Raw genomic sequence first — 71,376 nt, 5'->3', positions numbered from 1 at the left:
GATGAGGTACCATGAACATGTTTTCTGAATCAAAAACTGGGACTCAAATGCTTAGAAGCATTCATGGGAGAGAGTTGGGATTGTCTGTCTCAGATCATCAAGAAAATGGAATTTCTAAGGGTGACATATAGAAAAATCAATCATGTATTCAATTCACTAAGTCTTTTGTACTATGAAAGGTGCTAAAAGGAAAACATAACAAGCAAAAATGAAATTCAAATATGGTCCCTACCACTAGAAACTGCAAACTGGCTGGAAAAGATGAGGCCCAGAGACAATTAACCGTGAGGGGTACCACGAGAACTAGTTCTGGAGATCAAATTAGGGTACGATCAATAGATACTGGAATATGCATGGAAGAGATTATGGAATGGGAGGAATCTTTGAAAATGAGCACATTTCATACAGGCAGAGAGAAAAAGAAAAGGACAAAAAACAGAGGGTGCAGTGGGGTTCCCACTTTGGCATGCTTCAGACACAGCCCCCGTGTTATGTAACAGCTAATGGTGCTGCAGTTTTGCCCAAGCCCTGGGATGAGGATGGTGAAGAGGGGAGACATTTCCCTACTGTCAGTACAAGTTGAAACAGCCCAATGGCCCTCTGCCTGAGGAGAGGATATTGGGCTCATCGTCTGTCTATGTTTCCCAAGGCTCTGAGTAGTTCATCCGTCAAGATCCTAAACTCCTCCAACAGGTCTTGGAGCATGTGATTCATGTCATTGCTGATTCATGCAGGGATGATGTCTATCGTTTCCATTTCTCCCATGGTATTTAGTTCCATAACTACACACTTGGAAAGCTTTCTTCTTTAGAGCCTGCAAGAGAGTGACATGTTCTACCAATGAAGGTTCAAGGGCAGAATAAAGTCTTTGTTGATAGCTGTTATCTCTCTTTTCAGGTAGGAGCCACTTCAAGGCTTATTGTTCGGTGGTATAAGGTTTTCTTGTGTGCTAAAGACTTTACATCTTTTAGAATATAGAGGGTCAATGACAGAAAATGTCTGATATGTCAGTAGTTTGTATTGACACTAAAAGAATCTGGTCCATTTTACTGGTTCCTTGGTCCCATTTTTAGGTCACAGCTGTTGACCCTGCTGATTTATTGGCAGATATTGAAACCTCCTTATCTGGTGGTTTTCTAAAGTAGTTACTGTTGTCATACCCTAAAGAGTGACAGTTGTGGTCAAAAATATTCTTTATAAGGAAAACATTAAGATATGTTTTGTAGTATTAAAAAAAAAGAAAGTCAACTGCAAGGATGAAACAGGAAAGTCGAGTAGTAATTGTTGAAGAGTGTTGGAAAGTCGATGAGATTCTGGAAGATCAGATCAAAAAAGAATTTGGGGCCGGGCGCGGTGGCTCACACCTGTAATCCTAGCACTCTGGGAGGCCGAGGTGGGCGGATCGTTTGAGCTCAGGAGTTCGAGACCAGCCTGAGCAAGAGCGAGACCCCACCTCTACTAAAAAAAATAGAAAGAAATTATATGGACAGCTAAAAATATATATAGAAAAAATTAGCCGGGCATGGTGGCGCATGCCTGTAGTCCCAGCTACTCGGGAGGCTGAGACAGGAGGATCGCTTGAGCTCAGGAGTTTGAGGTTGCTGTGAGCTAGGCTGACGCCACGGCACTCACTCTAGCCTGGGCAACAGAGTGAGACTCTGTCTCAAAAAAAAAAAAAAAAAAAAAAAGAATTTGGGTTTTTACCAAAGATGTCATTGTGCAAATCTTAGATCAGTGAATTTGACATCATCTACTGGCAAAATTTTAGAAGAATAAACATAAGGGGAAAAAAACAACTTGTGAACAGAGGAAAAAGAAGATAAGATCGCAAGTCAGTAAGGGTTCATTAAGAACATCCAAGAGAGGACGAAGTTCATTTCCTTTTTACGTAAGATTACTAGCCTGAAGAATGTTTTCAACATCAATATCTTGACTTTTTAAAAAGTTTTTGATAAAATCTTTTACCTTTGTGGTGTTGATGAATAAATGTAAGCTGGATGATAATATAGTTCTAGATGAGTCAAACTTAGTTAAACAACTTACCTAAGAAGACTTGCTTTCTGTGGGTAGATTCTCCTTGGATGCACATGAGGCCCTCTCAGCCTTTAGCTGGGGGTTTCCAACCAGGCTTAGTTTCTTCCTGGTTTAACATTATTGTACAAAAGAAGGTTCAACATTCTTATTCAGGGGGAGGCTTCTAGGTGCAACTCTTGTCCAGGTTATTTCTGCCGCCCCATTCAGAGAGTCTCTCATCTCCTAAGATAAACCTGACATAAAAATGCCTCCATTACCCTACATCTTAGGACTGAAGGTGTTGATCACCTTGACCTTGCAATGTGACAGAGACACACGACGTTGACAATGTGAAACGATGATTAATATGAGTCTGCTCATTTTAACAATATATTACTTAAACATTTATCAGAAATGCCAGTAGCTGCTTCTTCATACAGCTGTCATTCTTAAGAAGCCGGGCACACACCAGATACTCAGTGAACAGTTGTCAAATGAACAGACAAAAGGCATGTTGCTTGTGCGGCCATAGTTCTTTGCCCAAGTTGGTATTTCCAAGTATCTGAATTAAGTAGACTCTTGCCCTAAAACAGATCCAAGGAGAACTTCTGTGTAAGGATTTTTGAGGGGTTGACTCCAATTACATTTAGCTTTAGTTGGCACTATACACTGAAACCCTAAGAGACTCTTTGAAAATCTCTAAGAATACACATTATGAATTCAACAGCTTCTCAGTCATTTTGCTGATGTGATGTTAAAAGGCAACATTTCTATTAATTTATGAAGTGCTATTAATATATTACTAATTCTAGGCAATAAGGAAATGTACAAGGGCAGTCAGGATCTGAATGAAGAATAAATATGAAGATAGTCACTCTGCAGTTGGCAATACTGTCAGTAAATTGGCGGGTACAAAGTGGATTGAGGGTGACGGCCCAGCATGGGACATCGAAGATCAAGTGACCTAGCATGATGTAGATGCCAAGATTGCAAAAATGACACAAGATCTTGACAGAAAATAATTGGTACTTATTTGCATATAATTTCTTATATGTTTTATAAGTTAATTGAGGTCAAAATGAACATCAATTCCCCTCGGCCCATGTATTTTCATCTTATGCATCCGCCATTCCCTCCAGCCTCTGCCGAAAGAGGTCAAGCTAACCCATTCAGGAAGGAAAAAAATACCTCCTTGGCCCAACCTAAGCCACTGGCTCTAAGTTTTGATCCCTCAACACTGCCAAGTGTCTCAGTCCTACACCTCTGACCTCACCTTCATCTTCTCATTGCCATCTTAACATAAAGTGCCAGGCAGAGTGTTAACACTCACGCACATGGTCTCTGTCACTTCTCATGACAATCCTCACTGTGCAGATGATGAATCTGAAACACAGAGAGGTTTAGTAACTAGGGCAAGTCACCTGGCGGGTAACAGGAACTCCAATACAAACAGCTTACTCCAAAGTCAGTGCTTTTAATTAAACCCCATGCTCTGTTGAACCATTCCTCCATAAATCAGAAAACCTATAGCCCACCAGAACTGAGTGGCTATCAGAGATCCGGAGGTCCAGCCCCTTCTGAGTGTCCCACCTGACCAGGAAGACTCCAGGAGACGGTGGAGACACAAAAGGCCGACTCATTCACACTCACCCTTTTCACTGCCACCAACCCTAAGAGGTTACTTGGGGCTTGGAAGCTTGAGTTGTGGGATACCCCAATTTCCATGAATCTATAACTTCCAACATGAGAAGCAGTGCTTTAGGCATTCCCAGCCTTGGCCGACATATTTCTTCTACAACTTATGAGCCCTTAAGTGCAGACACCTAGAAAAAGTAAGCCTAATTCTGACACTGAGATGGAAGACGACCTTGAAGAAGTCCTTACTCTCCTCTCTCCTTAAATATGAAGCAGAAACAATATTCATCAGTTTCCAGGCTGGAGAACATTTGACTGGAAAATACTTTTGCTATCAGAAAGAAAAAGACACGGTGAAGAATAATGTTCATAATAGATTTCTATTATGAAGACAGAAATAAAAACGTATAATATGTACAGTCCTGTGCCACATAACGACGGTGTTTCAGTCAACAACAAACCACGTATGTGACAGTGGACCCTTAAGATTCTCAGGAAGCTGAAAAATTCCTATCACCTAGTGACGTTACTGTCATCGTAATGTCTTCGCACAACGTATTACTCATGTAACGCTGGTGTAAACAGACCTTCTGTGCTGCACGTCACACAAAAGTAGAGCACACACAATTATGTACAGTCCATAATACTTGATAATGACAATAATAATGACTATGTTACTGGTTTATGTATTTACTATACTATATTTTTTATCATTATTTTAGAGTATGCTCCTTCTACTTATGTATATTGAACTGTAAAACATTTATGTAAATGTTAACTATAAAACAACCTCAGGCAGGTCTTTCAGGAATTATTGCCAAAGAAGGCTTTGTTATCACAGGAGATGACAACTCCACATGCGTTTATTGCCCCTGACGACCTTCCAGTGGGACAAGATGTGGAGATAGAAGACAGTGATATTGATGATCCTGACCCTGTGTAGGCCTAGGCTAATGCGTGTGTTTGTGCCTTAAGGTTTTAACAGCGATGTTTAAAATGTAAAATAATTAAAATAAAATATTTTAAAAATAGAAAAAAACTTTTAGAATAAAGATATTCTAAAAGAAAAAATTTTTCTGTACAGCTGTACAATGTGTTTGCATTTTAAGCTAAGTATTATTACAAAAGAATCAAAAAGTTAAAAAAATTTAAAGTTTATAAAGTAAAAAGTTACAGTAAGCTAAGGCTAATTCATTATTGAAGAAAAAATATTTTTAAATAAATTCAGTGTAGCCTCAGTGTACAGTGTTCATAAAGCCTACAGTATTGTACAGTAGTGTCCTAGGCCTTCACACTCACTCACCTTTCACTCACTGACTCACCAGGGCAACTTCCAGTCCTGCAAGCTCCATTCATGGCAAATACCCTACACAGGTGTACCACTTTTTATCTTTTATACCAGTGGTCCCCAAACTTTTTGGCACCAGGGACTATTTTCATGGAAGACAATTTTTCCACGGACTGTGGTGGGGGTGGAGGGGATGGTTTGGGGATGATTCAAGCTCATTACATTTATTGTGCACTTTATTTCTATTATAATGACATTGTAATATATAATTAAATAATTATACAACTCACCATAGGTTGGGGACCCCTGTTTTATACCATATTTTAACTGTACCTTTTCAATGTTTAGATTCACAAGTACTTACCATTGTGTTACGATTGCCTATAGTATTCAGTACAGTAACATGCTACACAGGTTTACACCCTAGGAGCAACAGGCTATATCATGTAGCCTAGGTGTATAGTGGGTTATACCATCTAGGTTTGTAAGTACCTTCTATGATGTTTGTGCAATGATGAAATAGCCTAATGATGCATTTTTCAGAACATATTCCCATCATTAAGCAATGAATGACTGCATATGCATAATTAGCTAATAATGTGAATGACCATGGTGGAGAGACAAGGTAGGAAAAGATAGAAAATGAGCAGATGAGGAGGGATGGACTAAGAGAGACTTCTCATTGTATAATGTTTTGTGTATTTTTATTTTTGACCCATGTGAATGTATTATCTATTCAAAAATCAAACACACAGATTTTTAAAGTAAAATAAAATAATACCATCAGAAGTATTAACATTGATTGCCTCTGGACAGAGAAACCAAAAGACGGGAAAATGGTGTATTCTTTTCCTAGGGCTGCAGTAACCAAGTACCACAAACTGGGTGGCTTAAAACACAGAACTTTGTTCTCTTACAATTCTGGAAGCTAGAGGTCCAAAACTAAAGTGTCAGCAGGGCCACTCTCCCTCTAAAACTCCTTGCCTCTTCCTAACCTCTGGTGATAGCTGTGAATCCTTGGCATTCCCTGGCTTGCAGCTGCATCACTCCCATCTCTGCCTCTGTCGCTACGAGGCACTCTCCCTGTCTGTGTCTGTGTCCAGATTTCCCTCCAGTTATATTGCGTTGTGGGCCCACCTTACTCCAATATGACCTCAACTTATCACATCTGCAACAACTCTATTTCCCAATCAGATTGCCCTCTGGGGCACTAGGGGTTAGGACTTCAATATCTTTTTGGGGGGACACCAGCCAAACCACAGCAAATATCGTGGGGAGAAATTTTCACTGGGTTGCCTTTCATACCGTTTTATTTTTTCATGCCATGTACAAAAAAGAAATGCATAACTTTTATAATTGAAAACGACTCCCATCACAAATTAGCACAGGGTTAGAAAAAGGATGCTCTTGTTCAGCTATATTTCAAAACTTTACCGTATGAGAATTCTGCCTGCGCTTGGATGTGCTTGCTTTGGGGTTAATTATGTTTTTTGTTTATTTGTTTGATTTTTCCCAGCATGCTAAAAGAAAAGTAAAAAAATATATACATGAAGGAAATAAATGCATGTTTACATAAGCCCTCAGAAGCCCTGATGTTTTTACTACCTTGAGATAGTTAGAGTATGTCCCCACCAGCCCAGAGTCGATTTAATACAACTGGCCCAAAGCAGCCTTCATCTTGGATTTACATTCCTCCCTTGTAAATACAGAAAGGGGCAAATATGTATCACCCAGGATTCCCCTCCCCAGCATTTACTAATTACCCAATAAAACCTAATGTCTCCATCATTAATTCAGATGATACCCATTCACCTAGAAAGCCATGGGAAACTTCAGTGGCAAAAAGGCCAGCCCCCACCTAGCCACTGATACTTCCACTGCAATAACCTGGGGGAGTTGGTTTGTCAAAATGAAAAAGCAGTTAAATAGTTTGCTGGCCACAATTCAGAGTTGTAGGGGGTTTCAGGGAAGTGGGAAGGCTTAAACTATGAGTACTCTCTGCTCACAGAAAATCCAACATGAAAACTTAGAACAAAGTCTTCAGAGACAAAAGAATTCAGTACTTGGGTTTCTTTAGAAAGATTTATTGAACTGAAAAATCAGAGCCAATTTCACATACAAAGCAACTGGATTTAGTCATTGATTTCCAAGAACCTATTTCCTCTCTAAATACACCCATTTCCAAGTCTCCTTTGATTATTGTCTCTTATTTAATACTTTTCACTAAAAGAGATCTAAACCTTCACCAAATGTATGTGATTAACGTAATATTTTTTTTAGTCACTATTATATACAAGGTCCTCTGCCTATCACTATGGAGAATAATGTCTAAATAAAACATAGGCCCTGCCCTCAATAAACTTGCCATCTGTTAAAGGAAACGACATAAAAAACTAACCCAACACAAAACAGAGTGAGAGTGTTTCTCATGCTTTATTAAACAGGGCCTCATTGTACCTGAAGCATGCAAAGCATTACATTTATTAACTTCATTATAAAGATAAAGAATGTTCAATAAATAATGATAATTCTAGGTTCACAGCAGGGGGTGTCAAGCAGAATTAAAAGAGGCTTAAATAAAGTTTCAAGAAATATGCCATTCAAAAGTCAGGAGAAGAAACAATTGCTTCTGACTGGGGAGACTAGAGGTGCTTTATAAGAAGAAATTGTAAGGTGTGATTTAAAGGATAAGAAAATTTTTTCATTTTCTGAGTGAGAGGAGTGGCACTCAAGACTGAGCCAAGGCCAGAAGGAATCCTGTAAGTTCCTGATGTATTCAAGGTAAGGCAAGAAGACTGGAGCGGCCCAAAGCATGGGGTGTTTGGAGGCATTTAATGGGGCCAAAGTCCAGAAGGGCAGTTTGGGGTGAGATCAGGGAAGACTTTACTTGCCATGCTAAGAGGTTGGGAAGTTCACCTTTACAAATGGGGAGCGCTTGCAATTTTGTGGAGAGGCGATGGATAGAATTGGACTTCTGTTTAGGGATATAACTCTAGGCTACAATGAAATACTTGGCACTAATCCAGTGTGGCAGAGGGACCTGAGTGGAGAAAAATGGGATATGAGCATCTCAGAGGGGAAGTCTTGGGGTTAGCTCATTCCCAGCCTGGTTATGAAACCACCTTCCATTTCAGAGCACCCTGCAGTTTTGCAGTAGCCCTTATTTCACAGAGTCCACCCAACGTCCCCGTGAGACATAGATATATTATTATGCCCATTGTACAGATGAGGAAATGGAAGTGCATCCGTAATAAGTGGCTTGCCCATGACCAAAACCGCCAATTCCTTGGCCTCCAAATCTACTTCTCTCTCCCCTAAACCACAGCCAACTCCAAGTGTGTCCATATTCATTTTAGAGTAGGGGTTATTTACTGGAAGATATCTAACGTTGCAGATAAAAAGGCAGAAATATTTGGGAATTTAAAAACTAGTTTCCTTTAAACGAAATTGCCTCTTCACACACACACACACACACAGACAGACACACCCCACAACTTTAACGCCAAAATTTAGAGTGAAGCAAATGTTAGCAGTCAACTTTTAAACTTTTGAAAATGGTGTCATTAAAGGACTAACAGCCACAATAACAGGACTACAATAAAACAGTCAATACTAATATGGTGTGAATGGGAAGAATTGTTTGTTGCATTCGCTTAGGAATGTGGGTCAACCTTCTCATGCTTCCCCTACAGCCTTGTCTGAAGCACTAACAAATGGCTTTTGTGTCCCTGTCTATGTGACTATGGTATGTAACTGGACAAGCAGCTACTTCACACAAGAAGGGTTTATATACAAAGGTTTATATCTACCCGTAGCCCAGGCTGGAGCCTTCTGACCCAGATGGATTGAAATGCTACTCGGGAGACACTGTGGGCTAGTTTCACTCCCCTCCCTTCCTTGGCCCTGTTTTGGGAAGTCACTAACTCCACCTGACACAGCTTTGTCCTTTGTGGGGGATGAGTCCCAAGCCAGATTTTCTGCTAGCACACCCCAAGGTGTTCACTGACTCCTTAGGACTACTCAGGACATCTTTGTGGGTGGAAGGGCTTTTTATGTTTTATTTTTTTTATTATTTTTTTATTTTTTTATGTAGCAAACATCTGTGTATTACAGCTCGACAACAGAACAGTAACTTACACATTAGAAGCTATGTACTCCCCCATATTAGATCTCTCCTACCCCAGCCCACATACAAGTAAACATAATTGTGAATTTAGAGTTTATCCATTCAATGCCTATTTTTTAAAAAATGTAATTACGTATACAAGTAGCTCTAAATAGCATAAGTAAATAATGTCTAATAATTTTGCATACTATAAGTTTAAACAAACTGTATCTTATTGTATGATTCTGAAACTTACTTTTTGTTCATATATTTTTTTCTTTTTTTTTCCTTTTTATTTATTTATTTATTTTTTTAATTTCAGCTCATTATGGGGGTACAAAAGTTCAGGTTATATATATTGCCCATGCCTCCCCATCCACCCCAGTCTGAGCTTCAAGTGTGTCCATTCCCTAGACAGTGCACATCGCACTCATCATGTAGGTATGCACCCATCCCCTCCCCCCTCCGCCATCCCCCGCCTTCAGAACTTCAAGCGTGTCCATTCCCCAGGCAGTGCGCATCGCACTCATCAAGTAGGTATACACCCATCCCTTCCGCCCAGCCCCCACCTCTGTCCGATACCCAATTGGTGTTATTCCCAAATGTGCACTCAGGGAAACCAGTTTGCTGGTGAGTACATGTGGTGCTTATTTTTCCATTCTTGGGATACTTCACTTAATAGAATGGGTTCCAACTCTCTCCAGGAGAACCAAAGAGATGCCATATCACCATTATTTCTAATAGCTGAGTAATATTCCATGGTATACATATACCACATTTTGCTAATCCATTCATGAATTGATGGGCATTTGGGATGTTTCCACATCTTTGCAATTGTTAATTGTGCTGCTATAAACGTTTTTTAAACTTTGGTGGAAGGGGGAATAGGAGGTTCTAATATTCTTTGTAAATGAGGCCATTTCAGGTAAAGCTATTTTTGTGACCATTTTCGTCCCTCTTTCCCCCTCAGGCCACCTCTCCTCACCATCCCCCTTCACTGAGTTGCTCAGTAATTACCATCAGTTCTGCTTTCTTGATTGTTCGAGTTGAACTATTAGTACATTTTCCAACTTGTCTTAAGCTCTACTACTTAAATGTCTTTATGCAGTGAAAAAAATCCTTCCAAAGCTGTCTCCAAAATCTCAGACCTTGGGTTTAGCAATTTCTTAGCTTAAGCTTTGGGCAAGGCATAGAAGTGGTAATTACAGTTAGCATAACAGATAAAAACTCCAAACCAAAGAATAAATTACACACAACCTTGTCAAGGCATTTCATTGTTTTCTCTGTGTATTAAAATTTGATATCTTAACCTCTGCATGAATGAAAGAAAAGATGTTTGTAAATTCAACAATCATCTATTTGTAATTAATAATATGGAAATTCATCTGTCCAAGCACTCACTCTTCTAGAGGTGTCAATGGTTTTATCTAGCAACTTTGTTTTGCAGCAGGGAAACTGAGGCCAGTAGTTGGTTTTCCATGCTTCCTCAGAGATAACTAATTTCTAAGGGAGCTGGAGGAATATTTGAGAATTCACTTATCTATTTTATCAAGCATGGGGTGGAGGGGCTCTCTACATCAAGCCATAAAACAGAAGATTTTTTTAATCAATAAAATAATGACAGGTTTTTAGACAAATCAGTCAAACCAGTTGCTGCTTTTCAACCAACTGGACAAGTCAGCCACAATAGCTAAACTAATAGTCTTAAACAGACTCAGCTTCCATTAGTGAGTCAAGTTATTCTATCTAGCTCAGTGGTTAACCACCTTTTTTCATTATCACCATCTCTAAGGAGAAAAAAAATAAAGTCAGTATAAAGTCTAACAAAAGAAATTAGATTTTTCAGGTAGAGTTGAACTTGAAGGACCAAAAACCATTGTAATATCTGAGAATTTTTTTGCCCCCCAAGAACTAATTTTGCCGCTTTGAAGACAATATCATCCCAGTTGAGAATGCATGCCACAGCCTAATTCTGTACATTGGAATGACCAACTGATCCAGCCCCAGTCTATGTAGAAATCTTTATCAGAACTTACTTCACCGCTCTGTAATTATATCTGTACTCATCTGCCTCCCTACCAGCCAATGAAGTTCTCAATGGGATTTTTTTAATTCCTAAAAGAGCTTAAAAGTGTTGAATAAACGAATGAACAGATGAATGAATGAAATGTAAAAACTGATTGCTACAACAATTAAGAAGCCAGTATGCTCTCAGCAACTCTGCCTCTTCATTCCTTGACTCGCTAACCTGAGTTTCAAATATTAAAGGTCTCTCCAGGTGTTACCGCAGACAAGTGACTAGTGTGAAAATGCACTAAAGGTTTTCAAACACCCACAAGGTCTTGCCCGCTTTTTGGAGGATGACAGGTGCAGGAGGCAGTGACAGAAGAGTTGATGTTTGTTTGATGTCTTTGTGACCATTTCTCTACCAGACACAATAAGGTAGGGAAGTAGTAATTATGTTGTCTCAAAGCAGCATTGCAAATTTACTCACAAAAATGGACACTTAACCTTTCTCACTGTTGTGCCTGGACTGGCTGCTAAGAGTAATGGCCAACAGCAGGGCTAATGGCCCAGGCAAGGTGGAACAGAGCACCCTGCAATTAGGAGGGAGGATATTCCTAAGGAAGACAGTGAGGGGTGAGTGGGGGGGCCTCAGACGCCCACTCCTGCCAGACCCTGAGATTCCACAGGATGCACAGAGACTCAGTGGGAAGAGATAACTATCCTCCAACAGTATTTCCTCCATTAAACCTGCAGTCTCTCTACCTCATTCTCAACAGATCCATCACCACCCATGTTCCAGAACAATCACAGTCACTCAGCCAAAGTTCAATCAATTTCAGCAATTGCTGTTGCAGAGTAAGTTATCATAGGTACTAGCAATTACAGATAAGAAACAGCATATAATAATAATAACAATAACTACAATGTAGTCATTGGAGCATTTGAACATTTACAAATTATCTTCATAAACTAGTCAAATTTTATCTTCACCACACTGCACTGAACAATGTAGATTAGACAGTTGTGCACTGCATTTTATAGACAAGAAAGCTGAGAGTGAATGGCTGGAATTCTATGGTGGGAGACTCTCCATTCTAGTGCAACAGATACCTGAGTTCTGATAGGCACTGCCGGTTACTCACTGGTGACCTAAGGCACATTACTTACCTTCTTTCAGCCTGGGTTCCCTCCTTTAAAAAATAAAAGGGGAAAAATAGTACCCATCTCAAAGGGTTGTTGAGAGTTTAAATGAGGCAAAATCTATAAGGCACTGAGCACAGTAACTAGCAAAAGATAAAGACTAAAAAAAGTTATTAGTATTAGTGCTTGCATTTAGATTACATAAAATATTAAGCAATATGTGCAAAGCCAAAAGGACTTAATTTTAGCAGTTCTCGAAGCGAAGAGGAAAATATTCAAATTGTCCTAGGTATTTACAAAAATAAATAAATAAATCTTTTTGGCACCTTAGAAATAAAGCCAAAAGAAAAATGATCCCATTAAGGAAATATAAAACTTCTTCCTTAAAAACATATTCTTTAGATAATGACTTTCACCAGTAGATTTCCCATCTTTTCTCCAAAACCCCATTGAATAAAGAAGAAACTGGAAGATGAAAATTATTTTCCAAAAGTTAGATAGGAAGCCATTTGCCCAGCCATGTAAAATAATACATCTACCAAAACATACCAAATCTGAAGGTATAAGGGGAGAGATTTTTATCTGTTTTGTTTGCTTACTGTACCCCCAGTGTCTAGAACATTCTTGACACATAGTGAAAATATTGAGTGCTTGAGCATAGCACTCCATCTTCAGGTGTTATCAAGGAGATTGTCCATTGAGTTATTTAATTTTCTGTTGTTGGTCCATTTAATCATTCACTCATTCCACACACATCTACTAGTCACCTACTGTATTCCAAACACTGGGCTGGGTGTTGGACATAGAAATGCCAGAATAGGTCGCTTGCTATAGGAGCTTACAGTCTGATGTGCAGAGAGGAAGGAAAAAGCAAACACGTAGTGCGGGGGACCACGGGCTCGCTCTTCGCCTTCCCCTCCTCTTCTCCTAAGCAGTGTCATCCGGCTCCTTTTTCTGCATAGATTTTGAAGAAGTTTGAGTCTGTAACAAGCTTCCTGTTTCAAAAGAAAACAAACAGAGGAGCGTTTCACGATTTTATTTTCACTCTGATCCACGGGCTCCAACATCTCTACATTTTTGCTTGTGCTGTTGCTGCCACTGTTGTCACACTGTAGTTGTTCCTGTCCAGAGAAGCACCGGTGGCCAACCCAGATCGGATATAATGGTGCAACTCTAGACCAGGCCTCCAACCACATCAGCCATAGGCAGCATTGTTGCCGCCGCCGCTGTTATTTTAATTATGATTGTACGTTAACCACCACCTTCCTTCCTCTGCCTCCCTTCAGCTGCAATGATGTATGTTACTTTTTGGTAACTGGATTTCATTAACATTTATGAACTCTCATAAAGTAGTAGAAAAAGCAATTTGTGTGGAAGAATTTTCCACCTCATTAAACAGTGTTCTTTTGGGGGTCAAGCTGATATTTTTTTTGTTGTTGGATTTTTTTATAGGTCCTTTGTCCTTCCCTGAGCCCTGGGGGATGAAAGGAGAGCCGTCCACACACCGCGGGGCTCGGGAGCCCTACAGAGGGCGCTAGACCCAGCGCCGACTCCCCGCACGCTTCCGCCTGCTTTTCAGACTCAAATCCGGGGTGCCCGCCCTGGGGCGCTGCGGCCTTCTCCCTGCTTGGCCAAATCTGACTTTTTTTACCGCCTGCGGGTGGTATCGCCTGGCTCCGGGCAGCGTGCTGCTGGTCCCTGGGCCTGAATCCTGCTCCCACCTGGGGTCTAAGAGGATGCCTGGGCTTTTTCCCCCGGGCCCAGCATGAGCTGCATCTCCGCGCCTTGGGAGGCACGGAGATGGGCTCTCACCCTTCGACGCCCCTTTGGAACAAGCACACTGGCGCCCCCCACCTAAGCCCCTTCGCCCTTGAGGCAGGCTCCAACACCGGGAAGACAGGGCTGGAGCCCCGAATAGAGGCCCCAGCTCAATCTTTTGCGGGCTGAGGCCCCCTTGTCACCAGATCAGTTGCATCTTCTCCCGGTACGCAGATTCTGTTTGTTTTCATACCAGGACTGCAACGGGCCCGCCTCTGGGCAGCGGGCTGCGGACATTAGGGGCAGATCTCGCTCCGGACGCTGGTGACGCCTCCACTCCCCAGCCGTCCCCAAATCCCTAATCCAGTCTCCAGGCCAGGGCCTCGCAATGAGCTGGAGAACACGCTGGAGCCCCTGAAGGGGGTGCGGGGGGATCAATGTCGGAAAGAGGAGACGCCCCCACTGCTGGTCCAAGGGAGCCGGGATGTGGCAGCGATTGGGAGGAGCCTTGGTTAGGGACACGCTCCTCTCTAGTTCCGTCCCAAGCCTGGCCCAATCTCCGGCCTCCAGGCCCCCTGGGAGGAAGTAAAATCGCCCCAGCGGCCTTGACACTCGAGGGCAGAAAGCCGAAACCCGAAGACGCTCTGCCTGAGGGCGCTGTAAAGTAACCGAGAAACCAGGTGACAGGTGTTGGGATAGATAAACATGCAAGAATCCGCTTTCTCTATTCTAAATGTAAAAACATAACACAATAGTTCAAACTCAAGAATCTATGTGTCCACCTTCATTAAAAAAAACAAGACTCGGCTCTCCAAGAAACCGATTATTTGTACTTGAGACATGCTTTTCTGCCAGACAGTCCCCAAATCAGATCTCATTAAGGGAGACCTCTAAGGCCTGTTGGCAAGTGACGGGGCAGGAACAAGAGCGCGTCTGCTGTCCAGCCGCGGGAGAGGTTGTTCGCAGGGGCCGGTGTGGACGCGGTCTGGAGCTTTTCCGATTTGCTGAGTCAGCCTGGACGCCGCGGGCTTTGCTGTTTCCAACTCAAGCGACTGTGCTTCGCTGACTGGTGTGTCAACTTGGTGGTGTAATTATTGTTTTGTTTTCTAATATGTAATTACTCTTTGTCGTTGCTATTATGAATCCACCAAGCTTGACTCAAGCAGCAAGATGGATTCAAGTTTGGGGCTGGCATTTGATGCGTGGGAAACACTGGCTTCTCCCCACGCAGAGGACAACATCGGGCCCACGCGTGTCTTCCCCTCCGCCAGCAAGAAGGGGGGCGCTGGGGTTCCCTCTCAGACAAGAGGCGATCACTCCTGATCCCCACACGGCAGATCCATTCTCGACTAGTGGCTCTGATCAGGGATTGCTGGGGCTCAGTTTCCTCTCCCGCACATTTGTAAAGGTGGAGGGAGGGAGAAGGAAGGCAGAGAGGGGAAAAGAAGATAAACGGAGGGAGACAGACGGGCTGGAGAGTTGAGGATAGGAAAAACTGAAGAAATAGAGAGAGGAGAGACATTTAAAGAGTTAGAGAGACAAAGAAGAAAAAGCACAGAGAAAAAGACAGAAGACCTCGACAGAGATTCTTGCTTATTTTCAATTGTTTTCTTCCTAGATTTAAAATGAGATAGTGCAAAGTTCCTCCATTTTTACTGGCTTTACCACACCCAGCTTGAGTAAACCTCAAGGAGCCGCCTGGTCCCAGCTCCAGCTCCTCCCACCATGCCTCCTGCTCAGACCCTGGGCCCCATCACCGGGTCCTCCCACCCAAGGGGAGACCCCTCGCACCTCCCCAGAGTTGCCTAACTCCTAGGCCCCGAAAGTGCCAGAACAAAGAACCGACTTCGCCCATGCCTCTCACAGGGGTCGAGCGCCCTGGGCCGCGCCGGCAGAAGCCGACCTCTGGACTGAGCTCGGCCCCCGGAAGCCCCCAACCACGTCGCGAGTGGAAGCTTGGGACTGGGCTGGGCTCAGAGGGACCCACACGGGCGTCCGCGCAGGCCCCGCCCAACCACTGCACCACCCGGGCCCTGCCGCCGCCCTCTGCAGCCGGAGCGGGGTGCTGGCTGTTGCGGTCAGCCTGGCAGAGGGGGACCCTCCGCCCCGCGCCGGGACGGAGGAGGAGGGGGTGTCCCCGGACGAGGAGAGCGATCCATTTTCTCTAACCATTTGCCCCAGAGCTGTCAGGTTAGCACTGCCTCCCCGACCGCCCAGAAAAGAATGTGTTAAAATTCTTTGCACTAGAGTCTTTCCCAGCCCCAAATATACCAAGCTGTGGCGTTCGCGGCGCCGACCGCGGGTCCCTAACCTCGGCCACCTTCTCCCGTTGAAATATGCACATCGCTCTTCAATAATTTAGACACCTGGGAGACTGGACAAGTATAATTTTTTTCCCAAACACACGAGCATCCGGGTTGCCATCAATCATGCTTTTGTTTTATGTGAGATGGGCTTTGTGTGTTTAGCTGCCCGGCTCCATCCTATTTGCATGCGGCTATTTAATGGGCATTTATTTTAGCTTTGAAGATCTGCTTAAAAATCTAAACCCAGAAAAGGGGGGAGGGGCGCCCCCCTTGTGGTTCGGGTGGATTTGCCTTTGGGGCCCCTTCCTTTGAGGAGACGGGCCCTGCGGGTCTCGATTACAGATGAATTTTGATTCCGAGGTGGGGCACGTAATGGAACGGAAAAGATACGTTCTGTTTCCTAAATCTCGTGCTTTCTTTCTAGCAAACAATGCTCCAGTCAGTATTTGTGTATGAGACAAGTAATTGTGCTCCAACTGCTTAAATAAATCATTGATGGGTGAAATTACACATGCTCACTTAAAGTGTAATGTGATTAAGAGATTATGAGATTGAAGCTAATATCTTGTCTCCCAGCTCCTGGCCCCAAATCTTGACACCAGAAATTTATCAACTACAACTGTCCTGAAATTTACAGATACAATAGGTTTATATGGACAGCGAATCAAAGACAACCTCTGAAAAATAAAAATAGGTATGTGTGCGTACGTATGTTGTGTTGGTCGTGGTTTTGTTATAAAAGGACATAAAACGGGAAGGGGATGACAGAGATGATGGGGAGAGGGTGTTTGTTCCATCTTTTATTTGTAAAAAGTAAATAGAGAAGGGGGGAAGAGGGGGAGCCGTGGCGGGCGCTACGTCTGCGAGCTGATTACTCCTCGTCTGAAAGCGGCTCCATTTCCCGCACGGTGGGTAAGTCCTTTATCGGGGGAAGCCCCGGCCTCGCCCGCAGCCATTCCTCGCCTCGAGGCGCGCGCAGGGCCGGGCGCTGGAGCCGCTTGGCGACTCCGTAATGACCCGGGTTCGCCGCAGCTGCGCCCTGACCCTTTGTGATGGCGCCGATAGCGCTCGGATGAAATTATGTCCTTCTCCGGGTGTGAAATTACCATGTTTATTAATTGAGCCAGACATTAGCTTTACCTTTTCTTTTTAAGCCGTGAAAATTTGTGATTCAGGGCAAATGATTCTCCGACAGACGCTCCGCTCCGCGTCCCACCCCTCCCCGCCCGCGCCCCCTCCCCTGCTCGCGCTCCCCTTCCCCCACGGCCCGGGCAGTTCGGGAGAGCTTTCTAGGCTTCCACGCCGGAGAGCCCACGGAGGAAAAGCCACCAGGCCTCTGAGCGTGCGGGCGCGTGTGCGTGTCAGTGCGCACGCGGGGCTGCTATGCTCTTCAGGAAGTGTTATCAAACAACAATAACAACCCCTGACTCTGAATTACAGCATTTTCCCCCAGAATTCTTGATCAGTAAAAACCCAAATCGTTTTCAAGACAAAGGAGCATCAATCAGCGACAAAGACAGATTTAACGTATTAAATCTTTATTAAAGTGAAGTCATTCTTATTGAAATGATGTATTGAGTGTGCAGAAAGATTGGATTTTTTTTTTTTTTTTTTTTTTTTTTTTTTTTTGACAATGCCTAAGATGGAGATGGGGGCAGAGAGCTTGCGCTGCATCTTGCCCTGATTGTTCTGGGCTGGGATTGGATTACTGGGACCCAGGGTCCGGCGACTGGGAACAGCACCTTGGACTGGAGAGGAGAGACTGACCTCCCTCCTCCTGCCGGCCTCCACTTTAGTTTCTCAAACAGCAAGCGTGTCCCCGGGCCCCTCAGAAACTTCCCGCCTTGGTCTTCGCATTAGGGAAACGATATACTTCAGGCATGGTTGTCCATAAGTTTGAGAAATCAGCTACTCTAGAGGCCTGGAGAAGAGAAGGAACGCCCAGGGTGTCTGTCCCCTGGTTTTCTGGAACAAGACCCAGTTCTCTCTATAGCCTAAAGAAAGTCCTTGCGCCCAGGTCTGAACGGACAGGGGAGCGTGAGTTTGCTCCCAGCGGGCTCTCAGGGCCGTCCCCACAGCCCTTCCTTCCTCCGGTCAGGATTGAAGGCAGGAGCTGGCTGCCTTCATGCCTGGGGTGGACCCTCAATTAAACTGGCCCTTTGGGCCTTGGGTCTTGTCAACCGTAGGGAAACTAGAATGAGGAGGGAGTTCAGAGAGGAGTCTTCTCCCCTAGGGCAGGGCTGCCCCCGAGTTTTGCTGCAAGGCGTCTCAAATGGCTCAAATTCTTATCTCCCCAGGAGAGAAAGCAGTGGGGAATCTAAAATTGTAGGCTGCTTTTCAGAATGGCAGCCTCAACTTTAACAAGATGCGTTTGTGTCTCCACCTTCAGACACACAGACATCCACATCGGCTGGAAATGAACTGTTGGAATCAATTTCCTTAGAATACTCAACTTTTTTTTTCTATCATATTTCAGCAATAGGCTGAACAGTTATAGCCAGTTGATTCGATTCAGTATTTGCATAACCACGAGAAGAAGGTGGCTTTGCAGACTCAATGAATAGGTCTCTTGTTTGTTGTGTGTGTGTTGTGGGGATGGATTTTTAAATACATGTTGTGGGGGGGGGTCATCTCTAGGGCTGTGTTGCTGCCCCATGAGTCAGAAACAGAGAGGCCACTGCTGGGCTGATGACAGACTATTGTTCCCTTATCCTCCAGCTTCTCTCTCCCTTTCCTCACATCTACCCCTGGAATCCTCTGCATTGGAATATGCACTAATTGGATCTTTCTTTCGTTTGTTCCGGGCAGCCCTGCTTTTAAAGATAAATTGCTTTTGTAAACTGTTTGAAATCATTCAGTGGCAAGGAGAGATGGCAATGCTGTTTTATACTTTGAGCATAGGAAACGAACAAGCAGATTTTCAGGGCAGTCTTCAGAAATAGAGCCAATTTTAATAGGATCCCAACCAGTGCACTAATTAAATATTTCACACCTTCCAAAGTTAATGTGCTAACATTGGGACTTTTTTTCCACCAAATCATACAAATTGGCCTTCTGTAACACCATCCCCCACCCAAACCAGCCCCCCATACTCACCCACACACATACACACTCCCTGCCACAAACTCCCACCGACCCGTTTTCTGAATGGCATTACAAAGAATTTTGTTAAAGAAAAGTCAGACTAATTGCTGCCAGAAGACCCGTCTCTTAGAGAAGTCTGGTTTTCATAAGCCAGAATCAGTAAAGGTTGTGGTTAAATCTAAGCGTAGTGGAAGGTTCTTAAGGTTTTCTCAGCAAAGAAGGGAAATACAAAGAAACACTAAGCCCAGCCAAAAAAATGCTCAGTCGGGGGAGAAGGGAAGATGACTGGTGGGAGGGAAATTCAAGAGGGTTCTCTGAACTCTTGTTTCCTTCTAGATTCCTCTCCTTAGAAGAGCTTTCTTGAAACTTAGTAACACCTATTGAGATGGCTTTCCTAAGTAGCTCTAGCATCTCACAGTCACAGACCAGTGATTGATTCTGTTGATATGGCACTAATTTCCAAGGGCTGGAAGTTATACTAGAGGGTCTAGCAAGGGATTTTCCAGTCCTAGGAGTCCCTGAGGCACCTCCTTTTTCAGTCAGCTCCAGCCTTTCTCTCAAACCTCCTAATGGAGTTAGTAGCAAAGGGCCTCTGCAGAAACAGGCAGGTAGATTCTCCCCCTTCTAAGCTATGCTACCGAGGAAAATAGAGGAGTGCCACTTCAGGTGTCCCTGCCAGTCCTCCCCCTGGCTTTCCTGAGCCCAATCACCAAGACATTACACAGCCCTATAGTACTGGGTTGGAAAGGGGTGGGAAGTAGCTGGGGTTTGGAAAGATCTCAATCTCTTTGAGTATTTGAAAAAGAAAAACCCGTTTAAGAATGATCTCACTATGAATGGACTGGTTTAATTTTAGATTTTTCTGATCAGTATTTTCCTCTTTTCTGCTATTCCTGGAGTTTGCACAGGTGCAGCCTCAAAATTGGTTAGAAGTCTCCTGGAACTCATTATCTCCTACTAATGGGATTCTCCCAAGCCCATCTTGTTCCAGTAAATCTAAGAAGCTGGACTCACTTGATCATGTCTCATGATCCAAGAAGATGAGAAACCCACTCAGTTTTCTAGCCTCTGAACTTCATGGGAATCCTCAAGACAATTTTGGCTTGGAAGAAACATCCTCAAGGTTAAGACTCAACACTCCCAAGCTCCCTGATATTCAGAGGAAACAGTTTCCCTTTTTGGAACCATTGTTTTGGGTCCTTCCACTCAACTGGCTATGGAGGGTAGGAGTGGGAAATAGAATATGCAACAATTATATTTATTGAGTATGGTCTCACCCATTGGAGGGTTCTCCTAGAACCATTCTGGTTAATAATGAACCTCCCTCTCTTCCCAAGATTATTGTTTTCTTCTGAATCCATTACCTACTCCCACCCCCACCTCCAAGTAACTACAGAGATGAGGAAAAGAGGTTGGAGGTACTGGTGTTTTGAGTCTTTCTTTTATAATCACAAAAAGATCACAATATAAGCAAATTAATAAAAATTTAAGAATTACTCACCCTAATCCCCTCTTTCTTTTGACAGTTCTCATGGTTGGCGTTTGGAAGGATTTTACCCACTCTTTCCTGTTTCATAACTGTAACAAAGAGATTTCTTGTTCTCAAGACACGAAGCTACTTAGCAAAGAAATGTACTTCATTTTCCAGGTTCCAGGATGAATCAGAACAGCCTTTTCCCCAAAGTCCTATCACTTCCCATCCTGCAGCCTGAACATTTTAGAGGACTTAAGGCAGAATATTTCCAATCAAATACTAAAACTATGATCATGAAGGTTTGACTTAAACACCTGGATGTTGACAATAACAGTGAACTTGGCTCATCTATTTGGTTAATCCAAGAGACCTCAGTGATTTCATCTCACTCTGAACATGGACCAAGGCCAGTAGCATTGGCATTGAAGGAACACTTTCAAGCATTTCCCAGTCTTCCTTAGCCTTGACATGTGAGGAGGAAGGGCAATCACCAAAAAGCTCCATGGAGCTCCATCATAAAGGCTCAGTCTACTGTAGAACAAGGGACCATGTCCACTTACAATGCCTTCCTCCCCTTGAAATAAATTGTTGCAGAAGGAAAATATCTAAGTTACTGAAATCAGTCTCAATGTGGAGTGACTTGGAATTTGAAAACTGTACATTACCCAGACATTCTCATTTTATAAACAAGGGACAAAGCTGTGCTCTCATAACAGAACCACCATCTCTTCTGTTTGTGTATTTGCATAATAATTGCTACACAAAATCAAACCTCATGCTCGGTCTTTTGCATTTAGCTTCATTTTTTTTCTCCAGCATCAAAAATATTTTTTATATCTGCTTCTAAGGTCTTTTCTAGAGTTAATCTTCTCACTCTGTCATTCTTCCTTTCTTTTTCTCCTAATCAATGAAAAGCTTTTTCTCCGGAAGCTAGGAAGTCAGTCAAAATATTAAATCAGGAGCGCCTGAGACATCCACATTTAGCAAGGCAGAGATCTTCAGATTCAACTTTTATTTACGCCTGTCACTGGCAACAAAAGAGAGATTGGATATGTACATGGAAATCAGTGTTGGGGGGGGGTCGTCATAGCTTTCTGAGGCAGAGACCACCAGTAATATCGTTTAGACAGGGCCCTTCCAGGTGCCCGGCCCATTTCGCTGAGCTTGTTTCTGCCTGTCTTTTTATCCCACTGGACTGCCCAAACACTCCACAGAAGCAGTCGATTTCTGTGGTTTCAAAGAGAAAAATAATTGAGATGAAACATGTTTTCTCTTTGAGGGTGACCTTTGACCTTTCTTTCCAATACACCTGACACCACGGGCTTAGAAGAGACCCGTTTGAGGTCTGGGGTGCTGATGTTGCTGATGTTGCTTTTTTGTTGTTGGTTCGTGTTCCTCCCCCCTCTCTCTCTCTCCGCCCCCCCCCCCCGCCACCCCCCAGACTGAACTCAATGAAAAGTTGTTGCAATAATCTCTGCTTCTGCTCCGCCAGGGCCGAGGGAGGTGGGAGGAACACGAAGGGTGTTTTGTTAAATGCTCCCGTCGTTCGCAGGGGCTGGGACTTGATAAAAGGAGACAGTTTTCTGAAAAGATTTGATTGAAATGGCGTGTGCCAGGGCTGATGGGAGCCAGCGAGGGACAAAGCGCCGAGAATCCATGGACACTCGAGCAATTATGCCTCCACGCTGAAGGTGGATTAGCGCGCTGGAAAGAAGCATATGTTTGGCCCGGGGCGACACTTCCCCCCGGCTGAGCTTAGAGAATGGGAGCGCGGAGAGCGGCTGGACCCGGAATATCAACTATCCGCGAAGCCCCCCTCCCCAGCCCAGCCCAGCCAGTCTCCCCGCCCCCGCCCCGGAAAAGTCCGAGTGCATTTTTACAAAGAGGAGAGGAGGAGAAGGAGGAGGAGGAGAAGGAGGGCGAGGGCTGGGAGAGAGAGCGGGAAGGGAGGGGTAGGAGGAGCCCAGAGGTGCCAATGGGCTTGGGATCGCCGGGGAGAGCCACTCAAGGCTTTCCTTGCGGGTCATCCCAATGGGACTAGCGAGCTTGGGTGTGGAGACCCAGAAGGGGTGAGATAAATGCTCCCCTGTGGAATTTCCCACTGCTAAAGTAGTTCGGACTGGGATGTAGCTCGAACCGATATTGGAAGGTCAAGCGAATAGTTGCAATGAAATAAGGTCTGAGTGTAAAGACAAATGTCTAACGGTCAGTGCGGCGACGGCGGGAGGCGCAGGGCGGGCGACCCGGTTCCCGGCCGCGCTTTGGGTCCAGGTGGAGCAAGGCCTCGGGAGACGTGTCCGACAGACACTTAGATACCTGATGAAATGGGTCGAGGGTGGAAAGCTCGGCGAAGCCGGGTCGGACAGGAAGGGTGCGGGTGCCGGGAGTGGGCTCGCCACGCAGCTCGATCTGTTTAGACCCGGACGAGGGATGCTGAAACTTCGCGCTGCTCTGGGAGTTGTGGAACCAGAAAGTTTCCCAGATCCTGCTTCCCATCATTTATTAAAGCGCCTTTCGTGTGAAAAAAAAGGCCCTTAAAACCCTGACCTGGAGCCTCCTGGCTCTCGCTCAAGGCACCCGCAAGCGCGCGAAGGGAGACGGGCGGCGCAAGGCAAGTCCCAAACCTCTTTCTCCGGCTTTCGCTGCAGTTTAATTGGGTCTCACCCGGACGCCAGTGCCGGTAGCCGCCGCCCAGGCCCCTGGCTGCCCTCCCAGCCTCTGCCCAGTCCTCCCCTCCCCCCTCTGCCCAACCCCAAGCAGGGCTCCAACCTCCCGCCCCCATTCCACCTCTACCACCCACCTTCCTCCTCCCCCACCCCACGCCAGACTGTCAAAATCAAGTTGCGAATTGCTCCTAATACGAAGGGGCGCGCAGCGGGAATTTTTCGGAAATTTAGCTAGGGCGGTGCCCGGGCCGGCTGGCGAGGTCCCGGGTGGGACCGAGTGAGGGGTGCGCACTGCGCCGCCTCCTCCTCTTCCAGGCCCCAGAGCTGAGCTCTGTCGCCAGGGACTGATTCCATGCTATGGACAAAGGCAAGCCAGACGGGGGGCTCCAAAATAGACCGAGGAAATCCTGAAATAGGGTTTGGTAGCTGACAGAGCAAAAGGAAATTTGATCCCAGCGTTAACGCAGTGCCTTAGGGGGGAAAAATTATTTTAAGCTATATTAGCTAAATTTAGTTTGACCAAATATATATATATATATTTTTTTTTTCTTCTCCATATCCCCAGGATAGGTTGGATTTTAAAAGGATGTTGAGCGACAGCAGCTCAAGAGAGAACTGAAAGAGATTTGTTCACAGACAAAAAACGGGGGCCCTGGCTTTTGACCTGTAAAACTTGGGAGTCATGAGGGACACCTAGCTGCTGGACCACCTTCAGTGGGAGGGCTTGTGTTTAGGGTTGTTACTGGAATTCAGAGTTTGTGATCTTTATTTCCATAGAAAAATCATGTGCAGCAAAAGCATAGCATGGGTTGGGCCACTTTGAAAAAATCCTGCTCTGCTGTTGAAAATATTCCCATCTCCAAGTGGACATTAGTATGGGAAGTCAAGTCTAGGAAGTTTTCCCAAAGACCAGAAGACTTATTTTTGGTGAGAGAGAGAGAGAGAGAAATCCCTGTTGTAAGTATCCACTGTGGAGAGGTCATCTCCCCTGGGCTAGTACTTCTCTATAGTAGATTTCTACAGCAATACACTAAGTATTGCTCTTTCGTTAAGAAATAAACTTCTCTGCAAAAGCAAAGTTGGTTAGGTGCTGTCCTTTTCAGGTATCAAAGATTAAAAAAAGAAACACTATTTACACATGAATAGCACTTAAAGTTTAGTTTTAGGACCCCCAGATTTAGCCTAAAATCTCTTTTCTTAACTCCTTTCCTTTTTTCATCATGATCTTAAACAGCAGAATATTATTTTTTAAACACAAAAACTTCCCATACACATAAACTATATAGTTTTCTGTCCTAACATCCTTGTCTCTTCCCACTCTGATGCCCTCAGTGGGAAACACCAGTGACTTCTTTGGGGGTGAGACTTAACTCAAAGGCATAAATTTGATTGGGAATATTTCTCATTCATGTTTGGGCAAAGATGAGTTTGGGCTACTGCTTTTGTGGAAAGAAATCAATGTTTTGTTCAATCATACAACTGCTCACTGTTTATGAATTCTCTACCTCAGAGAGAATCCCTGCCTTCAGAAAACCAGTTGATAAACTCTGATCATTAATGGGGTCTTTAGTTGGAACTCATGGGTAACTTGGCAAAATAATGCTTTTAAAGACATTTAGAGAAGGAATCCATAACAGGATCAAACTTTTTCAGCTGTAGTAAATGAATCATTAATAGGAAGCTGAGATAGTATACCTGTGCATCTCAGGTAGTAAACCAAGTTTGATATAGAAAAGAGTTGTTCACTGCAATCCACAAGGGGAAGTATCCCTAAACATCCGAAGAGGGGATACAGAGTTGTGAGAACTGATATTACCTGGTATACTGGGCTCTGTTGTTTCACTCTTCTGGGATGAGGAGGTTGGGTGATGTTGGGAATTGAATTGGGCTCGTCTGTGGGGTGCGTGGGTTTTATTTTTTTCTTCTCTGCTTGACTTTTAGATTTCTTTTTCCACTAAGTAATAGGGAAACATGGATATATTTCTTCCAATGCCCAAGTTGGATAATCAAGTAAAGAAAAGAACAAATTTCAGTAGTTTCGCCTCAGCGGCTGCCATCTCTGCACCTGTAACTCAGAGAATGAAAACGCTGGTTATTTATGTTGTACTTTCCGCCTCTCAGATCTCTAGTGAGTTGACCCGATTTTTATAGCCCTTTTACCCATGCAATGAGGATTCTTCCCCACTCCACCTCCCCCCCGCCCCCCACAACTGAGTGGCTTAGGAGATCTGTAACTGGGATGAAGCAGCTGTTGGCTTCATGCCGTCCTCTAACTTGATTATTCTTTGGACACGTTAGGCAAGCATTAGTGATTGATAATGACGCTAATTAACCCCTTTCCTTTCCAAACAGTAAACTGCTGCCAGCAGGATGCTACAAACAATAAATATAAAACACTGCATACATCAATATCTGTTTAAAGCACAACTTCATTTGGGCACATTTAACTGTACTGCTTTCAGTTAACAATTCGGTATTTATTCAAGCACTTCTCCAAAAGCCGGAGGGGGGAGGCAGAGGAAGAGAGGGTTAAGAAAAGGGGCCTGTGGCTTTAAGACCACAAAATGCTGTCATACCTGTCAGCTGCAGCAAAGTTAAGCTCTAATGGAAACCATGCGTAATTTTTTTTTTATTTCAGGTCTATACTTTTTAAAAACTTAATTAATCCAGCTTTGTTCTTAACCTATTTAAACTTAACACAGGGCTGATGACCACATACGATTTTTTCTTTGTGGGGGAAAACAGCTCTCCTGTCTGATATGGAATTATTGTGAATTTACTTTTGGTCAAGAAAGGAATGGGAAAACATTGTTTCACGGAGTGGTAAAATTTAGATTTAAGCAGGGTTTGGGGAAACCAGGGCAAATTTGATCTGATTGTGCAGTCTAACATAACCTAAGTTGTAAAGAAATGTACATTAAATTTGGAATTTTGATAAATGAATATTCCTAGCAAGTGAATAAAATGTATTCAATTAACTAAAACCCTGTGCACTTCTGAACTGAAGTGGAATCGACTGTAATTGATTTATTTGAAACCAGAGGTTAAGGACTGAATTAGCTAAGTACAACTGGGTATTTCAAGCCACTGACTTCTCAAATGTCAAATCCCTTCTATTTTAAATATTATTTCAGCTGCGGGGCATTGCAGTCCTGATGGTAGTTCCATCAAGAACGCAAATTTTATTAATATTCGATTTGGGGGAGGAATGGATCGGATTGTGATTTTTAAAGGGTGTTGGAAAATAGAAGGGGTAATGATGACTACCAAACTGGAAGGAACATTGTGTTTCTATAAAAATTGGGTATGGTAATTAGCATAGCCTAGCAAGCATCCTTATACTTCAATTAAGTATCCTAATTTGGTTTAATCCAAAAAGAATCATTACTGTTAGTACACAAACACCTGACTTGTCAAGTAATCACCATGTGTTTTAGAAAGTATATATTGGTCACAACAGAGAAAGCCAGAATTCACATAGCCTTTGGTTAGTCCAATAAAGATTATTTTTAATAATAACTCTCTAATCCTCCCATCCGTTAAAAATATATACAACTTCTTTTAAATTTTTTGTTAAAAGAAAAAGAAAGGGTGTCAATACCATGATCCTCAAAATGTCCAACTACCGAATAAAAATAACTAATTGTCTGCATTTGGAAACCATTGTTTATTATGACCTTGTAATGTTCTAACCACTATTTCCTTTCTATCTTTCTCAGGATGCAAGGATTATATTGGGTTCAGGTTTTCCAACATAACAAGCATCTGTAAATCCAGATATGAATGAATGGTATTTAATAAGATTGTTTTCGTTTTAAAATGAGTATTTATGTGTCGTTGGAGACAGAGCAGCAATGTATGGCTGTTTATGAATGCTATTGTGCCTGAGGTTAGGATCCCCCACACAATCTGAGATGCAGCCAAGAAAAACAGCCCTGATAGACAATGCTTCACTTCACCTGCTACGATGCTGTGTGCATTTCATTTCTGTCAAGAGTATGTACAGTTAGGGTTCATTCGCCTCATTATTTTGTTACATCTACGTTACAGTTAACCAGTCTCTCTAGGAAATAATAAATAACTGCTTTAAAAAACAATTGCCGCGTTGCGTTCTGAGAATATACTTTCCATTTGAATTTTTTTTAAACCCACCATTGTTATGAATTCTCTGGCTTTGGAAAATAGAATTTAGACTCCACCAACTCTCGTTCATTTGTTGAGATTGATTTTACACTGCCTTCCATAAGGAGATTAGAAAGCAAAAGACTGCAAAATGGACACTCTCTAATGCTTTGCTTCCTGGGTCCTTCGGAATGTCAAACCACATGAACAAATGTTAAATATCCACCAGTCTGTCTACCTAGACACTTGTTCTATGACCTTTCCTCTAAACCTCCCAGTTAACCACCTCCATTTTCTTGTTAAAAATCCTCTTCACTTCCAAAGCAAAGGATTTCCAAATCAGTTTACAAAAGCTCTGGATTCGCCATCTTTATGTACAGGAAGTCCTTCCTTCTCTCAGAGCTCAGCACAGTCCTGCTATTGTCCTATCTAGAAGACAGATAGGAGAGGTCTGCAGAGGCAGGCTTCACAGACCTCCCCCACCCTCTCCGCCCCACCTCAGAGAACGTTTTGTATTTCTAAAAGGTCCTAAGAGGAGCCCTGTGGTGATAGAAAGGGGTGGGCTGGCATTTAGGGGGCAAACAGAAAAGATTCCAAGGCTCAACACAATTTCCCACTCCCGCTCTGCTACCCCAAGAGCTACTTAAGAACAGCATAGTAGTAAATTCCTCTCTAAATATTTAATAAAATATTAAAATAAATGGGGGGCAATTTGCCCTCTCTTTCTCTGCTTCATGTATATTTCTGCCATGATTCCTTTTCTCCTCCCAGAAAACTAGAACTAGTCTTAGCTCATTTACATGTCTTAGCCACGGAGTAGCCTGAGCAAGCTCGTGAAGGTGGAAGTGGGTATTTCCTTTGTGCTAATGAACTAACAATTTAAATCTCAGTTATCCTCTGAGACAGATTCCAAAGTGGTTATGCAGGGCGGGAGTGGGGGGGGAAGGCTCTTGTGTTCTTCTGTTCTCCATCTTCCTTGTCATCCTTAACGTTTGATTCTGAAGGTTTTATATTTTGGTTTCCAAAACACAAACGAAAACCTAAAGGATCAACATAAATAAAATAAAACTTTATTTGTAATAATAAAATTAATGTTTCTAGTAAGGAAAAGATAGTATGTCATTCCTTTAGCAGTACAAACAATCTTTTATCCAAAAGAATACATTGGGTTTTATTGTGTCATTTGTCTGAATACAGACTCAGTGGAATATCTAAATGATACCCTGCTCTGAACTCCAAGTTGAAAGTAAGTTTTTATTATACTTGAGGGAAACAATGGGTTCAGCTGCTTATTGCAAGGAGCAATTGCCAAGGGAGAGTTAAACTCAATTACTGTAACCATACTGAATAAAAAATACTGCCAAGAACAAAAATACGCCTGGGTAAAGACAGCCACTGAATAAAAAAAAATCGACATAAAGCGTATCAAATATTTATTTATCTGGGCAACAAAGGACTATGATACATTGACAGGCATGGAAACTACTGCCAGCACAACTCAATACAATACAACTAGAACTGCTTCCAATATGGCCAGTGAAAATACAGAATACCAGGTGGTCCCAAATGTTTGAAGTTCTTTGAACAAAAAGAGAGAGAGAGAGAAAGAGAGAGAGGAAAATTCCCTAACCCTTGGCTTAAATACAATATTCATTTATTGCTCAAATGATGCTTTTAAGGGAGAATAGTGGAATAAAATAAACTTTTTTTTCTCCCTACAATACATAGAAGGGTTATTAACCACTCAAGTTTAAAAATCTTTCCAGGGTCCAATATCACTTTTTTCTTTCAGTTTAATGAAAAGCTAAATGTAGTAATACTAATTATATATAAAATTTTATTTTTTTTATTTGTCCAGCTGTTCCATTGTCGCCTTTAACATGCTACAACAGGGCTAAAATTCATGAATCCCAGAGAAAAAAAATCCCCCAGACCTTGGATTTCTAAATAAGTACCATGAACCACATGAAGAACTAATAGGGAAGATTCAAAACCCACTAAACAAGAGGTAAACGAGATCACCAGATAAATAAAAAAAAAAAAGGCTTAAAACAGACTCACCATATTTACAATTCCCATTAAATTACACATAAATAAATATATACAGAGACGTGAACACTGATTCCCTTATATAACTGTGAATCGTGTTGCCAGAGAAAGTTCAAGTTGGTCGCTTTACCTTGAAGAGGAAAAACTTCTACAACTGAAGACATAACATGGAACTTCGTGTATTTGTGTTCAAGTTTATTCACAATACTGATAAAAATGTCATTATCCTTTTTGCTTTTTAAGTATGGCTACAATCTGAACTGAAGTATGTAAGGGAAGGTGGTGAATCAGTCCCATGAAGCTCATATAATTTTTTTTTTTTAATTTTACGTTCTTTTTTTAGAAAAAAAAGTTTTTAAATTTTTTTGTTGTCGTTGATTTGTTGTTTTTGTTTTTGTTTGTTTGTTTTTTTAAAAAAAAAAAAAAAGGTTCACAAACTGGACAGAACTTTTCTTTGCTGGCTTCAAGGCCTGTTCTGTTCTCTTAGGCTCCACTTGAGGGCAAAGGGGTGTTGGTGCTGACGGGGAAGTCGAGGCTGAGCTGGCAGCGGCTGCCCCACTGACAGTCGAGAGAGCAGTCCCAGAGACTCAGCAGGACCGAAGGGCGGCGGCGGCGGCGTCGGCAGCAGCAGCAGCAGCAGTAGCAGCAGCAGAAAGGGTTGCTGATCCCGGAGCTGTCACCCGCCGGGGCCAGTGGCTGGGGGAGGACCGAGTGGGTGGGCACGCGAGGGCCAGTGAGGCGCGGGAGGGGGCGGGGCGGGAGGAGAGCCTCACTTTCTGTGCTTCTCCTCTTTGTCACTGCTTTTGGCGCTGTTGTCCGTGTGGCTGTTGGGGTTGCTGCTGAGGTACATTTTGTCCATGGCCTTGAGGGCCTCGGTGAGATAGTTCTGCAGGGCCGTGACCGCGGCGCACACGGCCGGGCTGCCGAAGCCGTGAGAGATGAGGTTGAAGTGGGTCAAGCAGCTCTGGATGCCGGGCTCCAGGATGGGGTTGGGCCGCGAGTTCCCCAGGGGAGATCGGTCCTGAGCCAGCAGGTCGGTGAACTCTTTGCATATCTGTCTGCAGCACAAGTGGAGCAGAGAGAGAGACATGAGATCCCCTTCGGGCAGCAGCGGCAGCAGAGAGAACCTCTCTCCCTGCAGTTACCTCTGCCTGGATCCAGCGGGCACCTGACATGACCCACGGCCACAGACAGACAGACTGTGTGGCCACAAGCTGGGAGATCCAATCATCTCAGTGTCCACTGAATCATCTCTCCTTTTTTAAATGCATGGCCTTCCTACTTTCACAATTGACTCTCTCCCCACGCCCTTCTTTCTCTGTCTCTCTCTCTCTCATACACACCCCTCAAAGATGCCAAACTTCTATCCCCACCTTTCTCTCTTACACCAAACATCCTAAACACAGGAAAATACTTGACACGTTGGAAGAGAAAGAAAGAAAAGGGAAATAGACCAGAAGTGAGAAACACAAGCTCCCCAGTACCATGCACCCATTAGCTTTACCATTCAAAATATCATAGAGACCCTCTTCCCTGCTCCTCTAGACAGACCTCAGCAGCAGTCTGTGGAAGGGAGTTTCCACTCATTCACCTTCAAATCAAATTAGGTAGAATTTGGACAGAAAGGCAAAACTTTGCTTGGGATTATTCTGCCTTTTAAAAAAAGGCCCAAAAAATCTGGATTGGAGATAAGTCAAGACAGTGTTTGGGAAGAAGAAATAGACATTTCAACTTCCCATTTCTCCTCTTTTCTCACACACCTCAAAATACAAATTCTTTAGGGAAATCGTGAATATGGGTGTGCTTAGGAAGCTAAGGGAAAAGGAAAAGTTGAAATTTCAGAAAATGTCTTGAAAAGTCAGAAATACTGGCAGATGAGGCCTGCACACAGGAAGCGCTGTCCCTGAATCCGGAAGCAAGGACTAGCTGGGGCCTTCCTTGGGGGGCAGCAGCCTGGCCTGGGGAGTTGGGGGTGGAGAGGAGGAAGAGTGGGGACCATTGGCTGGCTCCCCATTTCAAGGCCAGCTGATGTCCCCAGGCCAGAAACAGAGTCCCACCCAAGGCCTCAGCTTCTGCCCTCTGGTTCCATGACCTCCTGTGACATCGACTTTGATAATTAAGGGCTTCCAAACAAGCCTTTTAATTTCCAGAAAACATATCAAAACAGTCATTTTCTTTTCACACACCACCTGGAGAAGCCTATTCAGCCCAGGCACCGATGGGAATATAACTTGGGCCATTTTGAAACCTATTTGACATCTTGCCTGTAGGCTAAAACTTATGTGGGGTGCGTGTGTGTGTGTGTGTGTGTGTGTGTATAGCACCTTCAAGGAGGGAGAAATAGAATAAGGGATTAGGGTTAAAACTAGGACAGCTTCTGGCTTGCACATTTTGCAGGCCACTGCTTAATCTTTGCCCTTGGAGAACATATTGATATGAGACAAAAACTGATATAGGCAAGCAAGCCTGTTACCTCTTTGAGGATTTGATTCTTGTCTTTCTGAAACACAGACACAAATCTACCCTCAGCTTCAACTAAACTCCTCCTACACTGCATCCCCATACACATTAATTAAAAAGAGAGAGAGAAGGTGGAACAGATGAAAGGAAAAAGATGGGAGCACACTAAAAATCCCACCTGTATGTCCCTTTTAATGAAGATTATGATTTAATTTATTATTACTTTTTTAAGAGACAGGGTTTCGCTATGTTGCCCAGGCTGGTCTCGAACTCCTGGGTTCAAGTGATCCTCCAGTCTCAGCCTCCAGAGTAGCTGGGACTGCAGGCACATTCCACTTTCCAACATAGATTATGGTTTATAAAATTCTGTTGTTACTTCAATATTTGCAGCAACAAAGCTGATTCACACAAAGGGAAATGAGGAGAAAAGGAAAAGCAAAAATGATGATTTTTGTTTCTCTTGACAATGAGACACCACAGAGACCCCGCAGAGGTAAATGTCTTACTTTGTAGCCAGAAGCATGTTTTTTCTTGTCACTTGCTCATTGGGATCGGAATGTTGTCGGTTGAGAAATTCAGCTACTGCTTTGGCAGGAAATTCAGTTTCGCACACGTACCCAAAGTCCCTTGCTAGGTGGACAGCTTCTCCTGGCAAGAGGTGAGAGCAGGGAGCCAGTGCAAGAGAAAGAAGACTGGGGATCCAAACTTCCTCCCCACTCCCAACTGCCTCCCCACTCCCAACTCCCTCATTTCCTTAACCCAGATGTTGAAGGAAACATAAACTACTTGTTTTCTCATTTCATGCATTTTATTTCCTTCTCTGTAGGATCTGGTGGATGTATTTATCAAGGAAAAAACCCAACCACTTGTTTTAGAAGGCCAAGATCACTTGAAAATGTAAATCTCATCCACCAACATCCGGTCCCATCCCCTACCCTGAATGACATTTCCCCCAATTTTTTTAAAAATGTTTCTTGTATTCCAAACTCACACCTATCAACACATTCATAAATGATATTCATAATTACTCCTTGAGCTTTTCTGCAAGGGAACAACTGAGGGTTTACATTTTAACTTGATCACATATAATTATCTGTTCATCCAAACCGATTAACCAAGAGGATTTGAGGGTCACTCCACTGAGTCTGTCTGTGTTGTTGATTTTCGAATCTTTGGTTTTAATTTCCTGAACCAGTTGGTTTTTACTGCAGGGCTTCCTGCCATTAGCTCCAGCTCCGGAAGAACGCATGCGCCAATTAGAGCATCAAAGCCCTCTCCGCAGAGCTTGTTTCCATAAAATGGAGCGGATCACAAACAATAACAGTTCTCCAGAAACTGCCGCCCTGCTACAGCACTCAACCCTCAAACCCAGACTAACTCTCACGCTACACCCTAAGCCACCACTACCATTTTCTTGGCATATAACTCTTTTGGGGTATGAATAGTGAGTTCTCCCTTTACTGTTATTATTTTTAATATAATGCCACTGTAGTTGAGTTTCTGGCACAGAACAATTGCTGATTTTTTAAAAATTACTATCATCTTTGACATCATTAACAAATGGAATTCATAGGATTCCTCCTCAAATACATGGTTGTAAACCTTTTTTAAGTAATTTACAAAGCTAGGACTTGAATTCAAGTGTAATATATATCCTCAAATACAAGATATAAAGAAGATAAAATGCGTTCTTTAAATGTAAATGCTAGTTTTTAAATCTGCCCTGTACTTTTAAGTGCCTTTTTTTCTATAAGCATGAGACATTTACAATGGGACACAAAGAAAAACACAAGAGAGCTATCCATTCATTCCAAACTTAAACCAATTTTGTATCAGAAAAACTTAGGAATGTAGAGGAAGTAGGAATGTGAGTGGATTCTGGTGACAGTTTATCTAGAGCAGGGAGTGAGGACAAGGTTTGGCCTTTTGCTTTGAAGAACTTGGAAGTGTGTATGTGTGTTAAAAACTGCCATGAGAAACTTTTTGCAATGTTTATATTTCTTTTTTCTTTCCATATCCAAACAACCCAAAGTCAAAAATTGCTCACTTTTCTTACCCTACAGGAGAGAAGCACAATTGAACATGAGATAAGGAAGCATATGTTTGGAAAACAAAAACCAAAAAGGGCATATAACCCTGAGCTTTCAGGATGGTCTTAAATCAGGATGCAGGTCAAAGATTCCCAAATTAATTCAGGAAGTAATGGTCACGCATTTGTCAAATGCAGATGTCAGAATAACTTAAGTGATTTACTGCTGAGCTCTTTAAAGGAGACAGGAACTTGGAGAATTTGCAGTTCTTAAATTTGTGCATTGTTGAGGTCAGAATTGGACTGAGGAGGTATAATTTTGTGGTAGAGGGGAAGAAGGAAGAAGAGGAATATATGCAAATAGATTTTCTTTTTTACCATGCAAGAATCCCCTTCACTTCTGGCTATAATCTCTGGAAAGATGAAACTGCCCAATTGATACAAAATACAACCAAACATCTAGCCAGTAAATATTACTCATTTTCCCAGAAGGCAGTTTCCTTCTAGTTAGCAAGTGGATTCGCTTACCCTCCACTAGAGATGTGAGCAAGGTAACGTTGGCAGCTTTACGTCTCCCTGCCGGCAGATTTAATCCTATTTTGTCCAGTTTTTCTCTTAAAGATCTTCCTCCATTTTTAGACTTCGCCCTGTTTCACAAATATATTCAAGAAAGGGATTTAGAAAACATTGGGTTGCTCTGCATCGCATTTTTAAAAAAATCATTGTGAAAGCATCCTAAAATGGGCTTTTAAAAATAGAGAAGGATGGCCCCAAGACATTTAAAGGAAGGAACGTAGGAAGAAATGGTACAGAAAGATCATAGGAGATAAATGCTTGTTAAACTGTAAAGCACTCCCCCCGTCAGCTATTATTGCAACTTTTGTGGCAGGTTGAAAGGTTTTGATTTCCCAACTCTCTAAAGAAGAACCACAAACAAACAAACACAGCTCTGATCTCTAGGGTTTGAGGTATTCTTGAGTTCAACTGATTACTGTATATTTTCCCTGCTGTTACAATCACACAAATCCCAATAGGGTCTTTAAATTGTCTTTGCAAGATCTGCTGTTAGGTTGTTCAGAGTAACCAAAGTTATCATCACTCTCACATTTCTTGCTCTGGCTTTAGTTCCAATGGGAAATTCATTTCACCAACTGTTTACATGCCATGTCACCAGCCTAACTGGAAATGTCAAAGGCTGATATCAGCCTCTAAAAATTTCACTGATTTCAGAGACAATGGAGGCAGTTCTAAACAGATGTCTAAATAGACTCCAATAATCAGAAAGTGGTTAAGATAAATTGTTTAAATAAAACAGCAAATTAATTAATTTCAGATTTTATTCCCTACTCAAGTGCTCTTTAATTGTGTGGATTAGATTATACTCCCCTAGGTAAACAGTCTCCAATATTGGGGATGGGGGAAGGGGAGGAAAAAGCAGAGGGCAGAGAAAAGATCTGTGTCAGTGAAAAATTACAAAGGGAGAGCAGAAATGACTGTGAAGGAGGAAGATTAAAATAGTTGGTGTTAAAACCTTCCAAAAAATGATCTTTATAGGCGTTGCATGGGGTATAACTACCAGAGTGGAACTGTGGGTGCATAAATGAATAGATAAATGAATAAAAGTAAAAACAATGAAGTTCTTGGTTTTATTTAAGGAGAAAGAGGAAAAGAAGAAGAAACATTATCCAGGTAAGTTCAACAGAAGCCCCACCACTCACAATGAGTGGAATCCCAGGAAGAGGAAGCCCACAGCAGGGAGAAACCTGCCCTGAGAGAAGGTGCTTTACCTTGCCGACCCTTATAAACTCTTATCTACTAAATGAATCATTCAGACCTTGCAGGGATAAGGTAAGAATTCTTGGCTATGTATGTAACAGATGCATTCACTGGTGACGACTACATAATGCACGTAAACGTGCCCGCACCCAGCCTAGCACACATCAGGGGCCCATCGGTAAACTGGAACCATCATATGCCAGCGCCTCCAGCATGGGGGTCGAGAGGTGACAGTGACCAGGGGGCATGCCTGCGAACTCAAAAAAAAAACCATTCTCTTCCTTTGGTTAAAAGCCATTCTACTCATACCCTACACAAGTGGTGGCCAGTTGCCGTCGGAAACCCTACACAGAGGTAAGGCAAAGCAAAGAGCCTGACAGGAACTTTTCCTAGGCTTGCAAGGTGCGCGAAGAGAGAAAAGGCGGCTGCACGGCGCCCCGCGGCTGCGACCGCGGGGACTGAGCCCGCGGCGGAACAAGCTGCGCGTGCGCGCGGAGGTGGGGGCGCGAAGGACACGGCGAGCGCGCGGCCGCGGACAGAGCGCGCACCAGAAATCCGGAGCGCGATAGAAGGCGTCGCAGAGCGCAGGCGCGCGCCGCCTCGCCCCGCCTCGCCCCGCCCCCGGGTTCCACCCACTCAGCTCTACGCTCTTCTCCCCGCCTCTTTCTTTTCCCGCGAAGGGAGGGCCGCGGCGTGAGGCTGGTTTGCGCCGCGGCAGCCGCCGCCGCTCCCGCGCAGGCGCAGTGTGTCCCCCGGCCGCGGGGCGCGGCGGGCGGGGCCGTGCCGGGCCTCACCTCCGGAGCACTCCGCCCAGCAGCGACGCGTTGAGACACTCGGGTGGTGAGAGGCGCCGCTGCACTTCCGCCACCGTGACCTTGTACTTCGAGGTGGAGCTGAGGAGCGAGAGGCGACCCGGAACTGAACAGAAGACTTCGTTGGGGTTCACCACACCGCCGAAGAGGTTGTCCTTGTTAATAGGGATGGCGGAGACGGCATTGCTGTTGGACTTGGACAGGGACACGGGGCCTGCGGAGACAGACGGGAGGCTGCGTGTGGGCGTCGAGGATCTCCCCAAGTCCTACCCTACCCCGGCCCTTGCCCCAGGCTCCAAGGCTTGGGCCGCAGCTGCCGCTTTTCTTCCCGTCCAGCTCTGAAATTCTGTAGCTCTTTTTCCGACTTTCTCACTTCCCTTCTAGTCCGTGCTCTACTCTCTCCCTGGGAATCGAGCCTCTGGCCTCCCCCGGCGGCTAGGAGGCGGCCCCGCCCCGAGCCAGGCAGGCCTCCGTTTCTGCCTTGACCCTTTCCTGTTCGCCAAGGGTGCTGTCTAGAGATGGGTGATAAATTGTGACCCCTTCGGCTCTGAGCATCCGAGCGAAGTGGGCCCAGACGAGATGCAGGAGCACGGGTTTAGCGTGCAGGGAAGGGGGTTGCATTTGCAAAGCGAGAGCAAGTTATGTGTACTTTGAGGGTTTTGCGGGGTGAGAGGTTTAGTGTTGGGGAAAATTGCTTCAAAGACCTATTATTAAAATCAGTCAACAGTTTAGATGGCTAAAGCAGCTTGTAAATGAGCCTTTCAGTTGTTGCACCAAGCTGGGAAGTGGTGGATTCTGTTGTGGATTCACATCGCACATGTCCCATCTTGATAAATAGAGCCTTTCCTATGTTCAATTTTGAAAAAGACTCAGTTTCGGAGATCCATTCCAAGCTCAGTTTTGAACTGGGGGTGGGGGAATGAGGAACAGGCCTACAGTAGAATACAGCAATGTGCCCGTTTGTTGAGCAAATACTTAATGGTCTCTCTCTGGTTAGGGACCTTCTTTGTGAAGGGAGGATGGATATTTTCCTCCTAGTTAAAACTATAAGCTCTTTATTGTTGAACCCACCATTGTTAGAAAAAAATTCAAGACCAGTATACTAATACCTTACATTTCTCAACACCAATGTAATTCAGAGGCATTCACAACCCATTTAAGTACAGTATACATTTGTATTTTAAAATTCCACTTGGAGAGACATATAATATGCACACATTCTCATCATGGGCTCCTTTTGCGTTCTTTAATGGGGATATTCTAGCCGTGTGGGGAGGTGGGGGGCTCTAGGTTTTGGATAGATCACTTGTGACATTAATAGCTCTGGGGAGGCTAATAGAGACAATAGGAGTTAAACGAACTCTTGAGAGATTACTAATAAAAGAGCCAATTATCATGTCGACTTGGAAAGAGCATCTCTTAAGATTTATCCCTTGCACATCTAATTTGACGTGACAAAGTCTTCACAGATGCAAAAATGAAACTTTAAACTAGCTAACAATATACTGATTGGGGTTAGAAATGAGAACAGTTTTATATAGCATCATCCTCTGGTGGTGCCTAGGATCCTGAAATGTAACATCGCCACCATAACCAAAAAAAAAGCTGCTACCAGGAGTGAACAGCAATTAATTCAGTAAACTTTATTTCTACTCACTAAACAGAATACAAATTACAAATCCATCCAAATCACTTGGCACTTTTCTAACAATTTCTGCTCTGAACAAGTATGCTAATAATCCTGACATCTTCAAGATGCTAATTTTAACCAAAGTTAAATTTTTGTTAACCTAATTCACAAAGTTTTAAAACCCTTAAACTGAAACAGCTAACAAGAAACTCAATTGAAGAACATGAAAGGGTTTTTTCCTCTGTTAAAGAGTGCCTTTTATTATCTGCCCCTTATATTAATATTATATTTGTACTATTTTAGTATTATATACTTCTTAACCCTTATGGCCTTAACTCCACTTCACACAATGGATTAACTAAACTTAATCTGTTTCAAAATTGAAATGCTGTTTCCAAATCAGTTCAACTATTGCACATTTCATGTGTTTGTCCAAATATCATTAAACTAAATTAAATGGTCAAATCATGAATCAGAACAAAGCTAGCCTATTGCCATTACCAACATACTGAAAGCCGATTATTTAAGCATGGCTGTTCTATGCCTATTTATTTGCTAATTCTGAGCCTTTAGGAAATCCTACTTGAAAAAAATAAATACAGCTCTGCAAGTTCTTTTAAATAGCACTCTGCCTGTAAGGACATGCTTGGAATGCAGAAGGAAATGGCTTACCTTTCTTAATTACAGTTTGATCTGGGATGTTAATACCCGGGTCTTCTACATGCTGCAACAAAAGGATACACATGGATGTAAGTGTATAATCAAAACAAAAGGAAATGAATATTCCCTGCAAGATGGGGGGAGGGAGAGGTGTAGAATCGAAATTCCCCCTCCTGTATGATGACATTTATACATAAACATCTCTTCTTGGCTTATGGAATTTGAGGCTTTGCAATTCAAGAGGTTTCACTGAACATCCATGGCCAATTTCTCCTGCCCCCAGTAAATAATCCATGTTTGAAGGGGGTGGGGGTGGGGCATAAAACTTTCTTTGGAAATTAAATCAAGTTTTAGAGCATCTAATCTTTCTCACAGTCAGATCAACATTTAGAAGTGCACCTAGCTTTAGTATGGTACCTCAGCGGCTTTGGACTTCAGCAATTTAGGTGTTCAGGCAGCAAAAGCCAGAGAAACACAATAGAAATGACAGGGGCGGGAGTAACAGGAGGGTGCTGGAAAACGTTTAGGTGTCGTAATAAGGAGCAAATGCATATACACACACCTTCACTTATGGAAATCTCCAAATAAATTTTTGAAGAGACTGCTGCCTAAGCCGGATATGGCAGGAATATGAAAATCATCAAAAACAAAAATCCTCTGAGGTTGCTTTCCTGTTGTCCAGCAGCAGGTTTGTAGGTATGGGTTGTTTATCCTTTTTTTTTTTTTTAACAGATGGATGGGTATACGTGCACACTAGAGTCAAACGTGATTAGAAAGTAAAATGAAATCATGTTTTCTAATGCAGAAACTGACAGGCAATATAATGTCTGGCTGTGTTTACAAATTAGCGCCAGGGCTGCTGAGATAGAAGATTTTGCAATCGTTACCAAACACAGGCATTACCATTTAAAAAACTATTACTTCCTTCTCTAGTCTTTGTCCAACAATAATACTGATCCGAACATTTTCCATTCTGTCTTGGATTTATGCTCCTGTTAATTGTGCCTGATCGCAATGATTCCGGGTGGATGGTACTAAGTTGCTTTATTACAGGTTTTATTATACTCAATGCTCTCATTTGTAACTTGCCTAAAGTGCTTCAGGATTTAAGTATAATTAAATTGAGAAATGTTCAGAAATGACTACTGCTGCAGTTCTTGTGTTTTAACTATATGGGGAAATATGATCCCTTTATGCATGCACCCTAAACCCATAAAGTAAATGTAGTGTGGCATAATACTTTTATTTGTGTTATCCTTGTCCATACAGGGAAGACTGTTAAGTTTAAAACCCCACTGAGATATTAATGATTAAATAATTTTCATTATTGATTTGATTTTTTAAAATATGTAGCAGTCATTCTTATTAAAGGTTAACTGTTGCAGCAATGGAAAAAATTGAAAACAACCTTTTTCTTGACCCAAATTCCTTTGAAAGAATTTTTTTTTCTTAAAAGGTGGGGGAGGGAGAGGGAAGAGCAGCAACTGAGTTTTCTTGTTTTTATTTAATCTTTTGGTGGATGTTTCCTACTGATCAATTTCACCACAAAGAGTGATTACACAGGTGTTAAGAATTCACACCAGCCACCTTGGAATTTTTGCAAAGTAGAGCAATTCTAATTCACAGTAGTTCAAAAAACTTGCAACATTATTTTGCAATTCAATTATTTCCAAAGGGCAGGCAAAGAAAACGATTCAGAGACTCTTTGGGAAAGGGAACTAAAATGATCCTAACCTCCAGTTCGTTTTTAAATTGCTCTATCACAAATTATTGCTCCTCTCGTTTTATTTCCAAAAAATTCACTATCAGTTTATAAAAACATGTAAGTGTGATCGAGCTCTCTCTCTCTCTCTCTGTCTCTCATATTCACGCACACACACGGCTTGGCTTACTAAACCTTACGCTGCTTACTAGTAACCTTACTAAACCTACTTTCCTACTCTCCATGCAAGGGCTGCTAAACAGAACAAACAAATTTCTGTGATCAACTGGGCTAAATGAGAGATGTAATAAATTTTCTATTTTCCTATGGAACTTAAATAAAGTTTTAAATTCACCAAGCAAGCAGGTAAGTTCATCTGACCATTTTCCTTACAATCTAATGTAGTAATCATTAAACTGTCAACGGACATACTGCTGCAATATTTGATGCAGTAATTTGAAATAGCATTTTAACAAAAATCACATCCAGATACATTTCCTCTCCAAAGAAAAGCAGCTTTAACAGAAGCCTTTACAGCTTTAATAAAATTATTGGCTTGCTCTAATTCCATTTCAGGAAGGTTGTGAGGAAACCATAAATATATACAATTGAAGCAGAGATGCTGGTTTAAGTTTGATTTCAGAAAGTGTTTTCAAATTATCAATAGCCTGGTTTGCATTGTAAATAGTAAATGTGCTAATGCCATGCTTATTTAGAAATCATTTTAAACTCCATTTATTGATAACTGAATTAGAACTCGACATATTACCCAATAGTCTCAAAACAATTGAATATGGGATGTAGCAGGTTCTGATAGGCGTTGGGAACCCAGCTAATGATTTATGAGGTCACCACTTAGCACCCCTAGGAAGAGAAGGCGGCTGCATTTTAATGTCCCCCTGGTTGGATTTGCTACTTACTTTTCTTTAATCAGAATAGGGTGTATGCATAACTTTTAGATTTCACTAGTGCTTATAAAATCTGGTTGAAATGATCTTCTTAGTATGTCCTTTACACTTTCTTTTACATTTGGAGGGCATTTAATGAGCTCTTTTGGTTGAATTTAACATCTTTCCCAGAAGGAGAAATCCCCAAGCCAGACTCCGCGGTAGAATTAGATCCTCTCGCAACTGAAACAGTTTACTGTCGTTGAGAGGGGAAGATATTGTTGTTAATAGTGACATTCGTCTGATTTATTTCTGTGCTGGTGGAAATGGTAATGTAGGCATTGTTTGAGGGAGCTCCAGGAACCATTGTTCTGGAAGCAGAACTCAAAACTACTTTTTTAATTTCTTAATTTGGTTGTCTCTGTGGCTCCTCAAAACGCCCCCTGCCCCCAATAAAATAAAATGTTTTTAAAAGAAGGTATCATTAGGGAAAACCCAGGCCCACCGGCCGTAAGTTTCCGATCTCTTCTCTGGGGGTAGGTGAGCAGGGGGCTGCGTTCCCTCCCGCACGGCCCGCGGCCTCTTACCGGGACATCCTCGATGGCGTGAGGTAAGGAGTGGATCGGGAGGTCTCCGAGTCCTGAGCCAAGCCCGTGTGGGCCGTGCAGGAGGTCCTCGTGCCGCCGGTAGTCCCTGCGAGGATCCAGGCCCGACAGCTGGTGGGGCAGCCCCCGGTGCGTGTGCAGGAGCCCAGACTCCTGGCTCTGCCTCTGGCCGGGCCAGCCTGGATGCTGCGGCTGCGGCTGGGCATGCAGGGGGTTCAGGCTGTAGGGGTCGTTGACGTGGGAGTAAGGATCTTGCGACTGGGGGTAGATAGGCTGGTAGGGTGGGGGGAAGTAGGGGGGCTGGAAGTCGGCATTGGGGGTGTGGGACAGCGGCGGGGCGCTCGTGTAGGGAGATTGACCTACAGTGCCCAGCTGGGGCAACCGTGCCGTCCCGTTGCTGGTGCCGTCGTGACGGTCCTAGAAGAGAGCGAGAGGAAGGGGAAAGAGCAAGACATCAGGCGTCGAGTTACAGCTGTCCACATAAAATCCACTCGGCAAGCCTGCGTGGGAAATCGCCCGCTCCAGTCGTCAGGCCGCCGAAAAAAATCAGCTCTAAGTTGTTCATTTCAGAAAATATCCCAGAGGTGAAACAGGCCCTTCCAAAAACGCAGAGAAATTAGATTGTGTAAACGTAGGGGCACAAGAGATTTTCCCTAGGCGTTTCTTTCAAAGGGGGGAAAAGATAGAAAAAGGTCTCCTGGAATACAGCCGGTTAAACTGCGGCATGAAACCTCTCTTCAGCCAAACGAAAGTTGATTAAATATTGAACAGCAGAAGCGGCCTTTTCTTTTCCCCTGGATTTGAACCTGTCTGCCACTGCGTTATTGTTTACTTTCTTTCATTTATTTGGAGGAAAAAAATCATAAACGTTCTTCAAAGACTATTACCGTTTCATGACTATTTAAATAAAAACATATTTCGCAGAGGGGCTGTAACGAAAACACACGTTTAAATTACCAGCTTAAAGAAGGTTTTAACTGCAGGATCGGGGGTCTGTCTTTTTCGCTTCCTCAGTTAGGAGCCTTTTTCTCGACAGAGTCGATTTATGGTATGGATGAGGAGAGGGGAACATCAAGTCAAGGTTTAAAATAGAAAGATTCAGCCTTACTGGGTTTAAAAGAGAAAGGTGCACCCCGGGGCGGAGGCCCCCGCCTCTTCCACCCCAGCCCCAAAGGGCAGAAGAAACGCCTGACTTTGTGTTCCTCTATTGCAATTCGCTTGCAAAACAAGCGAGCTGAGTTGATTTCAGGGAATGCGAACCCTCGGAGGTTCATCCGCAGGCCCCGAGGGTAGGGGACACACTGGGCTACGCTTTTCCTGCAGACAGATTAAGCATCGAATGTTGAGAACATCTCGGGAACGAGTGAAGACTCAAGGAAATAAAGATGAACGCGGCGAGAAACACGCCTTGAGAAGCAGCGGCGAGGTAGATTTGCGTGCGCCGGGAGGACGAGCGGGGACTAGGGGTGGCGATGCATTGGGTTTAGGGATGGAAAAGCGCGAGAGAAAGGAGGAAAGGGGGAAAATGCAAATGGAGGGGGTGTCCTGAAGAAAACCTGGGCGTGAAACCCGAAGTCTCAGGCAGCTCCGCGGCACTAGGTTTCCAGAACAGAATTCCTAAGGAAACAGGGATGGGGGTGGGGGTGGGACTCACCATAGCTGAAAAACTGTGAACTAACATCTGCGAAGAGTCTGGGGTAACGAGTCAGGGTGGAAAAAAACAAGCAAGCCTGGAGCGCCCGGCTGCCCCGCCGCCCGAGCGTGCCCCACACAAAAGGCGCCGAGAGCCCCGCGCCACCCAGGACTCCGGTCACGGCGCCGACGCTCCCCCGAGCGCGGAAGCCCGGCTCGGATCCATCCGAACTTGAACCACCGATTCGCGCGGCGCCTTCAGCTGGTCGAACCCACGGTCTCTATCCTGCCGTGATTGGTTATGATTCAAAGTTCTTTAAAAAATGAAAAACCCCCAAAAAGGAAAAAGTGGTGTGAGTGTGTGTGTGTGTGCGTGTTCCTTAATCCGTGTCTCCCCCTCTTTTCTTAGCGGCGGCTTCGCTTGAGCTTCTAATAACCGCGCCGGGCAGCGTTCCTGGAGCCTCCTAATAGCAGATATTCATGACTATTAATATTACACGAATACTTAATAAGGGAAGAATGCCTGGAAATCGAGCGTGAAGCGGAGAGGCAACTCGCGCCGGAGCCGGCTCTCAATGCAGTCCATTGACGGGAGTCTCAGTGTAGCAAATCGGAGGTGGGGAGCGGGAGCGCCAGAGACAAAAAGCGGGCGAGAGAGGGAGCGGGCGAGCGCGCGGGGGGCCGCGGCGCGGCGTCTGGCGAATCACAGGGAAGGGGCAACATTTTAAAAGGTTGCAGGGCATGCAAAAGTGAAAGAGAAAGAGGGAGAGAGAGAGGGAGACCGAGGGAGAAAGCGCAGAGAGGGAGAATGTGTCTGCGTGCGTGTGTGAGAAAGAAAGTGTGGGCGAGGGAGAGGAGCCGGGAGTGGGGAGAGGGGAGGGAGGGAAGGAGGGAGAGCCCGAGAGGAGGAAGGGAGGGAAAGAGGGAGGGAGGAAGGGAGGGGGAGGAGGAGGGGGCCGAGCCGGAGCGCAGGGAGGGGGAGGCCGCGGGGGAGGAGGAAGGGGAGAGGAAGCGGGCGCGGACAATCAGACCTAAAAGGCTGGGGCAGACCTCGGGATGCGGCGGGGGTCGTGCGTAGCGGGCAGGAGCTGCTGGGGACCGCGTCTGGGCGTTCACCGGGCTCTCCGCGCGGGAGGCGCGTCCCGGCCCTCTCCGGCCGCGGACTCCTCCGCTCCGCAGCCGGGCCTGGGACCCGGGACTCGGCTGCCCGCTGCCGCGCGGCTCCTCCATAACCCGGCGCCCCTCCTGGGACCGGCCCGCCCGCTCCGCTGGCCCTCTCCTCGACCTCGTCTTGAGCTTCCCTCGGACACTGGGGCGGTGCGCTCCGCGGCCGCTGCTGCTCTGCCCTCGGCTCTTCCGAGCCGGGAATCCAGGAGAGGGAGCCGGGATGCGGCCCGAGCGCGCACAGACGCGAGGCGGCCCAGCCCGGGCGCCGCTGGCACGGGCTCCCCGCTCCCCGCACAAACCCGTCCGACTGGCTGAGCCACTCCCGCCCGACGCCTCCCCAGATGACACGGCTAGCTCTCCCGGCGCGCCGCCGCTACCAGTCTGCCCGCCGGGTTGTCAGAACAAGCGGCTCCTCGCCTCCTGCGTGTCCCTGCAGAGCCCGGGCACAATTAGACTGCCTCAAGCCAGCTCCGAAACCCCAAATCCCCGATCCGGCGCTTGCCTGCCACAGCCGCCAAAGTTGTTGAAACCGCCTTGACTTTATTCGCCTCTCCCTCTCCTTTCTCATCTGTTTTGGCCTCACTCACGCACACATTCACACGAGCCCCCACAGGGTCCCTCTGGGGGAACAAGTTCACCCCCCTCACTCCCTCCTCCCCGTCCCGTCGGCGCCTAGACCGGCGCGGAGGTTCGGACCCCGCCCGCCCAGGGCGCCTGCACCTGGAGCTCGGTTTCGGCCTCTGCAAAAGTGAAATGTCCGCGCCGCGGACCAAAGCCCAAACGGGTACATTGCGAATTGTCCTAGGAGACTCAGTTTCATTCCGACTTGACCGAACCACTCCCCACCCCCCAGCTTCAAAAACAAAGCCACTGATCTGACGTGGGGTCCCTGAGCCCCTCCCCGTGCGCGACAGGAGCCCCCAGAGAAGCACCGGTACCCATGGGATGTCACCCCGTGCCCCGTCTACGGGGGGAGGGGTGGAGGCGAAAAGGGGGTGGGGGGCCTGAAAGGAGAAAGTTTAAAATAAAATAATCTAAAGAAAGAAAAGGGAGGAGGGAGCGAGTGACACATCGTTCACATAAACTCAGTTTCTGATTTCAAGTGAAGTCAAGACCCCCACCGCTGCGTCCTCACTCAGACCTCTCTGCCTAACACTCCCAGCTCCAAATGCTAAAAAAGAAAAAAATACAGCAAAAGTCGAAACTGTCATCTATTTATTTAGGTAATCTTCTGCCTTCCCCCCAGTCCCTGCCTCAGACTCATCCGGCTCATTTCGGTACGGTTGTAACCGTTCCCAGCGCCTCCTGCGGGCGGACGGGTCGCGCAAGGGCCTCCCCGGCTGCTCCAAGAAGTCGAGCTCTGGCGACTCTGGGTTTTAAAATGGGTTCCAAGGAGGCGCGCTCTATCTGCCCAGCGGGCTCACGGCACCAAAGGTGGTCCGCAGCCGCGCCAATATTCATTCCCACGGTCGCTCTGGGTGGGTGCAGGGGCTGGTGCTCCGAAACCCAGCCGCCAGCAGGCTCTGCGCAGCACACACACCCCCGCACACCCCATAGGGTGCTTGAACCCTGTAGCTCAGAGGCAGAAGCTGCTTAGAACTTCTTACAGCACTGAGGATCTGGAGCGAGTCCCGCAACCGGAATCAGTACCCCGAAGTTGAACCCGCTTGCAGGGAGTTGCAACCCAGCTCAGAGCAAAGTGTGCGGTCCCTTCTCCAAATCCGGGAAGAGAACCTCTTCAGAAAGAAAAGAAGAAAGGGAAGAAAGAAAGAATGAATGAATAGAAGAGGGACTATTAAAGATCAGAAAGGAAGTTAAAGAGGGAAAAGGGTTTTCTCTTTCCTTTCTCTTTTGGTGACTTGGGCCCTCACAGTCTCGCTGAAGAGACACGCGGAGTGCACAGGCGAGTGCCCAATTGCCAGCAATTGCTTCAAAAACCCTGGCTCGTCTCTACTCCACTCTTAGGCACAGCCAAAATTGATCAGAAAAAGGGGTATAAAGTAGGACACGGCTTCGAGTAGGGAAACAAAAGAAGCGAGCGTCTCAACGTTCTCCCTCTCCATCTTCTCCCCTGCGTTTCTCGGGCGAATCAGAGGAGCAGGCGCTGTTCTGCGGAAAGTTTGTCCCACCCGCGTTTCGCAGCTGGCTACAAGGAGAGGAGGAGGAGAGGGAGGGTCGAGCTCCGAGCCTGTGGCCGCAAGGATGATTGAGCCGGCGCTGCTCTTACCTCGCAGTCCTCGTACTTGATATTATCCGTCAGTTTCCAAAGCATTTTCATGGATCGCCGTGAACCGATAAGTCCCTCTCTGCCTCACACCCAAGTGGAGCCACTCTCTGGGTAAGCGCAAAGTGCCGGCTGTCGGCGGTGAGCGCAGGAGGAGGAGGAGGAGAAGGGCGAGGAGGAGGAGGAGGAGGAGGAGGAAAAGGAGGAGGAGGGCGAGGAAGAGGAGGAGGGCGAGGAGGAAGAGGAGGGCGAGGAGGAGGAGGGCGAGAAGGAGAAGGGCGAGGAGGAGGAGAGAAGGGAAAGAGCTCCCGTGTGCGCTCGGAGATCTCCCTCTAATGGTAGAAACTTTTCCCTTTTCCAGCTCTTTACCAACAGCCTAATCGCCTCATTAGCATATCAACAATAGTCCAATTGCTCGCCAGTACCACAATCTGCCGCTGGCCCTTCCAGTCCAGGTATAAAGGCCTCTCCAAGCCGCGAACTTGCTCCTAGAGCGCACGCCTGCTTGCTAGCTAACGAAACCTTCCCTGAGCTCCTCCGCACGCCCCTGCCCCCGCGCCGCCCCCCACCCCCAGCCCAGTTCCACCCCACTCCCCTTCCTCTCTTTCTCTCCGCTTCCTTTTCGCCAGAAATGCCCTCTGCTTAAGCCCAGCACTGCGCGACGTCTGAGCGGCCACGCCTGGGGCCCGGCTTCTAGCATTTCTTTCTTACCTCTGCTGCCACTATTCGAGCTGCCCTTTTGGCCCCGTGCAATTTTATTAGAAATCATTATCCCTTTCGCAATTAAACATAACCGCCAAACCAAGACCGGCGAAGTCACTCTAGGATTTTTGCCCAACAAGAGATCGCCTCCGCTCGCGGCAGCCACCCCCTCGGGCCGCGGCGCCTTGGGAGTTTTATTGGCTCTGCGCTTTCCCCCAGGTTGGAGATTCTGCCAAAGGGCTTCGGTCGCTCGGCTGGGGTTTGAGATCCCTTAATTGCGGCGTCTAAAATAAAAGTTGTACCCTGAAGAGGTTACTTGCTCCAGGGGTTAAGTGATTTTCCTCCCGTTTGTGTGAAGCTAGGGCCAACTGACGATTCAACTTGGTGTTCGGGCTAAGGTTTCCTAGGTGAGACGTGGACAAGAATACAGAACTCCTGTGGAGACGCACAACCGCTTTTGGAGTTGAGCCGAAATACAGACATGTGTGCGCCTGCAAGTCTAGATACCGCCTCATGCGTGCATCAAAATAAATCATTGGGAACCAACTCTTAGCTGTGTTAATCTGCTCCAGTTTTCCCAAGATTCCGCTTTTTAATTAAAGCAGGAAGAGTTCCTTCATGATTTGGTGATGTTACTCGCAGCGCAGAGCCTGGCTGACGCGGAACCGGAAGGCCCGGGAGCCACCCCCTCGTCCAGGTTGGCCAGTCCAGGCTCTCCGGCTCCACACAGGGGCCTGCTCGCTCCTTCGGGGCTTTTTCCCCTTATGTTTGAGCGATTTTTTTTTTTTTTTTTGAAGTAAGAAAAAAAGAGAGAGAGAGACCTAATGTGATACTTTAAAATACAGAGTAATTGATTTCTCTGAGCTTCCCTCATTTATTCTCCAAAAAAGTTTCCATCGTCTTTTGCTCCCAGTTAAATACTTCAAACTCCCTAAAACACTAGATCTTGCCTCAAATTTGCTCTAGGAAAGACCTCTGATTCACTGGGGCCTGTTTCTCCAGGCTTACCAGGTTTCCACAGTGCATCCCTGGAAAGGGATGAAAGATGTTGTAAATCCTAGGGCTCCCTAACAGGTGGAAGGCAGATAGGAGGAAGAAGGAATCCTCCTCCCCCAACACACACACTCCACCCAAAGCTGTAGAAGGAAATCTCCCTTTAGAAGACCTCAGCAAATTCCCCAAGCCAAGAAGAGCAGTAGGCCAAGCGTCCTCAAATAGCTAGGGAGAAGCTAGAGCTGGCAAGGGGCTTTTCAGAGCTGGAGGGACACCCTCACTATGCCCTGGGCACTTCCTTTCCCTACCTGAAGGTGAGCACAATCCCTTGGCTGAAGCAGGCTCAAGGCTTGGTGCCGCCCTCCGCCCAGAATATGGTCAATTTCCAGGGCTAGACCCTGCGGGGCTGTCCTGCTGCCCACAGCACATTGGCTGGAAGTCAGAAGCTGAGCCCAGAACATGGACACCTTCCCAGCAGCGGCCACGGTCTGAGTGTGACCTGTAGGCCAATTCCAAGGCCTGAGAGCATGGGTTTTTTTTTTTTAATCACGGTAAGCATTGCCACAGTGTGCTAAAGGAACTCTAAGTTTCACTTTCTTTCCTTCTGTTTATTGGCTGGTGTTGAAGTTCCTCCAACACAATCTCAACCCTCCTCCCCCTGTCCAGACTGCCCCTCGTCCAAAAGATCGCTGGCTCCACTCCGGCCAGGGCGGCCAAACTGTTGTTGTATTCCCACCGAGGGCGCCATTGAGGTGCAGATTGAGACCTGCGAGCTCTGTGCCGCCGCCTGCAGTGTGGGCGCTGACGAAAGGCTCGGGCTAGCGCCTGAGTCGCCCCTGGAGCCAGCCAAGCTGCGTTTGTGTGAGCGTCTTTACCTCGATAAGTCGCTTCATTGCATGTCAATGCTCCGATCCAGCCAGAACCCCAGGCTAGCAGCGCCAGGCCTGGGATTAGAGGCTCGGGATCCAGGCCTGACGTGAGGGCGTAGAAAGGGCGCCCAGGGAAGACCATTTGTGTGAGAAAGAGGCAGCGAGGGGCCAGAATGCCTTTTTTTCCCCCGACTGTCACTGCCCAGTGGGAGCCTGGAGCCCAACAGGCCCAGCCCAGCAGATCCGGCCCCTCCGGGGCCCAAATCCTCTGGCCACACCCGAGATCCAGGCCTTCCGCCACTTGCCCAACTGTGAGCTGGCAGGAGCCAGGCCAGCAGCTCTCTCCTTCCCTCTCCATGTCTAAATCTCCCAGCTTTAAAGTCTCAGTCGGACCCACTGGAGGCCCAGTTCCAGGCAGAACCTGCAGGCGCCTTTTCACCACCTAGGAATTCTGCCATGAAATTCACCTGGATTTAAGGAGAAAATCCCAAAGACTGCTACCAAAGGACTCTCCAACCCTTCAGCCTCCACAGAAGAGAGTTAGGAAAGGCCTTGAGTCCACTGGGGCAGGGAGGGAAAGGTATGGATTCCCAGGAGTTGTGTTTGGTGTGGAATTTGAATCCTGAAACCACAAAATCAGTCTAATCTTGGGGATGAAATTGCATTTAGTGAGGTTTAAATGGAAGGAGGGGTATATAAATAGCTCACTTTTAAAAGTGATAAGAACAAGGGAAAAAATCCCAAAATGCAAAACACCTTCCTTTCTCCTACTCCAGGGAGCCTAGTGAAGATGGGGCTTCTCTGAACTTTACTTTCAATGCACTAAATCTGAAACAAGAGAAAGAACTCACCCAGAAGGAACAGGGCCTTGATTTTTCTTTGAGAAGCTCAGGGCATTAGGTTCAAATAGTCCCGCATGCTTTGGGGCACACAGAATCTTGCCCTAACCAGGCCTCCTGTGGCTGGGGCAAAACAAGGCCCGGCAATTACCATTATGAAATTGGAGACAGGAGAGAGGCTGATACCCTCACCAGCCTGTCCAGAGCTGCTCTGTTTCTCGTAGGGAAAATGCCTGGAAGTTGGAAGGAGAGCGCTGTACAAATGCTTCTGTCGCGAGGGTCGTGTCGGGGGCTCAGGAAGATCAGGATCCAAGCCTAGTGAGCCTTGTGGTGCCTGCGGCCTACCAGGACCAAATTTGGCAGGCATTGATTTTGGCAAATTCTGGGAATCCCTCAACACCCATCATTCACACATACACACCATTTCTAGCCCAAGCAGCGAAAACCTACCTCAGGAAGCAGACGGAGTGAGTGGCTAAACTTTGGGCAAACTCTTTTAAGTATATCCCAAAGGAACATGCCCACCGTGGTGACCTGGCCATCCGGACCCCCTTCCATTCTCTACACACCCTTGGTCCCCAAAACCTGCAGACACCAAAAGAGACAGGTGCACCAGAACCCCACCCCAACGCGGAATCCAGGGGTCTGGGGCGAGGCTGAAGGCGCAGCGAGCAGGGAACCTTCACCGCCGCGCACCGCAGCCCCAGCCCTGCGCCCTGCCCCCTCTCGAATTAGTCATCCACCCAAGTTTCTACTTGAGGTGGGAGGAGGTGGGAAAACGCTGAAGCACAAACCACAAGTGACCCCCCGGGCCACCTGTAGAGCGTGCGCCGGACTTTCCCCGGCGCGGGGCCCTGAGGGCGCCACGCTTTGCCCCCAGTGCGCGGCCACTGCCTGCGCTCGTTTTTTCCTGTCTCCGCTCTCTCCCAGGAGCTCTCCTGGGAGCTGCCAGATGCGCTTCACCTACGACTCTCCTGCCCTGGGCCACCGCGCTTCCTCCCCTCCACCGCCCCCCCCCCCCCGTCCAGCCCCCTCCCCCACTCCACCCCCGCCCACCTCAACCCTAGCCAAGGCAAACCCCCATACCTGCCAGTCCCCCATTTTGGCAAGTATGGACATCGCAGCTCGGCGCTCCTGGCGACTGGTCCCCGCCGGGCATGGGCTGGAGGGCTCGGCCAGGCTCGCTCCCTGGAATCGCCTAGGCAAATCCTCCTTTTTTACCTGCTCACCAACATCTCACCTGGTCATAAAGAGCTGGGTTGCTACCTGCCGACGCATGCGCGCTGGCCCAGGAATTCACTCCGCCAGCTGCAGTCCCAGCACCTCGCGGAGCTGACCTGGGAAGTGATGGATTTATAGCCGCAGCAATCTCGCCATCAGCTCCAGCTTTTCCCAACAGCCCCAACCCGCTTTCCCGGTCAGTCCCTGGCCTGGGAACCGAAGCGGACTGACTGCTGGAGTGTGCTGGCTGCCATGCGAGTGTGAGTGTGTTTTCGCATTCTAGTGGTGGGGGCACCTCAGTGCACATCCCATGGCTCCCTCCCCTCGGAACTTTTGGGTTGGGGGAGTCTCCACCGCAGGGTGAGGGTCGGAGGTTTGGGAAATTGCAAGACCCAGACAAAGGACAGACCGACAGTCCCCGCGCACCTGGACACACTCAGTGGGGCCGGGTCGCCGTCTCCACCCGCCCACGAGGCTCAGGGAACTGCTAGCCTTAGCGGATCCGAGTCTGCTACCCCCAGGGCCGCTTTGGCGTTGGATTCCAGATGAAAGTGTTGCTCAATAGGTGAAGACATTCATGATTCTGTGTCATCTCTGGTTTTTAGGTATAGTCTCCTCCCACATAGAGAGCAAAACAACCTACACCTATACACACTCTCTCTCACACACACACACACACACGCATACACTTAACACTTCTGTATGAAATTCTGCCCCTTCTTCCCACTTTCCAAATTTACTACCCTTCCCCCACTCGTCTGGGGCTTCCTAGGTCTTTGTCTTTTCCATTAAAAACTTTTTAAAGGGAGAATTGGGGCGTTGATGGCTCTGGGATAGGCAACTGAGGTTTGGGTTGGGGTTTGCTTTCCCATGACAGATAAAATCAAGTGATTTCACCGCTGCTTCTAATTAGAGGGAAGCTTTAAAAGAAGCCACAGGATTTGGGGCTCCTGAGAAGCTCACCTCTGTCAGGAGCCACACCTGGCTCAGAGGGAGGCGAGGGCGAGATTCGCCTCAGGCCACACTCACCCGGAGACCGCGCCAGCCCCATTCCTGGGGCCACGAGATCGGATTGTCCTGGGCTTGGGCCTGGGGCGTCGTAGACGGGCCCAGTTACCCTCCCAGGCTGCGAGGGTACTTCAAGATGAACAAAGAGCTGGTTTCAAATCGTCTTATGTGACATGTCAGGCAAATGTGTGTAAAAGGTCATCTCCTCGCTGCAAAGTACAGAAGACATGTTCCTGACACCAAACCTCCCCCTTCTAACCCTGGGGCCCTGCCCAAGCGGCTTTGCACCCTCCCGGCATTCCCAGGGGTGGGGTGGTGATGTCTTTTGGTGAAAGCCCCGAATAACTTCAGCATTTTCATCGTCCCTGGGCTGTGGTACTGTCATCCCAGTACCGATTCTTCAGTTGATTTGAAACTTTCTTGGACCTGCCTAGAACCTTGCTCAACAAGTTTGGGGGGGGGGGTTCTTTTGCAGGGGGGTGCGTGGGTAGGTTTTTGTTTGTTTTGTTTTGGAGAGAATTTAAATAAATTAAATGGCGTTTTTAACACATAAGCGTCTACACTGCACCTTCCCCGGCTTTCTCCAGACTGTCCAAATAAGGCAGTGAAAACTTAACTTTTCAGGGTCCAAGACACACACAGAGGGAGGCCTGCAGCCCTCCGGGATTCCGGCGGGGGGCGCCGTGCTCTCAAAAGGCGCAGTGGCTTTGGGTCTCAAAGGCCCCGCCTCCCCCGCGTGCGGGTAAAACATTAGCTGGAGGCCACCGCGGGCCCGCGGGGTGGGCCTTGCTGAGCCCGGGAAGGGTGGGCGGGGTGTGCCAGGGCCAGGGTGGGGCGCGAGATGCCCCATCTCTACCCTCCGTACTTTGGAAGGGGCGTGCGGGAAGCGGGCGGCAAAGCTGTGGGTGCGGTAAAGCTCGAAGCCAAGCCGCCGCGCACGGTTGGGTGCGAGTGGACAAGGTGAGTTGGTAGGGAAACAGCCTAGGCCTCAGGAGAGAGGGCCCTCGGTACCTGTTCACACGCTGGGGGCAGGAGGAGATGTGGAGAGAGGTGGAGGGAGGAGGAATTTGGGAGCTGCCTGGAGCTAGAATTTAGCTTTGGAATAAGACCACTTGGGGTCCACACTCAGCTCTGTCATCCACATTTACGGGCTGTGTGATCTTCGGCAAGTTTCTGAACCTGTCTGAACCTCAGTTTCCTCAGTTGTAACTGGGTAACTGGTGAGAATTCAGTAGGATAATGTATGCAAATCGCTAAGCCCTGCGCCCGGCCAACAACACGCGCTCAGGAAAGGCTGCTGAGCCTTGTGAAGGATGGTCCCCGCCGCCCCCCGCCCAAGATGAGTTCGTAGCACCCAAGACTGGTTCCATTCAAGATGATACGAACTGCGTTGCCCCCTCCTCAGACACACCGCAGCTGGGAACTGGTCAACTGCACCCCCCATCGGAACCTCGGTCCCGCCACGTTTGCGCCGTCCCCTTGTTCCCCAGACACCTGCTTCGTCCCTCAAAACTTTTCCCCACCCGGACCTTCTCCCAGATCCGCAGTAGCGGGAGTCAGCCACCTCCGGAGGAAGCCACGGTTGGCAGGAAGAGGGAGATGCCTCCCGGATTCATCCTGCGCCCCGAATCCAGTCAGCCATGGTGTCTGGGCAGGCCCAAGGCCATTAACTGCACTTAGCGACCCACTTCTGCGCCCACTGCGGCCTCGGATCTCTTTCGAATTAGAGAGACCTGCGGCTTTTCTGCCGGGAGAGGAGAGCGAGGGCAGCGAGAGTTCCCTGCCACTCCTGGCGCAGCCACCGCCAAGCAGGTTCCGCCGCTAACAGGGCCTGGGACTCTCTCAGCCGGATCGCCAACTTTTCTGTGCACCACTCAGTGCGGGAGGCCTGAGCTGCAGGAAGGGGCGGGATGACCTGGTGTCAGATTGCACGGAGCTCCCAGTGTCAGCTAATGATGAGCCCAGCCTCTCCCAGGCCTGTGGTGTTAGATATGCCAAAGGAATCCTTTCTTCTCCTGTAGCCTTACTCCCAGCCATCAGCCCCAAAGTAGCAGCAGAAATAATCTCTCCGAAGGGATGAAGCTCTGCTTCAGTCTTATTTTCACCCCACCCTGGAACCTCCACGACTCTTCCCCACTCCTTTATTCACCCCCAGGGGCCATACCCCCAGCTCTCCAGCCTTAGGCTCCTTAACCGCACTTGGAAACCTGGACCTAAGTCTGAGATATGGGTTTCACTTGGAAATGCACTTGTGTGATGGCCTTGGCTTTGCTTTCCCCTTTGGACATTTAGGGATCACTGGGGTCAATTGACCTCTCCTTGCATCGGGTGCCTTTTCTCCTGCAGTGGCTGGTCTTCCCTGCCCTTGAGCCAGGGAGCCTAGCTCAACTTTGGTACCATCCTCGGAGGGGTGAACTGGCCCTCAAGGTCAGAGCCAGGAAGAGAAAAAGCTGGACTACTCAAAGGATGCGGAGAGTTGAGTGGCGTCCCTCCACCTCGGGACCCCCGGCCTTCACTGGAGCCATTCCTTGAAAGCGCTTTTGTGCCTCCTGACTCTCCAAGTGGATTAGGGCAAAAGAATAGAATTACCAGTAGCCACAGGAGAAGAAAGAAGCCAAACCTCTTAGCAAAGGTGTCCAGGGAGAAGGTGCAGAAGGGCGGATACGCGCCAAGGGTGTCCCACCGCGCGGCGCTCCGGAGTACACTTTCAACTGAGAGCAGTGGGTACACCGAAGGCCAGAGGTGTGCAGCAAGGGGGCATGCCCAGAGGCCGAGAACCTAGAGATGCCCTGGAGGCCTGAGGGGCGCGTCACCGGTCTGTGCGCCCTCTCTACGCGAGACCTCAGGGCCCTCCAGGCCCTAGGCGACAGGTGCAGCCTCTGTCTCAGACGCCCGCTGTGCCAGGGCTGCCGCCGAGCACTGGTGCGGAACCACTATCGGAACGAGTTTGCGCTTCTGTTTACAAAGCAATCCTGCCATCAAAAGAGGAACAAAATCACCACTTATCACACCCTGTCATAAAGTAATCTGCCCCGGAGGGAAACCCTAGCGGAGAACCGCGCCGACTGTGGGGGCGGAGGAGGAGGGACAGAGGAAAGGGCGACTCTCCCAACTCTCCTACAGAGTAAATCGCTTGCAGAAGTAGTGTCCTAACCGGCCCGGAAAGATGGAAGGTGCCCCAGCTCTGCAGCGGGGGTGTGTCAGGGAGTCCGGTCGGGACGTGAACTTTGCGCATGGCAGAGCAGGGAATTGTTCTGTTGGGTCTTTGGAATGAGCCGATCTGCAGCCCCCGACTCCGATGTTTACTTTCCTAGCGTTTTCCTAGACACTCCAAAGTCCCCCACCAAATAGATCAGCAGAAAATGGGGGTGGAGTGCGGGAAACGAGTTCTCGAAGACTGGAACGTCCCTTTTTATGTTTTCAGCAGCAGGAGCACGCAGGAAAATCCTAACCAGTGGAGGAGGTTTGTGTTCTCTCCAGCTTCCCTGTGTCCCGCTTCCCTCACCATGAGCAGGTTTCTGGAGGGGTGGGGTTAAGGAAGCATCAGGCAATATCCACCAAATGGCAAGGAAATGCTGTAGAAATGGGGATGGGGGAGGAAGTCCTAGAAAGTTATAAGCGATCAGGCCCCCGACCCAGTCGCCTGGGTTTATCTCCTTTCCTGTCCTGCCTGGTTTCCAGTGAAGTGAGAACCGCTTCAGGCAGCCAGTCCCAATCACAGAGGGGTGCCGTGGGGGGGGGGGGTGTCCTATGGAAGGGTCAAGAGAACAACCCCTCCACCACCACCACCACACACACTTCAGATGTTCCCTGAGAAGCAGCTACTTTTCTGGTCTTGGTATCAGCAATTCACCCTTAATATAACCAGAGTTTTGGTTTGTACATTAGCTATCCTGGTCATTCAATACCACTAGCTCCTCTTCCCTACCCCTGGTCATTCTAGAACCTGGAAAATTTCTCCTGCAGCCAACATTAATGTAGCAGATTAGTGTTTGGTCACTTTGGACTCAAGAGCATGTGACCCAGCCTGAATTTGGGACTCTAAGTCCCCATAACTCCAGCCTTAAAAGCCTCCAATCACTGGCCCTGAGAGATAACTTTGGCTCCTAATGGGATATTGTGAGCCAGGGTGATTGAAAGGGCTACCAGTTTACCATTTACAGGGCAGGCAGGATTCTCAATGCTAAATTAACATTTGCACTTATTGAAGGCCTGGGGGATATTGGCTCATCCTTTACAATTCCTGTGTGGCTGATGGAAGAAGAGAGTCAATGTTGTGCTGGTGTCATTGTGAAAAAACATCTGGAAGGTGAGGGATTGTACTTTCCAAATATTGGGGAGCTAGATCCAAAGCCCGAAGAATCCCCAAGAGCGAAATGGGAGAAGGTCCCCACTCCTTCTCATGCAAGGAAGTTGTCTTAGAGTAATGGAAGACTTAGAGCAGTGGCTTTCAAACTTCGCTGTATATTAGAATCACCTGGAGAGTTCTAAAGTCCCAACATTCAAGCAGCTCCCCAAACCAACTAAATCAGAATTTTGGAGGGTAGAACCCAAACATAAATATTTTCAAGAGTTTCCTAGGTAATACCAATTCACAGCCAGATTTGAGAACCAATAGCTTAGGACAGTGGTTCTCAAAGTGTCCAAGGGCCAGCAACAGCAGCATCCCCTGGGAACTCTTTAGCAATGCAAATTCTCAGGTGCTACATTTATAGCTCTACTGAACGTTCTCGGAGTGGAGCTCAGCAATCAGCATTTTACCAAGCCCTCCCAGCGACGCTGGTGCACCTTCAGATTTGGGAAACACTTAGGGAAATGTGTGCTTCGGTCTGAAGCAGAGTTTTAGGGTTAACTTTCTACATTGCAGCTACTCTTTATCTTTGTTCTTGTCAAAAACTTGAGACCCCAGCTTTATCAGTCCTTCCTTTAAGGAACAGGGCGTGTCTCAGTTCTAGGTATGATGAAGCATAAACCCCTCAAACTGCTCTGCATTCAAATTAACCAACTTCAGAACAAGTCCAACATCACCGCTAAACAAGAGCCTACAAACAGCGTTTCCCGACGTCTCTTGAGGCGTCAGCCCTTTTCGCGGGATGTACAGGTTTAGACCCCACCATAGGTATCTCAGCATCTAAGAAATCCATTCAGCCTCTGGGGTAATAACAAAATTTACTTGTGACCAGGTGTAACTTTTACTCCACCTCTGGGCTTCTTCCGATCTCCCCTCTTCTGCCTTTTCTTTTCTCCCTTCCCAACTCTTCGCGCCCTAGTTGGCGTCTCAGTCTCGCTGGCTCAGCCCAAGTGCTCAGGACTCGTTCTCTGAATCTTAAGTCCGAAAAGAGCGAATCCTACAGTCGCTAAATTGGGCGGAGTGAGATTTTCCCTCTCCGCTCCATCGTACCCTCAAACTCGCTGGGTTGAGTGTGCTGACCAGGCGCGCGCCCGGCCGCAGCGCTCTCCCCACCCCCCTCCCCGCACAGCGGCCAGTTTCCTACATTTGTGTGCAAAGGCCCGTGGGTGGGCTGGGAGGAGCGGCCTGGCTGTCCTTTCCCCAAGCCGGCAGCGGGGCGCGGCGACTGCCCCAGCTTTAAGCTCAGCCGCAGGGCGAGTGCGCCTGGTCCTCAGGGCTCCACGCGCAGCTCACGGCCTGGGGCCACTGCCCCTAGGGTCACGTCATCTACGGGAGGATGTGTGCCCGGGTGGCTCATCCTTGCCTCGGGTGGGACCTGGTCACCATTCGGGGTACAAATGTCTTTGCCTGGACATGGCGTTATTTGGGCAAACAGGTGGGCGTCGCTTGACCGCGGCGCGGAGGGGAAGCGCAGGGGCCGCCGGCGAGCAGCGCGCTTAGGCTCCCAACGTCGCCGCTGCCACTTTGCTCTGCCGACCCGGCCAGCTCCCGGGTGGCCAGGCCGGGTGGCTCCGAGGCTCTCTCCTCGCGCTGCGGGTGGGAGGGGGCGGCCGCGTCTAGCGTAGGGCGCCCCCGCCGGGCTGACCGTCCCCGCTGCGCGCGGGCCTCTGCCGGGAGGGCGCTGGCGCCAAACCCAGCTTGGCCGGGGGGTGGGGAGCCGATTGGGCTCATTCCCTTTCAGAATTTAGAGGCTGGTGGAGACAGAGAGTCTCCTAAATTGATGCAAGTCTCCTGCAAGTCTGGGAAGGAAGCCTCAAAACTTTCTGCCATGCAAAGTCCGGGCGGTCGCCAGGGCTCGGTCCTAGTTCCCCTTGTGCAGGCCCTTAAATATCGTCCCTGTTTTCCCGCTGCCTGGGAGGGGTCTAAAGTAGTGGGTAGACTCGGACCAGGCTGCGTTTACTTTCAGTTTGTCTTACTAATGCGGAACGGGCTGCAATGCGTGCTCTGAGATTTTCTCAAGGATTTGTCCCTTTCTTTTAGAGATACAAGGTAAGGCCTTGTCATAAAAAGTGGAGATCACTCTCTTTGCCTTTCCTGCCTTTCCAAAGGAAGCACATCTTGCTGATGTGCTCGTTGGAACCCTCAGGCTTCAGATTCCAGTGCTTTTTTTCTCAAGACCATAGACCTAAAAAGAGCAAACCACGTTTGCTATTAAAAGCTGTTAGGCTTCCGTATTTTTACCCTCTGGTAATTTCTTAATAGTGCTGCTTTTGCATATATTGCTGAAAGACTAGCTCCACGAACAAGTGCCGTGCCTGTGCGAATTTAGAGGCTGCAAAAACTACAGCTCACCAAAGATCTCAAAATAACAGGTCAGCTACCTCTGGATTTCCAATCATGTATTCAAAACTCAAAGATTTTTGAGACTGAAGAGTTTGGGTAATTTTTTTTAATCATTCCATTTCTTTTCCTCAAAATAAAACAATATTTAACAGTTTTATTAAGTTGTTCCAGGCTCTGGAACCCTGGGGAGGTATTGTTCAAATGGCATTGTTTTTCTGTATTTATTTCAACATGGCAAGTTGCTTTCAAAATTTATTTTGACAATTTTACAAGGCCAGATCAAGTATGTGAGGTTTTTTAAAAATTGACATAGTACACATCACTTCATTTGTTTTTAAACTCAAAATGTGCTCTTTCCGAATCTTGCAATGTAAATTGTACAGTCTTTCTAATTAGATAATTTGAGCCATGATGTTGTGAATGTAAGAATTACACAATTTCCCTTTGAAGTGTGTTGAAGAGTAAAAAGGAAGTTTTCTCTCTGGAAGTGATTGAAAACGAACACTAAAACCTGACAATTTATACACACAGTTCTTTTTCTGACTTCACTCACCCCTTTGAGAATTATTATTTAAAATAGCAAAGTTATAGGATACTAAGTTAACTGTGATCTTTCTAATTCTGAAAAACTGGTTTTCATTTGCTTCAAGAACTTTTAAAGCAAAGTTGTCAAAGATACTGGGTTGAACAAAGACTTAGACAATAACTTTTGACTGCTTTTAATTTCTTTTTTTTTCCTTTTTTTTTTTTTTCTTTTTTTGAGAGAGAGTCTTGCTGTGTCACCCCACTAGATAGAGTGCAGTGGCATCCTTACAGCTCACTATGACCTCAAACTCCTGGGCTCAAGTTATCCTCCTGCCTCAGCCTCCCGAGTTGTTGGGACTACAGGTGTGCGCCACCATGCCCAGCTAATTTTTTCTGTTGCTTTTAGTAGAGACAAGATCTCACTCTTGCTCAGGCTGGTCTTGAACCCCTGAGCTCAAGTGATTCTCCCACCTCAGTCTCCCAGAGTGCTAGGATTACAGGCGTGAGCCACCTTGCCTAGCCTAATTTCTAATTATCTTACAATTTTTAAATTTTGAAACTATGTCTTGAGCAAAACTGTCAAGTGTACTAAATAAAGAATAAATACTTTAAAATTGTTTAAATGCTTATTTTCTCCTTTCATTATTGGCACACTAAAGCAACTATCATATAAAATTCAGGTTAAGTAAAACATAAAAAGATGGGTATCCAGTTTACATACTCCTATTGTGTTCAAATATTTATACAAAAAAACCCTAGGATATTGACATGATTTTTAACATCTCTTTTACTACTAGAAAGAGAAGCTAACAAAGGAAAACCTCTTCAAACAATGGGATTTCCTTGGCCTTAGCAGCTCTGGTGTGTTCCGATGCCAACACTAGATAGGAAAAATCTGACTTGTGATGTTTGAGATTAAACAGCAGCCTTGCTGAAACCTCCCAATGAGAGAGAATTCAGAATGCTTTCCACAGTTCTATCCTGAAGAAGAAACCATCAGAATCACAGAATTTGAGAGCCATAGAACTCTCACCATAATGCCCCTCACTGTAAATGAGTGCATACTGAACCCAGTTCAGGTATGTATACTGAGCCCAGAGCCACTCAGCTTGTTGGAGGCCTGGGGTGGGAGGTTGGGGGGAGCAAGCTTTGATGTCCAGCCTGGTGGCCTTCCCCTCACCACACCTATTCCCTACTGAGTTAGCCCGTGATACTGTGTCTGGAATTGTGCTCAGGATTAACAATATCTTCTTCTTTTTTTTTTTTTTTTTTTGAGACAGGGTCTTGCTCTCTTATCTGGGCTAAAGTGCAATGATGTCATCATAGCTCACTGCAGCCTCCAACTCCTGGGCTCAAAAGATCCTCCTGCCTTAGTGGCCCAAATAACTGAGACTACAGGTGCACCACACACCACCATGCTTGGCTAATTTTTCTATTTTTTGTAGAGACAAAGTCTTACTGTATTGCTCAGGCTGGTCTCAAACTCTTGGCTTCAAGCAATCCTCCCACCTAGCTCTCCCAAAGGCTAGGATTATAGGGGTGAGCCACTGTGCCCAGCCTAAAATACCTTTTTGACTAAAGAATGTTTGTAAACCTAAGCATCCAATCTGCTTTAGGGAAATTGGAATTAAATATGATGCTATGTATTCATTCTTAATTGTAGACGGGAAATGTCCAGTGTTGATAGAAATAAAGCCTTGACTCTGGACAAAGCTAGAATAATGACTCTTGGGCCTAATGTTGGCATTTCCTTGGTGACTGTTTCTCATGAATGAGCCCAACCTCCACTGAAAGCTACAAGAAAACCAGAAAATGCAAGCTTCTAGCCTGAATATGCCTTCAATTATCTGTGTCTTTAATATGTTTGGAACAATGTGGACACATGCCTGACATTTCATGGCATTAAAATTCCAGTAAAAGGACTCCACTCTTAGTATCACTTTTAGTATTTTACTATTTACTATTGTAGTTTCATCTTTTAACAAATTAATGATGCTTCTTACAGAATTGTTCTGTCTTTTCAAATCAACAGGTGATAGTACAAAAGCAGGAATAATCTTCCAGGAATCACTATTTGATTGGAAGTTATTAGGCAGTGACAAGAAACTTGACAACAAAAGTGAAAACATTAAATGAGGGTGGCAATGAAAACTAGAAGTATCTACCCAAAGAGAATGTTTTATTCATCATTAATCATAACAATGGAAATAGGTTATGAGAACAGAAAAAGAAATCTTCACCAGTAAGTTTGACTATACCTAGCCCAGTCACTGTGACACCAAACCGCATTAATTTCGACAAAGGTGTGACTCAAAATTAACAAACACTCTGAAGATGGGCTTCCTATTTATAAGGCGTGCTTTTCAGAATCTCTTACCAGAGGCACATTCGGAAGCTAAGTTGAATAACATTGACTAACACTTTCTCTGAAATCCTCAATCCCATGTTGAAGCATATGTGTCATAAGTAATCTTAACACCATCAAATAAATTCGCCAGAAAAACCCCGTCATATGTCCCTTTCCCAAATGTTTCCCAAATACACACATGTAGCCAGTCCAAGTTAGAACTGGCAATTTTTTTCTAAACATTTGCTGCCCCCACGTGTCTTTGTAGAAAACTGAGTGTTAAAGCTAAATCATGCCCATTAGCACCTCCTACACAGCATTCGCAGGTTAGGTATGCTTAAGTACAATCAAAGAAACAGCTTAATGGTTACAAGTTAGATAAGCTTAAGTACAATCAAAGAAACTGCTTAATGGTTATAAGAAGAGCACCAAAGACTGGGCGGGGAAGAAGGGATGGAGAGTTTGACTTTTGCCACAGACTGTTGGGATAATCCGCAGTAATTACATAACCTCTATGTGTCCTGCTCTCTTCAAATTTAAAAGTGGGTGGCAGACTGGTGGGACAGGGAGAGTAGCCAGATTTTTACTAAGGTTCCATCTAGCTCTAATATTTGGTCATTCTCATTGAGGATGATAAAAGAGAAGTGGGAAAATCCAGTTATCCCATTTCTGGCTAAGTCGTCAATTTGGAGGTATGCCAAAAACTCATGAATGGATTTCCTGTTTCATCACTGGAATCCATTACCTCGGTTCTCTGTCATCTTGACAGACTTGCTTCTCAATGTCTCAGTAGCTCTGAGCCTAAGGAGACAAGAAGGAATTTGTTTTCTTTAATGCTCAACAATTACCCAGTATACTGCTTGTGACTTCAAAAGTGAAAATCATCTTCCGAGTTTATAGCATGCATCAGTAACAAGTGCTTCTCCAGCTCTGACTAGTTCTTAAATCTTCTCTGAGATACCATGATTGCCATGGCAAAGCCATTCTGTGTCTATTCCCTTGATAACAGAACCCTGATTTGTTTCTCTTCTCAGGCAACCACACATTTAAAGAAAGTCTGGGTCTCTGCCTTGCTCAAAAGGGTGAATCTTAATTCATGTAAGATTCACCGGTTCTCACCTTTCACTGTTACTCAGAATCTTCTGGAGAGCTCTATAAAAATACTGTTCCCTGGGCCCACGCCCAGAGATTTGATTTAATTGGTATAGAGTTTGACAGTTTTTGAAAACTCTCCAAGTGATGCTAGTGTGCTGCATGAGTTGTGAATCACTTACCTATGCCAATAATGATCATTCCATTCCCCTCTCTAGTGAGTAGTTTAGGAATGCGTACATGATTTAATTTTTAGCTAAGGGGAAATCTGACTGGAGGTAGGGCTTCCTGGACAGTTTTCCTCACTCTTGTAAAGGAACAGAAGATAAGGTTGCATCCGTATTTTCTCTTTCAGGTTTTGTTTGTTACCACGTGGGGATATAAGGGATGTGATGCCTGGAGCAGGTGCAGCCACTTTGTGACTGCGAAGGAAGTTCTCACATGAAGGAAGATCCCACATAGCAGAGTGAAAAGAAGGGAAGAATTGCCAGTCTCTGGTGGTCTTGTTCAGCTGCTGAATTAAAGGACCCTATACTCATCCTACCTCAGGACTTATTGGGTTTCTCAAACTATGCCACTGAACTCCTAAGATCCCATGGGATTTTGCTAGTATCCTATAGAGACATTTCCTAAGTGGGATTTTGTGTGGTGTGGGTATATACGTTTACATAGTAAAATGTGTGAGGCTATAATTTCAGAACATTATGCCTTCCACTTCTGTCTTCAAACTAAAGCAGATTATTTATTTGCAAATAAAAAACAAAGACTGGGGCAAAGATAACCTGCAAGTGGAAAATTTCTTATTTCACATGGGTAAGATTAAACCTAAAAAGGAAAGGGATTTTTCTTAGAAGTCACGCAAACTTAATCCCTCAAATGTCATAACATGTATAATTCTTAATGTTATTTGTACTACCATCAGCTTTCAGGTGACTATTAGTGATGTAAATCTATTACCATTTGCCTTGAAGATGTAAATCATTAAAATTTTACCATCATATTACGGTTTTCTGATTGCTCTTTTTTCCCCCATTTATTCTTCCTTTGTATATATTCACGGTGTCCGAGTGTAATTCTGCTGCCTTGATACATTGTGTTGTAGTGAAGTCAGAGCTTTCAGTGCATCCGTCACTTCACGGCAACACTCATTGTACCCACCCAGCGACCTCCCATCATCCAGCCCCTCTCACTTCAGATTGTTCTTAACGTTTACCTTTAGTGACTGTCATGTTTGAAAACTCCTGCACTTTAAGGCTTTCTTTTTTACTTTTAGCTTTTGTTGTCATTTTCATCATTAATGTACTCATTGCCACTTGATGTACTGTAAAACCCTTTAACTCTTTTCTTTTGGGTCTTATTCTTTGCACACATGTAACATCGAGGTAATGGATATGCATTTGATGCACAGGATTCCAGACCATACTCACTTACGGACCCTACTTTGAATATCACACATTAGTGCCAAAATATTCATATAGTAGCATACTATGCCTGGCAAAACAATGTGATCAGTGATCGTATCCTTAGTTGCTCGGAGGAACTTCACTCTGGTCTTCAGCACTCGAGTTTCCTAAGCAGACTGGCATGCTATTAATAGTAAATCATGCACTTTTGCTATATGAATTATATGCATATGTACCCAGACTTAAATATGAGCACATATGTAAGAGAGGAATTACTTTTATCCTGATCACTATCTATTAAAATAAGAAACTTAAAAATTCAAAGCCCCAAACGCAGGAAATATAACATTTTAGGTAAACCTGGGTAGATTTTCAGACATATTCTCCATTACCAGATGGCCTAATATTTAACTGAATAGAAAATAGATTTATGGTGTGGAAAATATTTATGTATCTTTATCTAAATAATGATTCCGTTATTCGACTTCTTTCTGTGTACCAAGAAACCAACGACACTAAATGGGCATTATTACCAACTATAATTGGAAGTATCTAGCAAGAGCCAGAGGGAAAGTGTATCCTTAGAACAAGCTGCAGAGTGACAGGCATGAAGTCATTGTGTTTAGAGCCACAGTTCAGTTTGGTGTGAGAGCAAAGTGCAAGGACCATTTGCCCCCCCCATTCTTCACTTCCAGGGTTTTGTCATTTCTGCAATGATTCTCAAATGCCAATCTCTAGTCTCATGCTGTGTCCATTTTTTCCCAAAGCTGTATGATCAGTTTAAGTATCTACCCTTCTCAAAAACTGCTACTGACACAGGTAGGGAAATGCTCCATGTTTGACAATGTTGATGAGTTTTCAGAGTAGCATGTGACTGGAATTGAAAGAACAGGACTCTAGTGTCAGCCTAGCCACAAGCTGGCTGTTATGTCCCTGGGCAAGTTTCTTCTTGTCTCTGGGTCACATTTCCTGACCTGTAATGCAAGAGTATCAGTCCCAACAATCTCTGAGGCCCTTTCTAGCTCTAAGAGCCCCTGGAGTCAGATTCATACATCTGTCAGCTGAGCTCCCAAACAACACAGCCTAGAAACAATAATTCTAAAAATAAAACATACAACTAAGAAACCAGTTACAAGACTAGAAGGCACCATCAAGTGTATTTTGTCACCTTCAGATGGAATTTATGTGAACAGTTTTGTACATATGCAAGTTAATTCTACTTTAAATTCATCATTATTCATTAGGCAAAGCATTTTCACTTACCTGTATTGATATCTCACTCAATATCCTAATATATAAAATCCAAATAACCTCTGCCTTGCACAAAGATAATATGCCACTTAATCAGGTTATTGACCTTATTGAAGAGACCTATATGAATACGTGGCAATAATATTAAGGAATATCATTAAAATTATGGCATTTTCTTAAGGGAATTGAGTCATACAGACTTTAAACTGATTATATATAATAATTTTGTAGTCAAGTTTGCTGTTGTGTTTTTTTAAAAAAACAAGATTCGTTTTACAATGTTATTTGTCATCTATAGAATCCTCTAAGCATATAACAATATTTACTTTGCATATTTAACTGTACAAAAGTCAGATAAAACATACATTTATTTTAGCTGTAGACACCTGGACCTGGAAAACCATGAGAAGTTGGCTACCCCTTCTTTTTGCCTTTACGCAGAGCTGTGGTAAATATCACCAGCAAATTTAGAATCTTTTTCCCAATGTCTCCAGAGATTTCATTATTTTTCTTTATAGCTTATTGCAATACTTAAGAGTCCTCAATGTCTAATTTTTTAATTTCATCTAATCCCTTGTGCAGCAATTTACATCTAATTTTTCTTCTTTTTATGTGAGATGTAGACAGCTGTTGGAAACTGTTCCTTGCAGGTGACCTTTCTCATTCTTAGTAATTATCTCTAGGTGAGGCAACATGGCACATTCAACTATTCAGCAAATACTCATTTCTCTCATGTGCCATGCACTGTTCTAGGTTGTGAGTCTAGAACAGTGAAAACAGAAAACAAAAAAAATCTCTGCCCTTGTGGTCTTTGTATTCCGGAGGAGAAAAAAATAGACAATAAACAAGATAAATAAGTAAAATATGTAGTATGTTAGATAATGAATGGTACAGGCTAAAGGGAATCAGAAACAAAGAAAGGAAGTTAGGTAGTACTGAGGGGGTGGGTGATTTGCAATTTACACAAGGGTCCCCCAAGGATAAGGAGACATCTGCCTGACCAGAGAAACACTCCAGGCGGAGAAACCAGCAAGTGCAAGGCCCTAGGCAGAAACATGACTGACTTGCGTAGCAGGGGTGAGTGAGCTAAGGGAAGAGGAGTAACAGATGAGGCCAGAGAGAAATTCAGAAATGATGGGGGCTGTGGGTGGAGGTGCTGTCAGTGACTGGAGCCATTATAAAGACCTTAGCTTTTCCTCTGAGTGAGAGCAGAGCCTTTGGAGGGGCTTGAGCCAAGTAATGATGTAATCTGATTCATATTTTAACAGAGTCACCTTGGCTACTCAGTCACAACAGGGAGACAAATATGGAAGCAGGAAAGCCAGTTTGAAGGCTGGAACAACAACCATGAGCTGGGCTGAGATCACCCAGGAAGTGCTTGCAGATGAACAGGGAAAAGGCCCAAGACTAAACCCTGGCTCACCATCATTCAGAGTGAGGGGACTGACAGACACCAACAAAGCACACCTGAGTAAAGAACAGCAAAGAACTAGGAGGAGAACCACCGAGCATGGACCGGGCCACATTTCCAGGAGGAGGGTTGACCGGCTGTGTCAAAGCCCGCTGCCAGGATGCGCTCCCTGAAGACAGAGAGTGGACTTGACTTAGCCACACGGAGGTCAGTGGATGTGGCGGACACCAGCAGGGAGGCTAGAACCAGGAAGCCCCACAGTTTTAGGCAAACTCACTCATAAAACCTGGCTACTGCTAAGCAGTTCACGCATCCCTTTGACCCTCAGTGGGCTCATGGGGAAAATAGGTGTAAAATTTCCTCCTCAGGAAGCTGAGGTCCTAAGGAGGAAAATCTGCATTCGTTTGCTAGGACTGCTATAGCAAAATGCCACAGACTCGGTGGCTTTCATCACAGTTCACAGAAATTTATTTTCTCATAGCTGTGGAGGCTGGAGGTGCCATCCGGTGAGGTCTCTCTTCCTGGCTTGTAGAACAGCCACCTTCCCTCTGTGTCCTCACATGGCCCTTCCTCTTTGCATGCGGAGAGTGAGAGAACCTCCTGGGGACTCTTCCTCTTCTCACAAGGACAGAGTCCTATCAAGTTAGGGTCCCACCCTTGTGACCTCATCTAACTTTAATTACCTCCCCAAAGGCCCCATCTCCAAACATAGTCGGGTTGCAGATTAGAGGCTCAACCTATGACTTTTGGGAGGGAACACAATTCACTATGTAACAAAGCCCTTAGCATTTGTTAGAGTTCAAACCTGTTAATTCAACCCTCAAATATTCTATTACTGCTGTTTATGTTATTACCACTGCAGGGTTTTATTATTTTTACAATTTAGAGTGCAACATATAATAACATACATGTCAAATTCTCCTTTAGAAATTAAAAAATATATATCTAATTCATCTAACAAGGTGCAATTAGCATCTTGAAAGGAACGTGATTTTATAAGAAAAAAGTTGGCTAACACTGCCATCTATTGGAATTTTGGTCAAAGCTCATTTGTTGGATTTTATTCCTCCTTTATCAATATCTTATATGCTGCTGTGATTATTTTTCTAAAAAGTACAAAATTGGATGACTTTGTTTTCAATTAAATCCTACAATAAGTATCCTAAGAAATACACAAAGATTCTACCCCGACAGAATTAGTCTTTTCCTACTTCTGAGATTCATTCTAAAGTTGACAAACATAAATTGTGGACAGGGAGGCACCGATGGAAAAATCCCTGCTTCTGGAAACAAATTCTCATTCACATTAGTTTTATTTTTATTTCTCAGTTATAAACTGTTTGATGTTCTGGCTCATATAATCCACAAACAAAGAGGGTTACTCTTAGAAGCCTGGTAGCAGAAAGTGAAAAGTTTCAGATCGTAAGCTAGCAAATACTCACCTGCTCCTGGTGAGCACCGAGTTCCAACATTTTAGAGTTGGTTCAGAAGACAGTGTGGCAAGGGGGAGGGTGCTCAGTCTCATGAATGAAATGCAACAGACAACATAACTCGGTACCTTGATGTCACTGTTGTTAAGAGAACGAACAGGCGTTCTCTTCCTTGGCTGGGAGCACTGTGAGATGGTCTGGCCTCTATATGAAATCTATGCAAATAAATACTTGCATACCGTTTAACCCAGTGATTCCACTTGTAGGAATTTATCTTACAGGTAGAGCTGCAAGTGTGTGAAATGATGGCTTTATATAGTATGTCATTTTTTATTATAGCAAAGATTGGAAACAATCTAAATGTTATCAATAAGATACTGTTTAAATGAATTATGGTTCACTCATAGAGAGGAATATCATCAGTCATTAAAAAGAGTGAAAGGCCAGGAGCGGTGGCTCACGCCTGTAATCCCTGCACTTTGGGAGGCCAAGGCAGGAGGATTGATTGAAGCCAAGAGTTCAAGACCAGCCTGGGCAAAATAGTGAGGCCCCTGTTTCTACAAAAAATTTAAAAATTAGCTGGTGGCACACCCCTGTGGTCCCAGCTACTCGGTAAGCTGAGGCAGGAGGATTGCTTGAGCCCAGAAGTTCAAGGCCAGCCTGGGCAATAGAGATCCTGTCTCTAATAAAAAAAAAAAAAAAAAGAAAAGAAAATACACATTCAAACATTGGAATCAGGTATCCTGGACAAAATCAGTTGAACACATGTGAATGCTTAACTTTTCTTTCCTGCAAGAGGAAGACAATCAGGAGGTGGAGAGGTGGGCCGAGGGTTTCACCTCAGTGCCTGGTGGGGGTTGGGTCCGCAGAGCTTTGAGTGGCAGCCTGAACCAGCCTGTCACCCCACCTGCTGATGCCTGAAATTCTTTTAACTGTCATTCTGCAATTTAGAGATAAACTTTAAAGTCTGAGGGTAGGGAGGGTGAAAATGGGCCGAAATAGCAAGCCCTAGAAAACTAGAGAGCTGACACGGGGAAGTTTGGCAGGTAGCTGCAGACACTGGAAGGAAAGGGAGCAGGGGCGGAGGGTGCAACCTGGAATGTTATCACAGAGGAGGGGGGTCCCCGGACTGATGGGAAGTGACAGGCAGCCTGAGGCCCTGAGATGAAAGGCACTCTTTTCTAAGGAAAACATCTAGAGTCAGAGCCAAGAGGCACAGGGGAGGAAAGGCAGCAGTGCAGAGAAGAAAGTTCTGATAGAGCCGCACTGCATTCCTAGAGGAATAGCCGTTGCCACTGGGTACACACCGTGAATAGGATAGGATGATACAGGATTAGTAATGAAGGCACCGCTAGCAGCGGACCGTGGCCCAGAGAGCTTCCACTGATCATTTCAGTTGTTTTCTCTCTACTGCTTTATGCAAGTTAATTGATATCACTCAAAGTGTAGAGAATGCTGAGACATTTAGCATTGATAGGCCCATATAATAATGTTTTCCTTAATCTAAACATACAAATTTAGTGTTTTATCAACTTAAAGATGGATCTTGAAAGTTCTATCAGTTTCTTATAAAACTAGACATATACAGTTGTCCCTCAATATCCCTGGGGGTTTGGCTCCAAGAACCCTATGCAGATGTTCAAGCCCCTGACGTGAAATGGCATAGTGTTTGCATGTAACCTACACACAGCCTTCTGCATGCTTTAAATAGTCTGTAGAGTACTTTATAATACCTAATACAATAGAAATGCTATGGAAATCGTTGTTATACTACAATACTACATTGTTTAGGGAATAATAAGAATAAAAGGTCTGTATATGTTCAGTACAAATACAACCATCTTTTTTTTATTTTTTTGATTTTTGGTCAATGGTTGGTTAAATCCACAAATGTGGAACCCACAGATTAAAAGGGTCGACTGTACCTACAGCACCTACATTATCATCCGGCAATTCCACTCCTTGGTTATTTACCCAGAAGAAATAAAAGCATATGTCCTCAAAGAAGCTTGTTGAAAAATGTCCATAGCTTTATTCATAATAGCTAAAAACTGAAAACAGCCAATAGGAGAAGAGATAAACCAACTGTGGAAAAATTAACGCAATGAAATACTAAGCAATAAATAAAGGGGATAAACTATTGACATCTACAACAATATGATGAATTCCAAAAATACCATGCTGAATGAAAGAAGCCTTATGCAAAAGAGCACATACTGTTTATATATATATAGACAGCTATATAATAAGATATATACATATCATTCTAGAACAAGCAAAACTAATCTGTAGACTAAGCCATGGTGTGGTTGGGGGGCTCCAGAGCAATGGTTGCCTCTGGGAGATGGGAGGCTGGGGGT

The 71,376-nt window shown here is 45.6% G+C and overlaps 1 protein-coding gene and 1 long non-coding RNA gene across 4 annotated transcripts; one reads left to right on the top strand and one right to left on the bottom strand.

The window, feature by feature from the left end:
- Positions 1-28,646: 28,646 nt before the first annotated feature.
- On the bottom strand, positions 28,647-51,958 carry TFAP2A (transcription factor AP-2 alpha). Of its 3 annotated transcripts, none has more exons than XM_069493206.1 (7): positions 51,721-51,958; positions 42,191-42,625; positions 39,027-39,078; positions 36,707-36,938; positions 34,665-34,783; positions 32,614-32,755; positions 28,647-30,705 (listed from the first exon to the last, which is right to left on the bottom strand). In XM_069493206.1, the coding sequence occupies exons 1-7, from the start codon at positions 51,751-51,753 to the stop codon at positions 30,417-30,419; spliced, it is 1,302 nt and encodes a 433-aa protein (XP_069349307.1). In that variant the 5' UTR covers positions 51,754-51,958; the 3' UTR covers positions 28,647-30,416. The 3 variants fall into 3 exon arrangements, with proteins under 3 accessions (XP_069349307.1, XP_069349306.1, XP_069349308.1); XM_069493205.1 differs by lacking the exon at positions 51,721-51,958 and adding an exon at positions 47,235-47,366; XM_069493207.1 differs by lacking the exon at positions 51,721-51,958 and adding an exon at positions 43,863-44,682.
- Positions 44,611-48,477, top strand: LOC138398733 (uncharacterized). The gene is made up of 3 exons (XR_011236050.1): positions 44,611-44,658; positions 46,973-47,345; positions 47,593-48,477. It is a non-coding gene; the product is annotated as an uncharacterized lncRNA (long non-coding RNA).
- Positions 51,959-71,376: the final 19,418 nt, after the last annotated feature.

The sequence above is a fragment of the Eulemur rufifrons genome, chromosome 18, assembly GCF_041146395.1.
Source record: "Eulemur rufifrons isolate Redbay chromosome 18, OSU_ERuf_1, whole genome shotgun sequence".
NCBI lineage: Eukaryota > Metazoa > Chordata > Mammalia > Primates > Lemuridae > Eulemur > Eulemur rufifrons.
The sequence above is the reverse complement of the archived record's forward strand: the minus strand, read 5'-3'. Positions and strand labels throughout refer to the sequence as shown.

Bases quoted from the DNA above. Each gene is read 5' to 3' on its own strand.
- TFAP2A (XM_069493205.1), bottom strand. From the start codon at position 47,285: ATGAAAATGCTTTGGAAACTGACGGATAATATCAAGTACGAGGACTGC. The intron at 39,079-42,190 runs GTAAGAGGCCGC...CTTTTGTTGCAG, and splicing joins ACGCCATCGAGGATGTCCCG to CATGTAGAAGACCCGGGTAT. The intron at 32,756-34,664 runs GTAAGCGAATCC...ACCTCTTGCCAG, and splicing joins GCTCACATCTCTAGTGGAGG to GAGAAGCTGTCCACCTAGCA.